We start from the raw sequence: 72,089 nt of genomic DNA on the forward strand, positions 1-72,089 counted from the left end.
CCCCCTAGTGGCAGCTGCAGGTAGCCAACGTGTTATATATATGATGTTTATGCAGTGGATTTGGAGCTCTGTATCAGGAAAGGGAGTGGATTTAGGAAATAGAGCAGTGTTTCCCAACCAAAGTGCCTCCAGCTGTTGCAAAACTACAACTCCCAGCATGACCCGAAAGCCGTTGTAGTTTTCGGGGACACACTGATCCGGATACACTGTGCAAGTCCAGCAGGAACATGTGGGAACTGAGTTCCTGCACTTTTTTCACAGCAGGAACACCGTTCCCATTACAGGGTGCCGACCCGCTGTTGCAAAACTACAACTCCCAGCATGCCCGGACAGCCGTTGGCTGTCCGGGCATGCTGGGAGTTGTAGTTTTGCAACAGTTGGGGACACGCTGGTCCGGATACACTGCACTGTACTGCTTTTGTGAAATGGTTATAATCGGGGCTCAAGTCCAGCAGGAACTTGTGGGAACTGAGTTCCTGCACTTTCTTCACAGCAGGAACACCGTTCCCATTACAGGAATCCTGCAGGACCAGCCCTTGTGTGGAAATCTTGAGTTCTTACACTTTTTTTTCCCAGGACTTCACGTATAGTACTATATGGCGGTATTATTTGGTCATCGATAGTACTGTAGTGCACAGACTGTACGGTACTATTATATAAGCACTATATGGTGGTTTTGTTTGAGGATTAATTTTATTAAAAAAGGTTAACCTATTACATGTTGCCTGTAATGCACTTTTACATTAGTACTATTTGGTGGCATTATTTTGGCACTAATAGTTCTGTGAACTATACATTACTATTACTTGGCACTGTATGGTGGTATTATTTATGCTCTGTGTGTAGTCTGTAAGCGACACATTAGTCTGCATAAGAGCTGTATAAACAAAACAGCAGACTAGTTTTCCTTCTATTCAGAATTTCCTACCGTGTGCCGCCATCTGTTGCAAAACTACAACAGCTGGAGGCACACTAGTTGGGAAACACTGCAATGGTGCTGTACTGCTTTTGTTAAATAGTTATACTGTTATGTGTTTTCTGTAACGCACTTTTACATTAAAGGGGTACTCCAGAGGAAAACTTTTTCTTTTTCTTTTTTTTTTTAATCAACTGGTGCCAGAAAGTTAAACAGATTTGTAACTTACTTCTATTAAAAAAAAATCTTAATCCTTCCAGTACTTATTAGCTGCTGAATACTACTGAGGAAATTCTTTTCTTTTTGGAACACAGAGCTCTCTGCTGACATCACGAGCACAGTGCTCTCTGCCTACATCTCTGTCCATTTTAGGAGCTGACCAGAGCAGCATATGTTTGCTATGGGGATTTTCTCCTACTCTGGACTAGTTCTTAAAATGGACAGAGATGTCAGCAGAGAGCACTGTGTTCGTGATGTCAGCAGAGAGCGCTGTGTTCCAAAAATAAAATAATATCCTCTTTAGTATTCAGCAGCTAATAAGTACTGGAAGGATTAAGATTTTTTTTAATAGAAGTAATTTACAAATCTGTTTAACTTTCTGGCACCAGTTGATTTCAGGAAAAAAAGTTTGCCACCGGAGTACCCCTTTAAAAACGTATCCTTTTTTTTTTTTTAAACGGATGCAACCAGACATCATTTTTCAAACCGTTTACGGATTACAATTTGTGCGCACGTTTTGATACAGTTTTTGAGGAATCCGTTTATCATCAAAAACCTGATACGGGAACTTTATTGCAAAAACGTGGTGTAAATGCACCTTTATTTGTTTTTGTAATTTTTTTGTATTTTTTTTTTTTTTTTATCTAAACAAATGTCTACAAAAGTAAATTCAACTATAGTTTGTACTGAGGCAAAAATAATAATAATAATTCTACGTTCACAATTCTTTATTACCGACCCCATGAGGCTGAGGTTACACATAGTAAATTGGCTTAAAATGATGGATTCTCCTATAATGATATTGATTCCTAGAGACTGTGTTGTTGGAGACACATTACCCCCCTAATCCTGGTGTCCCGGGGCGGCAGTATCTCTCTTATTTCATGATAAACGAGCGGCTCATATCTCCGCTCTGGCATTGGCCGCTTTGATCAGTAGCGTTCAGGCCGCTCATTCTATCCCATATTTGATATAACAAATCCTTCATTTACTTTGCATTGGCTATTTTCCCCGCACAGGATAAAGAAAAAAAAAAGCATCTGAGAGACTATTATACGATTACAAAATCAATGGTCATTTATCCGGTAACATTTCCATAAAATAGAGATTATTCCCACTGTAAGCTTTTATACAGCTGTAACTGGAAAATAAGCCCGGGATAATAACCATGAGTCGGCGGCTCGCGGTTAGAGAATCACACGTATGGCGACACACGTCGCTCGCTGACAGCAATGACTTTATGGTAATTTATCAGTAAAAAGAGAATGATACAGGTTACGTATGGGATGGTGGACTCTTCAGACTGCAATCTGTCATGGACGAGAATTGGATGCAGAGAATAAGGGGGGCCGGGTTCATTTCCCATTAGGCCACCACTTATTTTTGGCAGAAAAGAACAACCTTTTACTTCAGAAGCTCATAAGTACTGAAAGGATTAAGATTTTTTAATAGAAGTAATTTACAAATCTGTTTAACTTTCTGGAGCAGTTGAGATATATATATATATATATATATATATATGTATATAAAAGTTTCTTCCTGGATAACCCCTTTAATGGCTCCTGTTTGAACTTGTTATCAGTATAAAAGACACCTGTCCACAACCTCAAACAGTCACACTCCAAACTCCACTATGGCCAAGACCAAAGAGCTGTCGAAGGACACCAGAAACAAAATTGTAGACCTGTACGAGGCTGGGAAGACTGAATCTGCAATAGGCAAGCAGCTTAGTGTGAAGAAATCAACTGTGGGAGCAATTATTAGAAAATGGAAGACATACAAGACCACTGATAATCTACCTCGATCTGGGGCTCCACACAAGATCTTACCCCGTGGTGTCAAAATGATTACAAGAACGGTGAGCAAAAATCCCAGAACCACACGGGGGACCTAGTGATGGACCTGCAGAGAGCTGGGACCAAAGTACCAAAGGCTACCATCAGTAACACACTATCGGTTGTGATCATGGACCGTTCTAAGTACATTGCAGAGGTGATGAGACAATTGGACGATGTCTCCACATACCTATTATTGAACAAAGACCCCAAATTTGACATACAAAGGAGAATTAATACTGGTAGATGCCCTGACTTCAGAAATTATTGACCGTCCTCTTTTAAATTTTCTTACTTTACTGAGCCCTTCAACACCCATGATTTACTGGTACTTTCTCCCAAAGGTACACAAAGATCTGGTGAACCCTCCCGGCAGGCCGATCGTCTCCGGGAGGGATTCATTCCCCAGTCATATATCAATTTTTTTGGACCAGATACTCCGTCCATATCTACACAGGGCCAGATCATACATTCAGGACACATCTGATTTTCTCAAAAAAATCACAAGTCGGTATATATCGATCCCACACAAGTTGGGCATTCAAACCATACACAGAGTGATTTCTGAAGATTTTTCTCCCAGCCAAGCAACATTCATCATCCAACTGCTGGAATTGGTCTTACAGTGTAACTATTTCTTGTTCAACGACAGATTTTACTTACAAACTTCAGGAACTGCCATGGGGACCAACGTGGCGCCAAGCTACGCCAACTTGGTCATGGCAGAGATGGAGGAGAGGTCTGTCTATGTATTCCACCATGCCAGTCAGGTACTGGCGTGGTGGCGGTACATTGACGACATTTTCCTCCTCTGGACAGGCATAGTTGCTCAATTACATGAATTCTTGACATTCCGGGCAAAAATATTTTATCCCCTATCCAAAGGATAGGGTATAAGGTGTCTGATCGCCGGGGGCCTGCTGCTGACATCCCCCGCGATCTCCCTGTAGCACCCGCATTCTATGCAGGTGCTGAATCTCCAGTTTCGGAAACCTCCAGGTTTCTGGGACTGGGGACGTGATGTCACCCCACGCCCCCTCCATTCATGTCTATGGGAGGGGGCGTGATGGGCATCACGCCCCCTCCCATAGACATGAATGGAGGGGGCGTGGCGTGACATCACGTCCCCAGTCCCGGAAACCTGGAATACCCCTTTAACAACATCAACGGTCACATAAAATTCCCCTCACACTCTTCAGATATGCTGGTGATTGCACAGAACGGTAAACTCAATACAGATTTATACATCAAGCCCACTGACAGTAACTCCATCCTACGATACAACAGTCATCACCCACGCCCCATGGTCAAATCCCTCCCCAAAAGCCAAATGCTTAGGGCCCGATGGATAGTGAGTCTAGAAAACAGAGTGCAACCCGCACTAGAGAAGATGGCCAAGAATTTTACACACAGGGGATACCCCAGACCACTAGTTGTGAGGAGCAAACAGGAGGTACTTACCCTCAGACGACTGACATTGTTACACCAAACAAAAGAAAAAAAAGTCTGACAAAAGCATAAGCTTTGTTTCCACTTACAATGACAGATCCACATCCATCTCTAGAATTATTAACCGACACTGGCACATTCCCAAGGACAGTTTCAAAATCACCCCATTATGTCTCACCGTCGCCCCACCCCCCAACCTGAGAGATAGGTTGGTGTGTGGTGTCCCGGTACCATATTGCACACTGAACCTTACCGTACCTTGTATGGTGGTCCCCAAAGGCAGAGTTACTACGCTCAGGTGGGGTTCCCCCAGGTGGGGCAGCCCCTAGTCGCCTCCTTCTACTCTAATTCTCTAATGTTTATATGTACATATTTAATAATGTATATTTAATATAATGTATAGTACTTACCTTGTTAGCGTCGCAGGACCTTCGGTCATGTGACTATGTTGATTCCTCTATGGTATGTTGGAGAAACTTTGAAGGTCCTTGGGTCACATGTTTACCCATAACTCTATGTAAAGGTGATTGACAGAAGTATTGGACCAATTAGCACTAGTCCAGCCCCTGCCCATATAAGGGAGCTGTAGCCAATGATCGCTCTCTTGGGTTGCTGCTCTCATGGATGCCGGACTAGCAGGACGGATCTACACAACTTTCAAACACACGCTAGGCCAGAAAACCTACCAGCCTCAGCCTATGCTAAACCGTGAGTTCTAAACTAATCCTTGCTAAGGCTAGCATGACTACAGGACCACAACTAAATCCCTTAAATCCAGTGGAACCGCACATATCAGTCTACGGACTATAAAACGCTTAAGGTCCCAACCACTATCAATCTCTAAGAGACTTTGCATGTATAGAGACTGTTTCGGTTATGAAGCTTGCATAAAATCTTCAGTAAAAGTTACAACTGTTTTCAGCAAACTCTCCGGTCGTGGACATTCATGTGGACATCCCTATCGCTCTTGGGAAGGGTGGCGGTAGGATAAGCATTACAGAGGAGCCCTCACCCTGGCGTCAAGAATAGAAAGGGTTAACCAGACACCCTTTAGTCACCGCACAGCTACACCCCATATACCCTACTCCCCCAGGCTATCACAGGCGAAAACTGATGTCTCTACGGGTTTGGGAGGTCAACAGAGATACCTAACCATACAAAACAAGGGCAGCTTCCCATGCCGCAATGGCATCAACTGCAATCGTATGGATAAGGGCCAACCATAAACAGGATATACAGGATCAGGTGGTACCTAACCTGCACATCGGAATTTGTGGTCTATGTACTCACATGTCCGTGCCACCTGCTATATGTGGGTGAAACCACATTAGAGTTCCCCACTGGGTTTAAGCGGCACAGGTACTCCGATCGGAAAAAGCGAATGGACCTACCTGTAGCAAAACAGTTCCCGGAAGCAGGACATCATGAAAATGATCTTAGATTTACCTTGCTGGACCATGTCCCAATATCTAAGAGAGGAGGTGACAGAGTCAGCGTACCCAAACGTTGCGAACTACGCTGGATCCATGAGTTGGGCTAACTACGCCCCCATGGTCTCAACGTAGACTTCACAGTCACTACAGGTATTTACAAATTGTCTAGATGATATGGCCTGTTGATCGCGCTATTGTGTATAAGAACTGCGACATATTTGAAGTTTCTTTTTTATACTGTATACAAATGTTGTGAATATATTGGTAACTATGTCCCTTTCTCTTTCATGCAGATGTGCAGGGGGCACCTTGATCAAGGACCACCATCCATCGTCCATCGCGTTTTCACTGTCCAGCCTGAGTACGGCCAAACGAGACACAATTTATTTAGCATAATTCTCTTTGCATACTGTAATTTATCTTTGTTCTTATAGATGTCACTATACAGATCTTCCTGCTGATCACATGATCCACGATCATACCCTTATTTAGTCCACACTACACCTAGTTAAAGGGGTACTCCGGCACTAAGACATCCTTTGGATAGGGGATAAGATGCCTGATGGCTGGAGTCCCACCGCTGGGGACCCCCGTGATCTTGCACACACCACCCCGTTACAATCAGTCCCCAGAGCACGTTCGCTCCGGGTCTGATTACTGGCGATCACAGGGCCGGAGCATTGTGACGTCACGGCCCCTCCCCCGTGTGACGTCACGCTCCGCCCCCTCAATGCAAGCCTATGGGAGGGGGCGTGTCACATTGTATGCTTGAAAAAGACCGTGGGGACGGTCGAAACGTTGTATCCTACCTTGAGGAAATAAACCTTGATTGATGACTAATTGGAGTGCAGCGGGATGCTTTACTTTGCTGCATATTACTACTGCTAACACTGGGCCCGGGCTGCACCTGCTGCATCCATACATTGCTTGGTGTGCTGCTCCTTCCTACAGTTGGATAGATAGATAGATAGATAGATATGAGATAGATAGATAGATAGATAGATAGATATGAGATAGATAGATAGATAGATAGATAGATATGAGATAGATAGATAGATATGAGATAGATATGAGATAGATAGATATGAGATAGATAGATATGAGATAGATAGATATGAGAGATAGATATGAGATAGATAGATTTGAGATAGATAGATGGATATGAGATAGATAGATAGATAGATATGAGATAGATAGATATGAGATAGATAGATATGAGATAGATAGACATGAGATAGATATGAGAGATAGATATGAGATAGATAGATATGAGATAGATAGATATGAGATAGATAGATATGAGAGATAGATATGACATAGATATGAGAGATAGATATGACATAGATATGAGATAGATAGATATGACATAGATATGAGAGATAGATATGAGATAGATAAACTCCAAACCCGGTATTGCATATTGGCACATTGAGGTGTCATCACACGACGTCCTGAAATTACACGGCAGAAAACACCGATGCGATATATATATATATGTCAGGCCGTGTTCTCAGCCACAACAGCTGAAGTGATGGAAACATCAATGTATGCAGTTTCCACGGTAACGCTCCATGTGTGAGATACGCCAAGTCCGACTTGTTTACTAAATGTCGTACCCCTCATTCCAGCGCCCGTTTTATCCACTTTACATTGAATTAAGCAAATATTTTGGTGACAATGACTTTTGGGAGACGGCTCGATTCCATCTATGGAGATAAATTGGAGGTTGTAGGGTACAGGGCGCCGATTTATTCACGGAAACCATAGCAATATTAAGGATTACAATGAATTGAGAATATCGCATATTCGTGAATTTGTGAATATTCGCGAATATAGCACTATATATTCGCAATTACGAATATTCATATTTTTCTTTCACAGTACACATCACAGTGATCATCCCTCTCTGCTTCCATCTTGTGTGGTGTAAAGAAGGCTCTAATACTACTGTGTGAGACCGGTGTGCAAATTATGCAAATTTTTGTATATGCTAATTCTCGCATATGCTAATTTTCATGTATGCGAATTTTCGCATATGCGAAATTAAAACGCGAATATAACGAATATGCGAATTTAGCAAATATATCACAAATATTCGTCCATATATTCGCGAAATATCGCAAATTCAAATATGGCCTATGCCGCTCAACACTAGTCAGTATGCCCGTATGGGGGTAGTTTTCCCTTTAAAGGGGTACTCCGCCCCTAGACATCTTATCCCCTATCCAAAGGAGAGGGGATAAGATGTCAGATCGCCGGGGTCCCGCTGCTGGGGACCCCGGGGATCACTGCTGCAGCACCCCGCTTTCATTACAGCACAGAGCGAGTTCGCTCTGCACGTAATGACGGGCGATACAGGGGAGAGCATCGTTACGTCACGGCTCCGCCCCCGTCAATACAAGTCTATGGGAAGGGGGCGTGGCGGTCATCACGCCCCCTCCCATAGACTTGCATTAAGAAGACGAGCCGTGATGTCATGAGGGGCGGAGCCATGACGTCACGCTGCTCCGGCCCCTGTATCGCCCGTCATTACGAACTCGCTCTGTGCTGTAATGATAGCGGGGTGCTGCAGCCGTGATCCCCGGCGTCCCCAGCAGCGGGACCCCGGCGATCTGACATCTTATTTATCTCCTCTCCTTTGGATAGGGGATAAGATGCCAGGGGCGGAGTACCCCTTTAAGAGAATAGAACTTTTATCTCCCACGCAGTAGGAATACAATTTATAGCAACTAGAAGAAGGTGACATAACACTCGATTGTGAAACTGAACAGATATTTTTAGGACCATTCTACAGCAACAGCAAATTTAGACCCATTTGCCTTGATATTCTTAGAAGCAAAGAAGCTTCTCTGTACTTTCCGCAATTATTCAATCTAAACCAGTGGTCTCAAAGTGTGGCCCTCCAGATGTGGCAAAACTTCAACTCCCAGCATGCCCGGACAGACAACGGCTGTCCGGGCATGCTGGGAGTTGAAGTTTTGCCACATCTGGAGGGCCACACTTTGAGACCACTGATCAGACATTGGGGGAGATTTTCTGCTCGTTCCCATCACATGATCATTGTGGCCCAATGCGGAAACAATCATGAACAAGTTGCAGGTGGGTGCAGTAGCACCAGTGGACAGATGTATGACCTTGACCCTCATGTGTAACATATAATTGTGTAAAAGTTGCAAAATGTCATCTCAGGTTTTCCCAGGTTGCCCGAGACATTACATCACTAGTCAGGTGTTTAGAGGGAGCCTGTCTCTGCTTCCATGGGTGGTCCGAGCTCTGGGTGGGAGATCATTCTACAAGAATTGTAGTTTTTTTGCGACAGCTGGAGGCACCCTGGTCAGAAAACACTGGTCTGTTGCATTGAAGGAATCACAGGTGTGCTTCAATTGGTGGGGTGGACGATGTGTGGGAGGGAGAAAAAAAGTGACCTAATCATTACAAACAAGGTATCATGGGACTTTTAGTTTGACAGAACAAACTCCAACAGGATATAGCCAGTTCACAAAAAGAGAGCTACAGCATTATGGTAAAAGAAAACAACATAGCCATTTAGCCCCAAGACAAGCAGGGATCCTTCCTAAGCATGTGCATTACTGTCTGGCAGGTACGTACTAAAATCACCTTATGGTGGAGAACCCCTTTAAAAAAAGAATCTGCAGCTGCATCCCCCTCCTCTACCCAGTGTTGCCCGGTCTCCCTACCTAAACCTTGTGGGAGAGGAAAAGCAACAATAATATAGAAATAACACACTATTGGGGAGTACTGTGAGCCCTGCACTGTGTACTGTCTGTCTCCCAGCTTTTCTAGTTTTCTGAAGAGAATATCTGTCTGGATTTGGGAAAGCTGGGTGGCATGCATATTGTGTGCCACCCAGCTTTCCCAGTCTTCCGAAGCCCCAGCAGTGAAAGGCTGCTTGTCTTTCCTGAACTCCTCACTGCCATGCCCCCTCCCTGCCAGGCTAACATCTTCCCCTCCTTATCTTCTCAGCCCAAAATAAATATTTTCTCCTTCTCTCCAGTGATCCGCTGTTCTTACCAAAGCAAACTGTAGTGACCACTACAGGAGAAATGTGGCATTGCACGTCATGCATTTGTGAGTCCTGTTCTATATGTGTGGCACATTGTTTCCCAAACCAGGGAGCCTCCAGCTGTTGCAAAACTACAACTCCCAGCATGCCCGGACAGCCGAAGGCTGTCCGGGCATGCTGGGAGTTGTAGTTTTGCAACAGCTGGAGGCACCCTGGTTTGGAAACCCTGGTGTAGCAACATTTAGTAAAACAATGTCCACTCGGAAAGAAATGTAGTTGTGTGGAACTTCAAGCAAAAAAAGTATAAAAAAAAAAAATGGAGATCTATAATGATTTTAAATGATTTTAAATTTTAAATTATATTTGAGCTTGACGTCATAAATATATAAATATATATATATATATATATATATATTATATATATATATATATATATATATATATAATATATATATATATATATATAAATAAATCAATACATATATTATTTTATTTATTTATTTTTATTTTATTTTATTTATATGGCGCCTACAGATTGCGCAGAGCTTACAATTATGGGGTACAAACAAAGACAAGTATCAGACATAATATTACACAATAACTATTCATATTACACAATAACTATACACATTATACATTTTTTTACTGTATCGGAATAAAATTATTAATGATAATTGTGAGGAGCCGGACATGTTCAGAACACGTACAGATTGGGTCCTACAAGCTGCACTGTATTTATCGCCATTACCGAGAACATCGTGACCTTTACTGTATATCTCTATTTTAAATTGCAGACTTCAAGTTGTTAATGCTCTTGTGTTCACGTCTAATTTTTGGCAGAAATTCCTGTATGAGTGGGAACGTACAAGACTATAACTACTATAATACTGCTCCTATATACAAGAATATAACTACTAAAATTCTGCTCCTGTATACAAGAATATAACTACTATAATACTGCTCCTATATACAAGAATATAACTACTATAATACTGCACCCTATATACAAGAATATAACTACTATAATACTGCTCCTATATACAAGTATATAACTACTATAATACTGCTCCTATATACAAGAATATAACTACTATAATACTGCTCCTATATACAAGAATATAACTACTATAATTCTGCTCCTGTATACAAGAATATAACTACTATAATACTGCTCCTATATACAAGAATATAACTACTATAATACTGCTCCTATATACAAGAATATAACTACTATAATTCTGCTCCTGTATACAAGAATATAACTACTATAATACTGCTCCTATATACAAGAATATAACTACTATAATACTGCTCCTATATACAAGAATATAACTACTATAATACTGCTCCTATATACAGGAATTTAACTACTATAATACTGCTCCTATATACAAGAATATAACTACTATAATACTGCTCCTATGTACAAGAATATAACTACTATAATATTGCCTCCTATATACAAGAATATAACTACTATAATGCTGCTCCTATATACAAGAATATAACTACTATAATACTGCTCCTATATACAGGAATTTAACTACTATAATACTGCCTCCTATATACAAGAATATAACTACTATAATACTGCTCCTATATACAATATAACTACTATAATACTGCCTCCTATATACAAGAATATAACTACTATAATACTGCTCCTATATACAAGAATATAACTACTATAATACTGCCTCCTATATACAAGAATATAACTGCTATAATTCTGCTCCTGTATACAAGAATATAACTACTATAATACTGCTCCTATATACAAGAATATAACTAATATAATACTGCTCCTATATACAAGAATATAACTAATATAATACTGCTACTATATACAAGAATATAACTACTATAATACTGTCTCCTATATACAAGAATATAACTACTATAATACTGCTCCTATATACAAGAATATAACTACTATAATACTGCTCCTATATACAAGAATATAACTACTATAATACTGCTCCTATATACAAGAATATAACTACTATAATACTGCCCCTATATACAAGAATATAACTACTATAATACTGCTCCTGTATACAAGAATATAACTACTATAATACTGCTCCTATATACAAGAATATAACTACTATAATACTGCTCCTATATACAAGAATATAACTACTATAATACTGCTCCTATATACAAGAATATAACTACTATAATACTGCCTCCTATATACAAGAATATAACTACTATAATACTGCTCCTATATACAAGAATATAACTACTATAATACTGCCCCTATATACAAGAATATAACTACTATAATACTGCTCCTGTATACAAGAATATAACTACTATAATACTGCTCCTATATACAAGAATATAACTACTATAATACTGCTCCTATATACAAGAATATAACTACTATAATACTGCTCCTATATACAAGAATATAACTACTATAATACTGCCTCCTATATACAAGAATATAACTACTATAATACTGCTCCTATATACAAGAATATAACTACTATAATACTGCTCCTATATTCAAGAATATAACTACTATAATACTGCTCCTATATACAAGAATATAACTACTATAATACTGCTCCTATATACAAGAATATAACTACTATAATACTGCTCCTATATACAGGAATATAACTACTATAATACTGCTCCTATATACAAGAATATAACTACTATAATACTGCTCCTATATACAAGAATATAACTACTATAATACCGCCCCCTATATACAAGAATATAACTACTATAATACTGATCCCTATGGATACAAACATAACTAGTTTCTATTCTAAGGTAGAAATGCTCCGATCCTGATGTGACTAATTTTTGATGGTCAGTAAATATATCTGTCCCTGACTATATCTCAACTCTCTTGATCGACCACTGCCAGGCACTGGCACAGCTCTGAGATGTTGTTCATGTCTTGACACCATGTACGGTATATTCTATTTTTCGATAAAACTGCGGCGGTTGTTTTTCTTTCCTCCGCTCTTCATCTGGAGGACGACTTATTTCACCCTCTACATTCTCCTTTTCATTACGGAGTCCACTGGTCCCCTCCTCGGCCCCATCCTGTCAGGACTCTTTCATTCCTCAATCTCACACGATTTTTAATAACACAACATTTACTGGAAACCTTTGGAGAATACATGAAGCGCCTTTCTCTCCTCTCCCCTCAATACGATCGTGACAGGCCGCCGCCGCCAAGCGCCTTTCAGAAATAAAGTACTTACTTCTTAAGGGGCCTGAAAAATAAATATATAGACCTAAAAATGCCATTCCTTAGGAGTAATTTAATCTGTTTAGGCTTCATCGAACCTTAACCCCTGAAAGGTGTACTCCGCCCCTAGACATCTTATCCCCTATGCAAAGAATAAGGGATACGATGTCTGATCGCAGGGGTCCACTGGGCAGCCCCCAAACTCGGCTGCAGCACCCCAGACATCCGGTGCATGGTGTTACGTTCGCCCCCTCAATACAAGTCTATGGGAGGGGGCGTGACGGCCGTGGCACAGCCTTGTTGTGGTGATATCACCAGCTCTAGGGATTCACCGGGCACTCCCGCTCTCTCATGAATCAGCTTAAAGGTGTACTCTAGTACTTAAAAATGTGATTGGCATAGTGAGCTGTCAATGCCAAGATTAGTTCATTTTAGAAGGTGGGGGCCGGAGTTCTCCCTCCCTCTCTTTCTCTCCCTTTAGGGTTTCCATAGGGACGTTGCAGGTACAACGACACTAATTCATCTGTTTAGAGTACAGGGAAAGATCTAGGGAAAGAATCGGAACAGCTAGTTTCCTGTGTGTCGTCTTCTGCTTCACTCCTGAATCATCATAACCATTAATTTTTACCATCCTCCCTTCCCAAATCTTGTCATCTATTGGTAAGTTGCTATTTTTGTTCTTTCTGCCAGCATTCATCCATGCTTTGTGTGTATTTCATACTATTTGTGTCACATTGGGCAGGAATAGAGTGAAGCCCTAATCTTTCCCACACCCTCTGTCCCTGCCTACTTGCGTACCTGTCCTAAACAACGGGCCCACAACCATGAGGACGTTCCCTACCTACTACGTTCAGGGACAGACAGAGTCAAAATAATAAACTACAAAACAGTAGGAGTCAGGGAGCAGCCGGAGGCACACAAACTAACAGAGATACACTAAGATAAACACACAGTCAAAACAAAGTCAGTCTTAGCCAAAGTCAGTAACCGGAGATAGCGAAGTAACAATGCAAATACCAGAAGAGAAGCCAAGAACCAAGCCAAAAGATCAGAGTACCAAAATAGACAATAGAGATATAAGGAGTGCTAGCTTCACTCAACAGGTAACTTTCACATGCAAAGCACAAGAGAAAGTGACTTCCTTACATATGAGAGTGTAGGTGAAAGGAGAATCCTGATTGAAAGAAAAAAACAGAATACAGATAGGCTGGGAAGAAACTCCAACCACACCCAAGCAGCTCAGGGCCTTGTCCCAGTAACCAACATAAGCAACAGAGCTATGCAGAATTAACCCTACGGGTGCAGACAGAATCAGTCATTACAATTTGAACATGCAGTAAGTCCTGGGGGTATCTGAGTACTGGGAGCCACAGTTAGGACCCAGGAAAGGCAAGAGCTACAGGAGAAAACCCAGTTTTGCATCTAGTGACCAGATGGCGTGAGAATTTTGCTGACACATTTGGAAACCCCTATGTTAAAAAAAAAAAAAGCAAAAAACATTTTCCGCAATATGAGATAACCGAATGAGTTATTGCAGTGACTGTGAATTAGCGGTAGATTTTCTTACGCTTTATTGGCTCATCAAATAGAAGCTTCCTGTAATGAGAGCCCGAACCGGCCTAGAAAATACTCCGACATTACATTCATAAAGAAATCATGATTCTGAAAACTTAATTTAAACAAATTAACATGAATGTTTTATTACCCAAAGATTAAAAAATAGAAATGTGATTTTCTCTGCAGCCTCTTCCCAATATAGAGCTGAGATATTTCATAGGAAAACTAAATATTTTAGAACACTTAGTTAGTAATTCATTCACATGTATTTGCTACATATAGGAGAAGTTCCTCAAAACTCAGTGAGATCTCAGAGACATAGAGTGAATTTCTCCAATATTTATGACTATTCTATATAAAACATATCTGTTATTAAAGGGGTCACCTGGTTCGGAATGCTTTATTTTCCCTGTGGTGGTGCTGCAGGGGAACAGATCGCGTGGCACCAGGATGGACTCCAGATCACAGCTAATCGCTAGAGGTCCAAATGTAATTGTCAAAAGTGGAAAAGTGTAAGTCATTGTATATCTTACAATAGACATTTCTTCTTAAAGGGAGTATAATCACTATAATACTGCCCCCTATGTACAAGAATATAACTACTATAATGCTGCCTCTTATATACAAGAATATATCTACTATAATACTGTCTCCTATATACAAGAATATAACTACTATAATGCTGCCTCTTATATACAAGAATATAACTACTATAAAACTGCTCCTATATACAAGACTATAACTACTATAATACTGCTCCTATATACAAGAATATAACTACTATAATACTGCCTCCTATATACAAAAATATAACTACTATAATACTGCTATATACAAGAATATAACTACAATAAAACTGCTCCTATATACAAGAATATAACTACTATAATACTGCCTCTTATATACAAGACTATATCTACTATAATACTGCTCCTATATACAAGAATATAACCACTATAATACTGCCTCCTATATACAAGAATATAACTACTATAATACTGCTCCTATATACAAGACTATAACTACTATAATACTGCTACTATATACAAGAATATAACTACTATAATACTGCCTCCTATATACAAGAATATATATACTATAATACTGCTCCTATATACAAGAATATATCTACTATAATACTGCTCCTATATACAAGAATATAACTACTATAATACTGCTCCTATAAACAAGAATATAACTACTATATTACTGCTCCTATATACAAGAATATAACTACTATAATACTGCTCCTATATACAAGAATATAGCTACTATAATACTGCTCCTATATACAAGAATATAACTACTATAATACTGCTCCTATATACAAGAATATAACTACTATAATACTGCCACCTATATACAAGAATATGACTACTATAATACTGCTCCTATATACAAGAATACAACTGCTATAATACTGCCTCCTATATACAATAATATAACTACTATAATACTGTCTCCTATATAAAAGAATATAACTACTATAATACTGCTCCTATATACAAGAATATAACTACTATAATACTGCTCCTATATACAAGAATATAACTACTATAATACTGCTCCTATATTCAAGAATATAACTACTATAATATTGCCTCCTATATACAAGAATATAACTACTATAATATTGCTCCTATATACAATAATATAACTACTATAATACTGCTCCTATATACAAGAATATAACTACTATAATACTGCCCCCTATATACAAGAATATAACTACTATAATACTGCCCCCTATATACAAGAATATAACTACTATAATACTCCTCCTATATACAAGAATATAACTACTATAATACTGCCTCCTATATACAGGAATATAACTACTATAATACTGCTCCTATATACAAGAATATAACTACTATAATACTGCCTCCTATATTCAAGAATATAACTACTATAATACTGCTCCCTATATACTATACCTATATACAAGAATATACCTACTATAATACTGCTCCTATATACAAGAATATAACTACTATAATACTGCCTCCTATATACAAGAATATAACTACTATAATACTGCTCCTATATACAAGAATATAACTACTATAATACTGCTCCTATATACAAGAATATAACTACTATAATACTGCTCCTATATACAAGAATATAATTACTATAATACTGCTCCTATATACAAGAATATAACTACTATAATACTGCTCCTATATACAAGAATATAACTACTATAATACTGCTCCTATATACAAGAATATAACTACTATAATACTGCCTCCTATATTCAAGATTATAACTACTATAATACTGCTCCTATATACAAGAATATACCTACTATAATACTGCTCCTATATACAAGAATATAACTACTATAATACTGCTCCTATATACAAGAATATAACTACTATAATACTGCTCCTATATACAAGAATATAACTACTATAATACTGCTCCTATATACAAGAATATAATTACTATAATACTGCTCCTATATACAAGAATATAACTACTATAATACTGCTCCTATATACAAGAATATAACTCCTATAATACTGCCCCTATATACAAGAATATAACTACTATAATACTGCTCCTATATACAAGAATATAACTACTATAATACTGCTCCTATATACAAGAATATAACTACTATAATACTGCTCCTATATACAAGAATATAATTACTATAATACTGCTCCTATATACAAGAATATAACTACTATAATACTGCCCCTATATACAGGAATATAACTACTATAATACTGCTCCTATATACAAGAATATAACTACTATAATACTGCTCCTATATACAAGAATATAACTACTATAATACTGCTCCTATATACAGGAATTTAACTACTATAATACTGCTCCTATATACAAGAATATAACTACTATAATACTGCTCCTATGTACAAGAATATAACTACTATAATACTGCTCCTATATACAAGAATATAACTACTATAATACTGCTCCTATATACAAGAATATAACTACTATAATACTTCTCCTATATACAAGAATATAACTACTATAATATTGCCTCCTATATACAAGAATATAACTACTATAATACTGCTCCTATATACAATATAACTACTATAATACTGCTCCTATATACAAGAATATAACTACTATAATACTGCTCCTATATACAATATAACTACTATAATACTGCTCCTATGTACAATAATGTTAATACGTATAGCAGCATAGCTGACGTTCCAGCCCCAATCTTTCCCAGGTATCTGTCCCCATTATCCAATTTTCCTTTAATATTTTGGAGATCTTTAGACATCACTGGGTCAGACTCTGAACACATAGGAAATGAGCTGCAGTAACATCAATGACCGCAATATATCACCCAGGAGATGAAGGAATTAAAAGGACAGTTTCTTGTCTGGATGAGATGACACGGGGTGACTCCGAGTGTAGAGAAGCTTTAATCCTCCGCCCAAACACACAGCGCAGAATGTCTGTGACCATGTAGTGACCTTCATCAGAATTCACCGGCTTCCTATCCAGACAGCGGACGACTCCGATCACAACTTAAAAGGGGAAGTAACTATAAAACGGAACAAAACCGGATACAAAATATTCACCTTATGGTCAAACCTTCCACAACTCACCTGAAGCAAACAGCGGGATGAAGCTCTGTCTCCTATTGACTTCCTCCATCCCCTGTCTGGATTCCTCAGGGGTGGAGCTATACTGGAGGGTGGGGCTATACTGGAGGCTGGGGCTATACTAGAGGGGCTGGGTTTTGTATCACTGTTAAAGGACAAGTATCATGCATAAAAACGTATCCCCTAACTGTGTCCGACCACTGGGACCCCCTATGATCTCCTGCAGGGGCCCCCTGCTCTCCCCAGAAACAGAGTGGGCCATCCCCCGCACGAAGCGGCAGCCGACACACCCCCTCCATATATCTCTATGGTAGAGTCGGAGATAGCAGAACGGCCCCCCCATTGATATATTTGGAGGGGGGCCTGGCAGCTGCTGCTTCGTGCAGGGGTCGTGATGCTCCTCTCTCAAGGAGAGCAGGGGGCTTGTGAGGAAAATCTTGGGGGGCCCAGGTGGTCAGACCCCCTGCAATCTTAAAGGGGAACTCCGTCGGAAACAAGTGGAAAACAAATGTTTTCAAATCAACTGGTGGCAGAAAGTTAAATGTTAAAAAATCTTAACCCTTCCAGTACTTATCAGCTGCTGTATACTATAGAGAAAATTGTGCAGTTCTTTCCAGTCTGACCACAGTGCTCTCTGCTGACACCTCTGTCCATGTCAGGAACTGTCCAGTTTAGAAGCAAATCCCCATAGTTACTGACATGGACAGAGGTGTCAGCAGAGAGCACTGTGGTCAGACTGGAAAGAACTTTACAAATTTCTCTGGAAGCATACAGCAGCTGATAAGTACTGGAAGGATTAAGATTTTTTAATAGAAGTAATTTACAAATCTGTTTAACTTTCTGGAGCCAGTTGATTCCAGCAGAGTTCCCATTTAAACTTATAACCTGTTCTTGGGATGGGGAATAAGTTTTGGGCAGGATATATCTCCTTTTATTAAATACTGCCGCCTGACACCCCCCAAGCATCCCTTCTACAAGGCTGCATTATGATGTTCTGCAGCAGCTGAGGTGTGTATGATAATGTTCTGCAGCAGCTGAGGTGTGTATAGTGTTATGATGTTCTGCAGCAGCTGGGGTTTGTATTATGAGGTTTTGCAGCAGCTGATGCATATAATTAATTTCTACAACTGAGGTGTGTATTATGATGTTCTGCAGCAGCCGAGGTGTGTATTATGATTTTCTGCAGCATCTGAGGTGTGTATTATGAGATTTTGCAGCAACTGAAGTACGTATTATGATGTTCTGCAGCAGCTGAGTTTTGTATTATAAGGTTCTGCAGCAGCTGATTTGTATAATGAATTCTTAAAACTGAGGTGTGTATTATGATGTGCTGAAGCAGCTGCTATGTGTATAATGATGCTCTGCAGCAGCTTAAGTGTGCCTCAGATCTCTGTGAGGTTTGTACAGTATTATGATGTTCTGCAGCAGCTCAGGTTTGCATAAGTGATAAGAAGCACCTATGAAGTGCCACAATTCTTGCTACCTGCAGTCACCACTGGGGGGGGGGGGGGGGGGTTAGCGACAAATCTGAGGAATCTCCATAACATCTTATACATAGTTTTGTGCGATCGGGAAGTTCCAAGTGCGGGAACGAGATCTACGTGAAAAAGTCTCTGCGACGACCGCTCAGTATTCCTTTCACAGTAAAATCTTTTGCGCGTAGACACTTTTTTAAAATTTCTTCGCCATTGAGATCGTTACAATAGCCGGTTTGTTGAGCGGCGAGAAAATAGCGACATTTTGTTTGCCAACCGCCGGAATGTAATCTCGGAAGCGTTTTTTTTTCCCCATCAAGTAATAAAGATATTTGCGGAGCGGCAACGTGAGCAGAGACGGTATTTACGGCGCGGTCTTCACAAGCAGATAAATCGTAAGTGTTTGTCAGGTGGTGTCGGATTATATGGGCCGTAAACCGCGCATTATAAGGAGACGTGGGATGGATGAACCAGTCACTTTTACTACATCGGCGCTTTCTCTGCCCGTCCGGCGTAAATTATAACCGCCAAGTCCTGGATGGTGGCGGCCGCGACAAAATTATACCGCTGCAAGGTCCTTCTGTAATAGAATTGTGTTCATGTCCAGGGGTCAGGTCATGTTGGGGGTTGTAGTCTTCTATGTATACTGCAGTGGTATCCAAACTGTAGACCTCCAGATGATGCAAAACTACTACTCCCAGCATGCTGGGAGTTGTAGTTTTGCATTATCTGGAGGGCCGCAGTTTGGAGGCCACTGCTGTATACAGTATAAACGAATTGTGGCTGGAACATGTTGGGAAGTGTAGTGCACTTCGTATAGAGTATAATAGAAATGCATTATGGCCATGCTGGGGGTTGTAGTGTGCTATGTATAGATCAAAATAGGATTCTGTTATCATCGGCCCAATAGGTTATATTGGGGGTTGTAGTGCTCCTGGTACAGAGTATAACAGAATAGTTTTAGGGTCATGTCCAGTTGTAAGGTTATGCTGGGGGTTGTAGTGTTTTATGTATAGAGGATAATTAAATTGTATTATGGTCATGTTATAGTTATGTCCGGCTAGATCCTGTTGAGGGTTGTAGTGTGTTATATATGTAGAGTATAATAGAATTGTATTAGGGTCATGTCAAGTTGTAAGGTTATGCTGGGGGTTGTAGTGTTTTATGTATAGAGTATAACAGAATTGTTAAATAGAAGGAGAAATGAAGATGGGAGGTGTAATTTCCCAACCAGTGTGCTTTCAGATGTTGCAAAACTACAGCTCCCAGCATGCCCGGACAGCCAAAGGCTGTCCGGGCATGCTGGGAATTGTAGTTTTGCAAAAGCTGGAGGCACACTTGAGCAGAACTGCACTCAATGTTTGAGGCTCCACTGCTGAGACCCCCAAAAATCACAAGAACTGGGGTCTCAAAGCTCCCATTTGAATGGAGTACCAGTCAGGGGGTGCATGCAGCTGCTCGATTTAACTCTCTGTGTCAGTCTTGTCTTATGGTCATGTCCAGCAGGCAGTGGTGTTGAGGACTGTAGTGTTCTACGTGTAAAGTATAATAGAATTGCCTTGTGGTCAGGTCATGTGGTTGGATCATGCTGGGGGTTGTAGTGTGTGCTATGTGTAGAGTATAATAGAATTGCATTATGGTCATACCCAGCTGTTAGATTGTGTTGGGGGTTGTAGTGTTCTTTGAATACAGTATAATAGAATGCCATTATGATCAGGTCATGTGGTTGGGTCATGTTGTGGGTTGTAGTGTGCTTTGAATACGGTATAATAGAATGCTATGATCAGGTCATGTTGAGGGTTGTAGTGTTCTACATATAGATAGAATTGTATTATGGTCATGACCAGCTGTTAGATCATGTGGGGGGTTGTAGTGTGCTATGCATAGAGTATTAAAGAATTGTATTGTGGTGAGGGTGTGATGAGGGCAGATGGAATTACCCTAGGGGCAGATGGCATTAACCCCTTGTGTTTGTGACGCCAGGGCACGGTTTATCCTCTACACCACCTGAAGGTATGCCGCTGGAACCTGGGCTAGGCACGGGGCAAATAATGACTCCAACGCCAAGTTACGGAACAACGGCAGCTTTACGGAATCAGACAGGTGTAACAGTCTACACAGCTTAGCTGGGCCCAAGGAGGAGACCAGTGACTTCAGAGACCACAGGGCTTGCCGGGACTTATAGTGGACTTGGACAATTTGATGCAGGGCCATGCTGACTTGAGACTTGACTTGGACTGACTTGACTGAGACTGACTTCACCCCGTTTGTATCTTACCTGGCTTTGACTTGGACCTAGGGGTAGTGGATTTGTGGATCCGTGGCTGCGTGGTAGACTTTGGCCTCCTCTTGACTACAGACACACACCTAGGACTTGACCTTGCTGCACTCAGCTAAGCAGGAACTAAGAGCGTGAGCTAGCTCTATCCTAATGCCTTAGCTGCTGGGGCCCTTCGGCAATAGCTACTTCTCCCCAGAACATTATGCACGACATTATGCATGACAGATGCCTCATGCAGGTAGACCTCTTCCTCTTGGACAGTACCTCTGACATTAGGTGGCAGCAAGCCAAAAGGGATCTGCGTCCCAGTCGTCCAAATGAAAGTAGGCAAAAGGAATTTTTGTAGGGTTTTTCGGACGGGTCACTGCTGCCGCCCACTCTCCTCTCATACTTTGTACAGGAGTGTATTCCACAATCTCCCCGCTCTCCAGAGAATGCAGTGGTGTGGGGAGATAGTCCCTTTGAACTGCACGACAATTGACCAAGATGGTCCCACCATGATGACAGTCCATGAGGGTGCCAAACCTCCGCACTTTGTCGAATTTTACTAGTGTGGCTCTGCACCATTCCAGGGGTGGCTCTCCCTCTCCAGGGATGATCCAACATTCTGATATATAGGACCTCCAGGGTCTTGGTGTCTTGCTGCTGATTCTGGCGCACCTCATAAAGTAGCAGTTTTGGCCCATACTCTCTCCTCCTTTGTGCCCTCATCTCTTCCACTATCTCAGCCACCTGGGCTTCTCTCCTAGCCCTCTCAGACTGGGCCGTCAAAACTGGGGGATGGAGCTTCCCTGGCAGGGGAAGAAGGTGCTCTCTTATATAATGGATTAGTCCTGGCTCATCGCCAAAGGTGATGACCGGGGGCGTACTGCAGACTTCTGGACCTGGGGGATTTGCTCTGGGCTAGGGGTAGAAGGAGGGGTAGAGAAAGCAGCCTCAGCCGGGGTACTAACTTTGGACTCCTCTGTATGGATCTCTGCCCAGGATCCCCAGGTCCAGTGGTGAGGGGACAGCCTCACCGGCGATGATCCTCGGGAAGATGCTGGTGTTCCCTCCATTGTCGTCGGGCAGTAGGACTTGGTAGCAGGCCTCTTCGGCCCCGATGGAGATCCATTGTAGACGCTCTAACAGCTCCTGAAACATTTGCGCCGCTGCAACTTTCCGGGCCTCCGGTGCCATCTTGGAACTCACCGTCCTCGTGCTCGCAGACTTCCAGCAAACTGAGAGGATCCGGTGGCGCTGCTCCTCTTATGCAAGGCTCCAAGAAAATGGCCGCTGGCCGGAAGTATTTCAGCTGTGCAGTGCTGACTTCCGCTCCCCCGACAACAAGTGGCGGATCTTTACCGTTCCACTTCGACTTCGATACAGCAACATGATTTTCACGCCCAGGGGCGGGACGCTGACCAGCGCTGGACATTTTCGTGCGCTTCTCCGGCACATCTTTAACCCTTTCAGGTACAGACAATGGTTTGTTACGCAGCATAACGTCGGACCTGATTTTACACATGGTCGGCACAGTTGTAGGACAGTTCACAATGGCAGATAACAGTCTTCTCTTCACCTCCCCCTTTATTTCACAAGCGCCTCGGATCAAACACTTTTTACTGACAAAGTTCCGTACACTTTCTGTTGAAAATTTTTGTCGCACACTCGTGCATTTTACTCTGCAATACTGGACACAGTTCAGACTGGGGGGGTACGTTCTGCATAAAGCGCACACACTACTGAATGGGTTCTTTAGTTCTGTATATACTATGGAAAAAGGAGCTGACATTGGCCGGGTCAGTGCTGGTAACACATCATGTAATGTACTGAACTGGCTTAATGTAGAGATGGTACAAGGTAAGTTAAGTAAAGTAAATATAAGCAAATCTCCAGGGCCAGATGGACTACACCCAAGAGTTCTTAGAGAGGTAAGTTCAGTAATATCTGTACCCTTGTTCATGATATTTAGAGATTCTCTGGTGTCTGGTATTGTGCCAAGGGACTGGCGCAAGGCTAATGTGGTGCCAATCTTCAAGAAGGGCTCTAGGTCTTCGCCAGGCAATTATAGACCGGTAAGTCTAACGTGCATTGTGGGTAAATTGTTTGAAGGACTTATAAGGGATTACATACAGGAATACATAGGGGATAATTGTATTATAAGTGATAGACAGCATGGGTTTACTAAGGATAGAAGTTGTCAAACCAATCTAATTTGCTTTTATGAAGAGGTGAGTAGAAGCCTTGACAGAGGAATGGCTGTGGATATAGTGTTTCTGGATTTTGCTAAAGCATTTGATACTGTCCCTCATAGACGTCTGACAGGTAAGTTAAGGTCCTTGGGCTTAGAAACTTTAGTTTGTAACTGGATTGAATACTGGCTCATGGATCGTACCCAGAGAGTGGTGGTCAATGATTCGTACTCTGATTGGTCCCCGGTTATTAGTGGTGTACCCCAAGGTTCAGTACTGGGACCGCTGCTGTTTAATTTATTTATCAATGATATAGAGGATGGTATTAACAGCTCTGTTTGTATCTTTGCAGATGACACCAAGCTTTGTAGCACGGTACAGTCTATAGAGGATGTGCATAAGTTACAGGATGACTTGGATAGACTAAGTGTCTGGGCATCCACTTGGCAAATGAGGTTCAATGTGGATAAATGTAAAGTTATGCATCTGGGTACTAATAACCTGCATGCATCGTATGTCTTAGGGGGGATTAAACTGGCAGAGTCACTGGTAGAGAAGGATCTGGGTGTACTTGTAGATCACAGACTACAGAATAGCATGCAATGTCAGGCTGCTGCTTCCAAAGCCGGCAGGATATTGTCATGTATAAAAAGAGGCATGGACTCAAGGGACAGGGACATAATACTCCCCCTTTATAAAGCATTGGTACGGCCTCACCTGGAATATGCTGTTCAGTTTTGGTCGCCTGTTCATAAAAGGGACACTGCGGAGTTGGAAAGGGTGCAGAGACGCGCAACTAAACTAATATGGGGCATGGAACATCTTAGCTATGAGGAGCGATTAAAGGAGTTACAATTGTTTAGTCTTGAGAAGAGACGTTTAAGGGGGGATATGATAAACGTATATAAGTATATTAATGGCCCATACAAAAAATATGGAGAAAAACTGTTCCAGGTTAAACCCCCCCAAAGGATGAGGGGGCACTCCCTCCGTCTGGAGAAGAAAAGGTTTAGTCTAAAGGGGCGACACGCCTTCTTTACCGTGAGGACTGTGAATTTATGGAACGGTCTACCCCAGGAACTGGTCACAGCAGGAACAATTAACAGCTTTAAAACAGGGTTAGATACATTCCTGGAACAAAATAACATTAATGCTTATGCAGAATTATAAAATTACATCTAGGGATCGACCGATTATCGGTATGGCCGATATTATCGGCCGATAATCACGATTTTGGGCATTATCGGTATCGGCAATTACCTTGCCGATAAGCCGATAATACCCCGCCCCCCGCACCGCCCCCACCGCACCGCGACCGCCACCCCCCCGACCCGCCGCACCGCACCCCCGACCCACCGTACCACACCCCCGACCCACCGCACCACGTCGCACCCCCCCCCCCCCACCGTGATGCTGGGCGGTATACCGGTATGGATTTTTGCCCATACCGCTATACCGGCCAGGCCCCTCCCCCACCCTCCGAGTCAATAGAAAAATTAAACAAACTTACCCGTAATGGGGGTGGTCCGGGCCATCCATCCTTCCTTCCTGTAGTGTCCGGGGGCGTTCCGGGTGAAGAGTGAACCGGTCCAGCCTGTCCTTCTTCTCCGGCGGTCATCTTCTCCACTCCGGGGAGGCTCCGGCCTAGTACACTGCATAGACGCCGCTGCGCCGTGACGTCAGGTGTGTCGCTGCGCACGGGCGTCACTGCGCAGTGGCGTCTATGCAGCGTTAGAGTGGCGTCTATGCAGAGCCTGCCCGGAGTGGAGAAGTTGACCGCCGGAGAAGGACAGTCCGGACCGGTTCACCCTCCACCCGGAACGCCCCCGGACACTACAGGAAGGAAGGATGGATGGCCCGGACCACCCTGACAGGTAGGGGGAGAGAAGCGGGTGGTGGTGGCGGCGGCGGCCTATGGCCCCACAAAAGCCACTGCAGATCATTGATTTAAAGCGCCCGCTTATACCGGAATATCGGTATAAGTTATCGGCTATTGGCCCTAACCTGCACCGATTATCGGTATCGGTATTGGCCCTAAAAAAACGATATCGGTCGATCCCTAACTACATCCCTTCCCCTTATCCCCTTACACCCTTCCCTTCAATTCCCTGGTTGGACTTGATGGACGTATGTCTTTTTTCAACCATACTAACTATGTAACTATGTATCCTGTTCATAGGACGACAAAAGTTGTGGTATGGGGTGTGAGATGCAGAACCATTGGAATTACCCCAGGGGGCAGATGGCATCAACTCCTTGTATTCGTGATGCCAGGGCATGGTTTATCCTCAATACCATCCGAAGGTATACCGCTGAATCCTGGACTAGGCACGGGGGGCAATAAAGACTAGCAGGGAGCCCATAGGTCACTCTTGGGATCACCTGGTCACTGGTACCTCCTGGGTAACAATCACATGACATAACTCTTTAACATACAACACATTGTATAATACAATACATTGCAGAACATATGTACAGGGGTGAAACAGGTGCAAGGGGCCCTGGGGACACTGTGGGAGGCTGCCTGACAGGACAGCAAGGGTACGGGTCAACATCTCCCATACTGGGACACCACAGATGCACATCCCATTAAACCCGTATATATATTCCTCCGCCACGTACACGGTGTAAATGCTCTGACATGGCAGGTTTCTCCAGCTGTTTGGCTTTTATAGCGGATGATTCAGCAGCTCATTTCCATTGCATTATAATACCCTCCGTATACGGCCGCGCTCATAAAATCTCTCTCCTCACTTTGCCGGTGACCCCATTATATTTCCACGCTGCGGCACATCTGCCGAGTCACAAATCCAAATTAATTGTTGTTCTACGTGGCAGGAAATCATAATGCAATAAAAATAATGTGTTGTTTTCTGAATCCCCCCCCTCAGGCAGAACCGGTTAACAGGTTGGTTGCCGAATATGGTTTCTTATCATTGCAATAAAAATTTCTGAAATAATCCACGATAGAGGAGAAAGAATGATGGGAGGTGTAATTTCACAACCAGGGTGCCTCCAGATGTTGCAAAACTACAACTCCCAGCATGCCCAGACAGCCAAAGGCTGATTCTGATTCAGCGAGTAGCAGTAGGTCGGGCCGCAGTTTTATGTTCATTTATCAATAGCTAAGCAGTTGTTTACATTTAAATCGTTGTTAAAGGGGTTATCCAGGAAAAAACTTATATATATATATATATATATATATATATATATATATATATATATATATCAACTGGCTATAGAAAGTTAAATAGATTTGTAAATTACTTCTATTAAAAAATCTTAATCCTTTCAGTACTTATCAGCTTCTGAAGTTGAGTTGTTCTTTTCTGTCTAAGTGCTCTCTGATGACACGTGTCTCGGGAACCGCCCAGTTTAGAAGCAAATCCCCATAGCAAACCTCTTCTACTCTGTGCAGTTCCCGAGACAAGCAGAGATGTCAGCAGAGAGCACTGTTGCCGGACAGAAAACAACAACTCAACTTCAGCAGCTGATAATTATTGAAAGGATTAAGATTTTTTTTTATAGAAGTAATTTACAAATCTGTTTAACTTTCTGAAGCCAGTTGATATATTAGCTAGGCAGATTTCCTATGATCTTGATTATAGACAGGCCTAGGGATTTGTGGTGTGACCGACCACCCTAACTACCTCGAGTCCAGCACCACTTTTAGTGGAGATTTATCAAAACCTGTCCAGAGGAAAAGTTTCTGAGTTGCCCATAGCAACCAATCAGATCACTGCTTTCACTTTTAAAGGGGTACTCCGCTGTTTGGCGTTCGGAACAAAATGTTCTGAACGCTTAGAGCTGGTGCCGGGGGCTGATGACGTCACGCGCCGCCCCCTCAATGCAAGTCTATGGGAGGGGGCGTGACTGCCGTCACGCCCCCTCCCATAGACTTGCATTGAGGGGGCGGGGCCGTGACATCACGAGCCCCCGACACCGGCTCTAAACACTCTGAACATTTTGTTCCGAATGTGGAGCAGCGGAGTACCCCTTTAAAAAGGCCTCTGCAAAATGAAAGAAGCAATCTGATTGGTTGCCATGGGCAACTCAGCAACTTTTCCCCTAGACAGGTTTTCATATATCTCCCCCCTTTGAATGTATTCCCTTACCATCCCACCGCTACAAAAAGAACCAAAACTAAAAGTAAGTTCCTAAATTTAGACTCTTGATAGAAAAAAAAAAAGAAACACGAAAGATGCATTACATGCGTTCTCCAACCCGAAGTCATAAATCCCAAAACCAAAAAAAATATTTTCTTGAACTTGAAAGGCTTGATGGCTGCTCAGATCCACCACGTAGCCCGCGTGTACATACATAATTCATTAGATCCCTCCGAATAATTTACGGGAAGACGCTCCTGTACTGTAAATTTACTGAGTGCACCTTTATCTAAGAATTGGTCATTTTATTCTGTACTTGGCTGTCAGAGGACGAGAGACAGAATTCCCAATGGTGGCACAAGACATGGAGGGTAAATACTCATCAGTGGTGAATGGAGAAGACATCTGTTCATGGACACCTCATAACAATACTAGAGATTCCTCCGGATCCAGCAGAATAGTGAGTACAGCTCTGGAGTATAATACAGGATATAACTCAGGATCAGTACAGGATAAGTAATGTAATGTATGTGCACAGTGACCTCACCAGCAGAATAGTGAGTACAGCTCTGGAGTATAATACAGGATATAACTCAGGATCAGTACAGGATAAGTAATGTATGTACACAGTGACCACACCAGCAGAATAGTGAGTACAGCTCTGAAGTATAATACAAGATATAACTCAGGATCAGTACAGGATAAGTAATGTAATGTATGTACACAGTGACCTCACCAGCAGAATAGTGAGTGCAGCTCTGGAGTATAATACAGGATATAGCTCAGGATCAGTACAGGATAAGTAATGTAATGTATGTACACAGTGACCTCACCAGCAGAATAGTGAGTACAGCTCTGGAGTATAATACAGGATATAACTCAGGATCAGTACAGGATAAGTAATGTAATGTATGTACACAGTGACCTCACCAGCAGAATAGTGAGTACAGCTCTGGAGTATAATACAGGATATAACTCAGGATCAGTACAGGATAAGTAATGTAATGTATGTACACAGTGACCTCACCAGCAGAATAGTGAGTACAGCTCTGGAGTATAATACAGGATATAACTCAGGATCAGTACAGGATAAGTAATGTAATGTATGTACACAGTGACCTCACCAGCAGAATAGTGAGTACAGCTCTGGAGTATAATACAGGATATAACTCAGGATCAGTACAGGATAAGTAATGTAATGTATGTACACAGTGACCTCACCAGCAGAATAGTGAGAACAGCTCTGGGGTATAATACAGGATATAACTCAGGATCAGTACAGGATAAGTAATGTAATGTATGTACACAGTGACCTCACCAGCAGAATAGTGAGTACAGCTCTGGAGTATAATACAGGATATAACTCAGGATCAGTACCGTAGTAGTAATGTAATGTATGTACACAGTGATCTCACCAGCAGAATAGTGAGTACAGCTCTGGAGTATAATACAGGATATAACTCAGGATCAGTACAGGATAAGTAATGTAATGTATGTACACAGTGACCTCACCAGTAGAATAGTGAGTACACCTCTGGAGTATATTACAGGATATAACTCAGGATCAGTACAGGATAAGTAATGTAATGTATGTACACAGTGACCTCACCAGCAGAATAGTGAGTACAGCTCTGGAGTATAATACAGGATATAACTCAGGATCAGTACAGGATAAGTAATGTAATGTATGTACACAGCGACCTCACCAGCAGAATAGTGAGTACAGCTCTGGAGTATAATACAGGATATAACTCAGGATCAGTACAGGATAAGTAATGTAATGTATGTACACAGCGACCTCACCAGCAGAATAGTGAGTACATCTCTGGAGTATAATACAGGATATAACTCAGGATCAGTACAGGATAAGTAATGTAATGTATGTACACAGTGACCTCACCAGCAGAATAGTGAGTACAGCTCTGGAGAGAGGTTGTGTTCTGCTGAGCTCCTGAGACTTCCACAGAAGCAGTGATTTTCATCCGCCCCTCCCCAGGTGTGTTGCAGACACCTGGTAAGGTTTCCTGCTATGGAGCCCGGAGAATCTGGGACTTTATCTACCCGGCCGGCGGGGGGTGCCAAGGAAAATTCCACAGCCAGTAGTCAGGATGGGGTCAGGAGGATGACCAGGGCTCACAGCCATGTGGGGCCCCCTCCCCCGTCCTCAGCTGGGAGCTGCAATGCTTCCAGCAAAAGCTCCAGGAAAAGAAGTTCTTCCAGGCAGAGGAGTGGAGTCTCTGGATCCTCAGAACCCCAGCAATGGGGAGTAAAGGGGAACAGAGAATCCCTGGCGACCTTTGGATCGAGAATCCAGGCGAAGATGGCTGAATATGAACAGCTTGGAAAGCAGCTTCGTGGCCTTAGAGAAGATCTAAAGTTTGCCATCTATCAAGCGGATCAGGCACCTAAGGTAAAGAGATCAGCATTCAACACCAAGGTGAGATCTCTGAGGAAAGAGGTGGAGGAGCTTGTGAGGAGGAGATCGGACATTGTGGAGGAGATTGTGAGGAGGAGATCGGACATTGTGGAGGAGCTTGTGAGGAGGAGATCGGACATTGTGGAGGAGCTTGTGAGGAGGAGATCGGACATTGTGGAGGGTGCTGGGTTTCTTGGTGAGAAGCTAATTCATGAGGAGAGGTTCTCCAGCATGAGGGCCTCCAGAGGTTGTGAAAGTCAGCAAGATGAGGATTGTCGCAGTGAGGAGGAGGAGATGGAGGAAGGTGATGGAGGTGAGGAGGGCAATGTTAGTGAGGGGGATATGGACACTGTATCGGTATGTGCCACCATTGCTACCCCTGACCCCCCACTTACCCTGAGTGCAGACTATATAAACCCGGCTCAGGTGGCCTTACCTCTCTCCAGTGAGGATGATGACGGCAGTGACTGCGGTGAAGGCAGCGGCTTGGCAGATGGGGGTCTCCTGCGGGCGATTGTAATGCAGGAGTCCCCCACCCGTCTAGAACATTTTTCTTTTGGCGAAGATTTGGGCCCAGAAGAGAAGAGGAGGAGTAAATAAGCGAAGGGCAAGAAAAGAAAGAAAACTGAGGGACAAGTGAAGTTTGTCTTTTCTCCCTTCCAGCAGTCTGGGTCGGCTGAGAAGTCGGTTCAGGGTGCTGCGTCCCCCAATCTGCCAGACCCAGTTTCTGTAGTGTAGCGGGGCCAGCATGGGGGATACAGTAGTGCACACAAAATGGCCGCGGGTGCTATAGAAAAAAAAGGACACCTTCCTGTGAGGGGGGAGGGTGTCCAGTCACCAGAAAATGGCGGCAGATTCACCCGTTCGGTTGAAGTGGGCGGTACAGGTCCTGGCGCTGCAGGGCACTCTCCTGTGAGGGGGGGGAGTGTCCGGGCGCCGGACCTTGTTGTTTCAGGGGGCGGTCCCCTAGGTGGCGTGGTTGGTACCGGTTCTGGCGCCAGGGGGCACTCCGCTGTAAAGGGGGAGGTTCCCTGCGCGTCGGCTGTAGCGGGAGTGAGTCCGGAGGGACAGTCATTTTGCGAGGGGGCGTGGTCACCTATATCAGAGGCGGAGCCTGTGTCTGCACCCCAAGAGACAGGAAGAAAGAACTATGCAGCGCCAATTCTGAAACCGGCAGCCATTAAACATGCAAAAGACCCAGCCAGCCCAGTCTGTAACACACCAAGGGAGAGTGTAGGCAAGAGTGAAAGTGAGAGCAAAAATGTGAATAAAAATGGTAATGTGCAGAATGTGAATTATGGTAGTGTGCATGGGAGGAGTTGTGGTAGCAGTGTGGATGAGGGAGGTGCAAGTGGAGTGCAAGAGAGGGGTGCAAGTGGAGTGCAAGAGAGGGGTGCAAGTGGAGTGCAAGAGAGGGGTGCAAGTGGAGTGCAAAAAAGTGGGGTACAAGAGAGGGGTGCAAGTGGAGTGCAAGAGAGGGGTGAAAACGGAGTGCAAGAGAGAGGTGAAAACGGAGTGCAAGAGAGGTGTGAAAACGGATTGCAAGAGAGGGGTGCAAGTGGGGTTCAAGAGAGGGGTGCTGGTGAAATGCAGTTGAGGAGTGGTAGTGCAATGGTAGAGAGAGGTGTTATGGCTGATGTTTCTGTCAAGAATAAGGGTCCTGGTTTGGTTTCTGGTTCGACTGCCCCCCCAGTAGTGGCTGCTTCTCCCAGAAGCTATGCCAGCGTCACTGCCGGGGGATCAGGGGGATCCCCATCTGGCTATGGGGGTCACTTGCAACAGCGCCTCCTGGAGGCTCTACGTAGGGGAGACAGGTCAATCCATGTAGAGGGGAGGGGTGAGGTTGACCTGTCTTTTTGGATAGAAAGACATGGCTTAGGCGCCTTCCGAGAACAAAACGGGGAGGTGGTCTGGTCTCTCCCAACATCCGGGCAGGAAAGTGGCTGTAGGAATGTGGTCCGTTTAGTGTGAAGGAGCTCCTCCTCCGGATGGAATTCAGGGCAAGTGACATCTTTGCCCTGATCCACCCCTACGGTACTTCCGAGTTTGACATCAGCTTCGCTCGGCCGGAGGGTTTGGAACTTTTCTGATCGAACTATGAGGTGGTGAAAAGCGATCCCGGCTGGCGGGATTTCACCATAAACGGGATATCCCGTCAGAATTTGGTCAAGAAAGTGACCGTTTTGACACGTAACGAGTCACTATCTTGCTATGACATCATGACCTGGCTCAGCCGATATGGGGATGTGACGGACATGCCAAAAAAGAACTATGACGAACATGAGATCTGGTCTGGGGCCTGGACGTTTTCCGTCAAACTGAAGCGTTCGGGGAGCACTGTTGCCCACAACCCATCAGCTGCTTTTCTTGGGAGAGACAGAATCCAAGTTTTCTACCAGGGGCAGCCCAAGGTCTGTCACAGGTGCGGCAGCCCCACTCACTTTAGCGCAGCCTGTACTGTGCAGGTCTGTGCTCTGTGTGGTGGGGTAGGTCATCTTGCTGCATCCTGTAGGCAGATCCGGTGTCATCCGTGTGGTGTCTTAGGACACCCTTTCAGCCGTTGTCCTAGTGCCTTTGCCCGTGCGACGGTCACCTTGGCTGGGGAGAGCAGTAATGTTGCTTCAGCTGGGGAGGGCATGAGTGCGGGTGAAGGTGCAACAGGGTCAGTGAAGAGGAAAAGTCCCGCCAAGCTAAGGCGGGAGGCTAATCGGAGAAGGAGCAGGGAACTGGAGAGTTCCCATGTGGCAGGGGTAGCTTCTGACCCTGATCCAGAGGTTAGTCCTGAAACTGCTGAGGCCCTGGAGGAGAATGTGCTGGATGAGGAAATGGGGAGAATCTGTAGAGAAGAAGGCAGCAAGGCCGATCTTTCCGATTCCTCCCACTATGTGTGTGGATGAGGAGGGTGAAGAGAGGCCAAAAAAGAAGGGCAGTAAAGGGAGAAAGAAGAGGTCAGAGCCCTCTAGTCCCCGTGCTACGGACCAGGTCCCAAGTGGAAGCTTACCTGCCCCCCTCTGATTGATCTGTCTAACCGGTACTCTGTCCTTGAAGACATCTCCTCCCCCTCCTTGGAGGAGGGAGTCGAGGATGGGGTGCCTGAAGTGGGGGAGCCTCCAGGGGGAACTGGGCCCTGTCCTGATGGGGCAATTTCCTCATGGGATGGGGCCAAACCGGAGCCAGGTGGAGATGGGGATTCAAAAATGGACCTGTCAGAATCAAAAAAACGGTCCAAGGAGAAGGAAGCCTCCTTATCTGGGGATGAGGGAGTAAAGAAGAGACAGAAATGAGGGGGTTAGGGTCGTCTAACTCAATCACCCATTATGGCGGCACTCACCCCATTGACGCTGGCATCTATTAATTGTGCCAGCATAAAGTCGGATACGGCTAGATTTGCAGCCTTTGATTTTCTCGGCCGTGTTGATGCCGACATTTTCTTTTTACAAGAGACCAGGTTGTCAGATCTAGCCTCTCTGGTAAAAGCCAGGAGAGAGTGGAGGCGCGGGCCCTCCCACTGGTCTCTTGCGGCTGAGCCGTATAGTGGGGTGGCCTTTTTACTGCTCCTGTTGAATGCAGACGGGTTAATGAGTTAGAAATGGGGAGGTGACTGATTTTAGATGTCCTCATGAAGGGACAAGAGCTCCGGCTTATTAACATCTACGCCCCACAAACAAAGTGGGACCGTAAAGATACAGGATATAACTCAGGATCAGTACCGTAGTAGTAATGTAATGTATGTACACAGTGATCTCACCAGCAGAATAGTGAGTACAGCTCTGGAGTATAATACAGGATCAGTACCGTAGTAGTAATGTAATGTATGTACACAGTGATCTCACCAGCAGAATAGTGAGTACAGCTCTGGAGTATAATACAGGATATAACTCAGGATCAGTACAGGATAAGTAATGTAATGTATGTACACAGTGACCCCACCAGCAGAATAGTGAGTGCAGCTCATGAGTATAATACAGGATATAACTCAGGATCAGTACAGGATAAGTAATGTAATGTATGTACACAGTGACCTCACCAGCAGAATAGTGAGTACAGCTCTGGAGTATAATACAGGATATAACTCAGGATCAGTACAGGATAAGTAATGTAATGTATGTACACAGTGACCCCACCAGCAGAATAGTGATTACAGCTCTGGGGTATAATACAGGAGATAACTCAGGATCAGTACAGGATAAGTAATGTAATGTATGTACACAGTGACCTCACCAGCAGAATAGTGAGCACAGCTCTGGGGTATAATACAGGATATAACTCAGGATCAGTACAGGATAAGTAATGTAATATATGTACACAGTGACCTCACCAGCAGAATAGTGAGTACAGCTCTGGAGTATAATACAGGAGATAACTCAGGATCAGTACAGGATAAGTAATGTAATGTATGTACACAGTGACCTCACCAGCAGAATAGTGAGTACAGCTCTGGAGTATAATACAGGATATAACTCAGGATCAGTGCAGGATACGTTATGTATTGGCATGGGGGATGTTTTCTGTATCTTTATAGTTACAGTCAGCGCCCCTATATACTGTATTCAGGTCAGGTATTGATCATCTCCCCCCTGTATACGGCTACAGATTCAGCAGATCTTTCTCCCATAGAGAGATGATTTTTAAGCCGTGAGCATCTCACTATGGTCATATTAATCCATTATTTATCATAAATAGAGCTGGAATAAGCAAAAATCATCATTTATTAATAATGTACACACTATTTCTAGAATTCCTTTACATGTGAACATTCCCTGCAGGAAAATAATTCTCAGGATATTCTAATTACACCGGGGCCGTATATAAACACAGGTACAGTAAATTCTCTGCCCTAAGATATGGCGAAATGGTAGATTTAACCTACAAATAGGACAATAGGACTTCAGCGCCTATACGCACCACAGAGGTGGACAGTGGTGGGTGCAGCTCTGAACTATGTCCCCGGCTCCCCAGCACAGTCAGACATGTTACCTGTGTCTACCAATAGGGCAAATACCCAATAAATCAGACTTCACAGATCCCAGTGAGCTTATTACTGTATAAGGCAATTGAAGGAGAAGCACAGGTGCACCGGCACTACAACAATCACAATGCCCTTAGATACACAGAGAATGGGCCGATGATGCAGTGACTCCAAATAGGTAAGTATCTCTAGGTGGTGCAGACTATGAAACGAGGAGCGATTAGCCTTAATATATAAGAGAAGAAAAGTCGCACTCACCTAGTTAGATGCAAAATTCAGATCCTTTTATCAACCCCTTAAGGACCGGGGGGTTTTCCGTTTTTGCATTTTTGTTTTTTGCTCCTTGCCTTTAAAAAATCATAACTCTTTCAAATTTGCACCTAAAATCCATATGATGGCTTATTTTTTGTGCCACCAATTCTACTTTGTAATGACGTCAGTCATTTTGCCCAAAAATCTACGGTGAAGCGGGAAAAAAAATCATTGTGCGACAAAATTGAAAAAAAACCAGCTGTTTTGTAACTTTTGGGGGCTTCCGTTTCTACGTAGTACATTTTTCGGTAAAAATGACACCTGATATTTATTCTGTAGGTCCATACGATTAAAATGATCCCCTACTTATATAGGTTTGATTTTGTCGGACTTCTGGAAAAAATCATAACTACATGCAGGAAAATTAATACGTTTAAAATTGTCATCTTCTGACCCCTATAACTTTTTTATTTTTCCGTGTATGGGGCGGTATGAGGGCTCATTTTTTGCGCCGTGATCTGAAGTTTTTAACGGTACCATTTTTGCATTGATAGGACTTATTGATCATTTTTAAATGATATAAAAAGTGACCAAAAATGCACTATTTTGGACTTTGGAATTTTTTTGCGCGCGCGCCATTGACCGAGCGGTTTAATTAATGATATATTTTTATAATTCGGACATTTCTGCACGCGGTGATACCATATATGTTTATTTTTATTTTTATTTACACTGTGTTTTTTTTTTTATTGGAAAAGGGGGGTGATTCAAACTTTTAATAGGGGAGGAGTTAAATGATCTTTATTCACTTTTTTTTTTCACTTTTTTTTTGCAGTGTTATAGGTCCCATAGGGACCTATAACACTGCACACACTGATCATTGTTATCCCATAGGGACCTATAACACTGCACACACTGATCATTGTTATCCCATAGGGACCTATAACACTGCACACACTGATCATTGTTATCCCATAGGGACCTATAACACTGCACACACTGATCATTGTTATCCCATAGGGACCTATAACACTGCACACACTGATCTTCATCATTGATCACTGGTTTCTCATAAGAAACCAGTGATCAATGATTCTGCCGCATGACTGCTCACGCCTGGATCTCAGGCACTGAGCAGTTATTCGGCGATCGGACAGCGAGGAGGCAGGAAGGGGCCCTCCCGCTGTCCTGTCAGCTGTTCGGGATGCCGCGATTAGCCGCGGCTATCCCGAACAGCCCGACTGAGCTAGCCGGGGAACTTTCACTTTCACTTTTAGCCGCGCGGCTCAGCTCTGAGCGCGCTGCTAAAGGGTTAATAGCGCACGGCGCCGCGATCGGCGCTGCGCGCTATTAGAGGCGGGTCCCGGCTTCACTATGACGCCGGGCCCGCCGTGATATGACGCGGGGTTACTGTGTAAACCCGCGTTATATCAGAAGAGCAGGACCAAGGACGTACCGGTACGTCCTTGGTCCTTAAGGGGTTAAACACCAGCAGTGGATGACAGGATAAAAAGTCACTGACACGCGGGGAGCAAGGGCGCACGCCCTTAGACGCGGGGTATAGAACAGGAGGCGACTAGTTTCGCGTCACAACACGACGCTTCTTAGATAGATAGATATGAGATAAATAAATAAATAGATACGAAATAGATAGATATTTAGTGCAATAATATAGATAAATGATACCGTATGTGGATATGCAGCAATTTTATGCAGAGTTATCAGTCATACCCAGTTGCCCGCTACCTCTTGATAACGCTACGTTGTGGCGAAACATGTTGAGGGGGGGGCAGAGTGGATATTTTAACCATGACAGCGCTTCTGCTCCTATGCATTAACCCTGTATGACCTGCAGGCATACCGGACAGTTCATTCATAAACAAGAAGCAAAACAAGCAGAGAAGTCTGCACTGAGAATCTAATATTGAAAGAATAACTGGAGCAAACAGCGCTGTTTGATTTTAATATATGTGTGTAGCAACTAATAAAGCTTATGGGATTTTTTATTTACAATAAGTAGTATATGGGAAATCAGGGTTCTTTTGGATCTATTGGAAATAAGCATACAAATTTAACCCTCCATATACTGGTCTTACCAGGTATGGTGGTATCAGTCCTACCCAGACCCTCTGCCCCACACCCAAAAGAAGATTTATCAAAACCTGTGCGAAAGGAAAAATTGCCCAGTTGCCCATAACAACCAATCAGATGGCTTCTTACATTTTGCAGAGGCCTTGTTAAAAATGAAAGAAGCCATCTGATTGGTTGCTATGGGCAACGTTTCCCCTGGACGGGTTTTGATAAATCTCCCCCTGTGTGTTGGAGTGAAGGAGATTCCAGTTTCTCTCTGATATTCCACGACAATTCTGGCCTTGTGGTTTCCTTAGGAATTAGTGTTATCTAGTGAACCAGGAGGCACCGTGGACCTCACTCCTCACTGAGGATAATGGGTGTGGGGTCAGAGAACATGGCCGCCCCATCACCTCTATGGGCTGAGGCGGATTTCTTCTCATCATCTGCTTTTAGCAGAATGATTTCAATCCTTCGATGAGTCCACGCTCCACACCCTTCGTGGCCCGTGGATCATCCTATTTCCCGCAGTGTGTGTAGATGTTGGTGATATCAGATGGTTGTGGTGAATGAATATTTCATGGCGGCTCGGCCCTGTGTGGGCCGCCTGTTCTAGCACAAGGCTCCGGCTCCATGGAAACACTGAGATATTTTCTTTTAATTGCATGAAGGGGATGACAGATAATGGCGCAGAAGCCTCGAATTAAACCGCCGGATCTAATGAATTCTAATAAATCTGCGCCGATTCTATATCCTGCATAACCCGTCAATATGGCGCCCGGGGACTGAGAGCAGAGGTGTTGGCATACTACTAGAGGCCGTAAATGTGAATAATAAAAAAAAACTTTGTGTTATAGGAGGGAAAAGAAAGGGCGTAGCGGGGTTGTTCACAATCTGCGGCTCCCTAGCTGTTGCAAAACTACAACTCCCATAAAGCCCTGACAGCCGAAGGCTGTCAGGGCTTTATGGGAATTGTAGTTTTGCAACAGCTAGATAGCCATTTAGCTGTAAGGGCACGATGAGAGTTGTAGTTTTGCAACAGCTAGCTGAGTTGTTGCTGGCAAATCCATGTAGATTCTGTGGTGACCCAGTACAGGAGTCATACCCTTGCTGTCCTGTCAGGCAGCCTCCCTCCAGCGTCCCCTGGGTCCCCCTGCACCTGTTCTCCTTCTATATTCACTTTTATATATGTTATCCAGTGTATTATACCTGCAAAGGGTTAAGTCTTCAAGAACAGTTGTCATGTGATTGAACAGTTGTCATGTGATTGTAAGGCTGGGTTCCCACTACGTTTTCTCCCATACGGGAGCGCATACGGCAGGGGGGGAGCTAAAACCTTGCGCTCCCGTATGCCTTTCAATGCGATCCCGTATGTAATTCATTTCAATGAGCCGACCGCAGTGAAACGTTTGGTCCGGTCGGCTCATTTTTGCGCCGTATGCGCTTTTTCCCCGGACCTAAAACTGAGGTCAACCACGGTTTTAGGTCCTGTTGTAAAAGCGCATATGGCGCAAAAATGAGCCGACCGAACGTTTCACTCCGGCCGGCTCATTGAAATGAATGACATACGGGAGCGCATACGAAGGAATACAGGAGCGCAAGGTTTTAACTCTCCCCTGCCGTATGCGCTCCCGTATGGGAGAAAACGTAGTGGGAACCCAGCCTAACCCAGTGAGGTGTCAGTGACCATGTGACCTAAGGGTGACCTATGGGACCCCTCCTAGTCTCCCTTATATAAGCCCTGGGAGGAGCTAGCTCACTCTCTTGATTTCCAGTTAAGTCTTTGCTGAGGTCCAGTGCAGTCACGTCCTAAGAGTGAGTCTGGAGTCCAGAGGAGGCCTCAAGTCAACCACGCAGCCACAAGTCTACAAGTCCACAACCCCCAGGTCCCAGTCAGAGCCTGGTAAGCAACAAACAGAATATAGTCAAGCTCAGTCAAGTCAGTCAAAGTCAACCTGTCTTCAGTCAGCGTGGCCGTGCATCAAAATTGTCCAAGTCCACTATAAATCCATACAAGCACTAAGGTCTCTGAAGTCACTGGTCACCTCCATGGGCCCAGCCAAGCTGTATAGACTGCTACATCTGTCTGACTCAGTAAAGCTACCGTTGTTTCGTAACTTGGTGTCGGACTCATTATTGCCCCTGTGCCTAGCCTAGGATCCAGCGGTATACCTTCTGGTGGATTAAGGATAAACCACACCCTGGCATCATGAATACAAGGGGTTAATGCTGTCTGCCCCTAGGGTAATTCCATCTGCCCTGCATCTCACTCTTTACCACAATTTTAAATGACTAAGTCTATTGTCCCTGTTCTCTGATGCAACTGTATACACTATCCCTGACAGAGATAGATAGACAGATAGATAGATAGATAGATAGATAGATAGATAGATAGATAGATAGATAGATAGATAAAAGGAAAAATAGCCAGCACAACAACCTAATACACAGGGGCCCGCTGCTGTGGCAAATACAAAATGTACAAAGAAGAAAGTTGCAACAGCACTCTTGGTCAAAAAATGGAGGCTCTTAGCGCACTTTTTGATCAAAATGTGTCCTCCCATCCACCACGCGGAGGTGGCCTCATATCGGATGGGACCCTAACATGATAACTCACCTCTGCTGTGCATATAGCCTCTGACTGTGTGACATGTTGGAATTAGCCATTGACTAAACCACCTCCAGTCTGAGAGGGGTGGGGTGCACGGCTAAAGAGGGTGCCACACCCCCCAACTTACAAAGGAAAAATAGGCAGCACAACAACCTAATACACAGGTGCCCGCTGCTGTGGCAAATACAAAATCTACAAAGAAGAAAGTTGCAACAGCACTCTTGGTCAAAAAATGGATGCTCTTAGCGCACTTATCAAGCAAGTGCGACATTTCGGTCGCCAGTTGCGACCATTTTCAAGCATGCTTGAAAATGGTCGCAACTGGCGACCGAAATGTCGCACTTGCTTGATGGAATAAACCTTATTTTTTTCACCGCGTGATTTGGAGTGCTGCAGAATCCTTTTCTGCATTGTAGATAGATAAGTAGATAGATAGATAGTAGATAGATATAAGACAGACAGATGGATAGATATGTGGTCGCCCAGTACAGGAATTGCACCCCTGTACCATTGCTGTCTGGTCAGACAGACTCCATTCTGTGAGCCCTGGGCCTCCACTTTACACAAGGGGTTAATGCCATCTGCCCCTAGGGTAATTCTGCCCTCATGGACTGTTGTCATGGTGGGACCATCCTGGGCAATCGTCGTGCAGTAAAGAGGGACTATCTCCCCACACCATTGCATTCTATTGAGAGCGGGGAGATGGTGGAATACACTCCAGTTCAAGGCGTGAGAGGAGAGTGGGTGGCAGCGGTGACCCATCTGAAGAACCCCAAGCAGATTCCCTTTGCATATTTTCCCATATGAGTCCCTTCGGGTTACTATCTCCTAAACTTAAAGAGTCTTTTCCAGATGAAGAGGAAGGAACCTACTTGCCTGTCATGGCACCGAAGTCTCCATATAAGTCGTCTGCGGATGTGCCCAGGCCTTCTCTTGTTGCTGAGGAGGTTTGGCATAACCAGTGGGCACCAACTAATATGCCTCGTCCTACTCCTGCTGAGGAGGAGGTTTGGCTGGCCCAACAGGCACCAACATCTGTTCCCCCAGTGGCGCAAACTGCTGCAGTTCAAATGGCGGTTACCATCAGTCCTTTAGAGGGGGCACAGTCCCGTGGACCCCGTTATATGTCCCAGCCTAGGAAGTAGTCCGATAGGCGAGGTTGGGATGGAAAATTCCCGGGCTGAAGAGCTTGTAATAACTTTGCTTTCTACTGTTAAGTCAAGAGACTAACTTTGGTTTTTGTGGAAGTACCACTGTTTTTCAGGTTGATGTAATGTTAAAGAAAAGTGCCTGGTGGACTCACCAAGAACTCCTGTAACCATTTGCGTAAGTGTATGTGCCTGGCTCATAGCCGAGATCCTTTACTGAGAACTCTAAATGTACCAGAACTGTGGAGCGGTACTGAGAAAAATATTTTCACAGTAATATATATCGTTTATTTCTTTTTATAGCAGTGAATGCAATTACCGTTATTATGGTGAAATTGCATTATTTGAGGTCACCATGTAATAAAGTGTGTATAAAGTGTTTGTACAAAAATGTTTGAAGTGTTTCATGTCTTTTCTACCCATGGCAATTTGTATAGGAGGTATCCTCACCCTGTCAGGAGAAGCGTATTCACTACCTCACTGCCATGACAGATACCAGTCAGGTACAGAGAATAATAGTACCTTTGTACAAAAGTTATTTGTCCACAGTGTATTCATAGTCAGTATAGAATTAATAAGTCTAATTTCATTTCATGTACAATAAATCAGTAGTGTACATAGCATATTTTGTATACCTTAAATGTCTAGTCAGGACTGTAGCTAACCAGTCTAAATAGTCAGTCCATAAATAGTCAACAATGTCTAATGTCTAACCATTTTCCTGTCCATGTACAGGGTACTCTTGTGCCCAGAGAGTTCTCCTGGAAGCCTAGGTAAACACATACAGTGACAGAGCTACTGTACATAGGGAATATTGTCATGTTTTGTCAGATAAATGTGAATTTACTGTCATAATGTTCTGGGGAGAAGTAGCTATAGCCGAAGGGCCCCAGCAGCAAAGGCTTTTGGGTAGAAAACCTCCGGCACCCTGATCCGTATCAAATATGTGCTAAAGCATGCAGTTGCAAGTCCTAAAAATCTCATATGTTCACATCTTTGTGCCAATTATTCACACCCTTACTAAAATTGAGCATGTATGGACGTTAAGAGCCATGCCACATGGACTCTTCCCCAGTTGTTTATTCACCAGCCCTGTGATGGACATTTCTGAAATGCCCCAGGAACTGTTTATTGCTATCACCAGGCCGCATCATGTCGTCCGCCCTTCAGGACTGGGCACCGAGGACAGCTGTTGTGGGAGGGGGAGTTTGTGGTGGCCCAGTACAGGAGTTGCACCCCTGTACCATTGCTGCCCTGTCAGACTCCATTCCGTGACCCCAGGGTCTCCCCTTCACCTAACTGCTCTGAATAGTTAACAATGTACTGTAGATAGATAGATAGATATCCACAAAAAATGTAAACGTTTGCTGCAGCACACAGGAGTAGAAACTCAAGTGGTTTTATTCCATTCCATAGCAACAAAACTTGTGCCTGAAAAAGGGCGCATGGGCGGCTGAAACGTTGCTATGGAATGGAATAAAACCACTTGAATTTTTACTCCTGTGTGCTGCAGCAACTTTTCTATTTTTGTGGATGTGTGTGAGCTCCTGACCTGAGCCATTAGCTCCCCACTACACTTACAAACTCTTCTACCTTTCCTCCCCAAATTGGCCATAACTCATTGGAAAGATTTAGGTATAATCTATATTTCTGATTTGTTCACAAACAACGACCTGCTACCATTTCCAGAATTGCAATCACTATACAACCTCAAAGATTCAGATAAAAAAAATCATATGAAATATTATATAAACATCTATCAAAACATCCAGTCTCACATTGTTCCATGCCCAAAGTCCTACATGCTTGGCCCCAGGAACCCGTAAAAGAAAAAGAGAAAGGACTAAAAAAAAACTTTTATACTTTTATAACAAATTATAACAAAGACAAATGGTTGCAAAAATGGTTGGGAAACGGATCTAGGGAAAACCTTCTCTGAAACGAAATGGTTGAGCTCCTTTACAACAACTAAAAAGGCAACAGTGTGCGCCAATTTGTGGGAACACCATTGCAAAATGGTTATTAGGTGGTATTTCACACCCAAAAAAATTATCATGAATATTTCCCCATTTATCCCCAATGTGTTGGAGAGATTGTGGTGGCCAGGGATCCTTAAAACACATCTTCCTCACATGCCCTACTATTTTCCAATTTATTACAGAAGTTAAAAATATGATATCGAGATTAGCCCCCCAAGGCTTTCACATTAAAGACGAATTATTACTGCTATTGCTGGGGATAGAAGATCTTCCAAAAATAATTCAAACTCCGGTAACCCACATAGGCCTAACGTATAGGACCCTATTAGCATCCAAATGGAAGTCCAAAGATTCTCCTCACATTAGAGACCTAATAAATACTTAATTAATCCACTACACCCATGAACTGGTTTTAGCGGGTCAGAGAGGCAAAAGGGAAGAATATGCTTCATCTTGGAAACCATGGTTAACTCTCTACAAACCTCCATGACACAGTGAAATGCTGTTCAACAGAAAGCTACAATTAAACAACAAACAGTATAGATGACGAAAGCCACACATCCCTATAGGGAGAAGATGAAGTCCGACTAGTCGGATGCACCCACGAGAATGAGATCTACAGAGTGATTAAACTTAAAGTAACAGTGCTAGTTGCACACAAGTCCTTTATTTTATCTTTACTTGTTTTGATTACCGTATATACTCGAGTATAAGCCGACCCGAGTATAAGCCGAGACCCCTAATTTCAACCCAAAATCCCAGGAAAAGTTATTGACTCGAGTATAAGCCTAGGGTGGGAAATACCTCATCCCCCCCTGTCATCATCCAGACCCGTCATTAACATCCTCATCATCCCCTTGTCATCATCCCACACATCCCCCCTTCATCATCCCCTTGTCATCATCCCACACATCCCCTTATCATCCCACACATCCCCCCTTCATCATCCCCTTGTCATCATCCCACACATCCCCCCTTCATCATCCCCTTGTCATCATCCCACACATCCCCCCTTCATCATCCCCTTGTCATCATCCCACACATCCCCTTATCCCACACATCCCCCCTTCATCATCCCCTTGTCATCATCCCACACATCCCCCCTTCATCATCCCCTTGTCATCATCCCACACATCCCCTTATCCCACACATCCCCCCTTCATCATCCCCTTGTCATCATCCCACACATCCCCCCCCCCCTTCATCATCCTCTTCTCATCATTCGCCCTCAGTGGTCTTCAACCTGCGGACCTCCAGAGGTTTCAAAACTACAACTCCCAGCAAGCCCGGGCAGCCATCGGCTGTCCGGGCTTGCTGGGAGTTGTAGTTTTGAAACCTCCGGAGGTCCGCAGGTTGAAGACCACTGCGGCCTTCAACCTGCGGACCTCCAGAGGTTTCAAAACTACAACTCCCAGCAAGCCCGGGCAGCCATCGGCTGTCCGGGCTTGCTGGGAGTTGTAGTTTTGAAACCTCCGGAGGTCCGCAGGTTGAAGACCACTGCGGCCTTCAACATGCGGACCTCCAGAGGTTTCAAAACTACAACTCCCAGCAAGCCCGGGCAGCCATCGGCTGTCCGGGCTTGCTGGGAGTTGTAGTTTTGAAACCTCCGGAGGTCCGCAGGTTGAAGACCACTGCGGCCTTCAACATCATCCAGCCCCCTCTCACCCCCTTTAGTTCTGAGTACTCACCTCCGCTCGGCGCTGGTCCGGTCCTGCAGGGCTGTCCGGTAAGGAGGTGGTCCGGTGAGGAGGTGGTCCGGGCTGCTATCTTCACCGGGGGCGCCTCTTCTCCGCGCTTCCGGCCCGGAATAGAGCCGTTGCCTTGACAACGACGTATCTGCGTCGTTGTCAAGGCAACGTGACTATTCTGAGGCCGGGCCCGAAGCGCTTAGAAGAGGCCTCCCCGGTGAAGATAGCAGCCCGGACCACCTCCTCACCGGACCACCTCCTCACCGGACAGTCCTGCAGCACCGGACCAGCGCCGAGCGGAGGTGAGTACTCAGAACTAAAGGGGGTGAGAGGGGGCTGGATGATGTTGAAGGCCGCAGTGGTCTTCAACCTGCGGACCTCCGGAGGTTTCAAAACTACAACTCCCAGCAAGCCCGGACAGCCGATGGCTGCCCGGGCTTGCTGGGAGTTGTAGTTTTGAAACCTCTGGAGGTCCGCAGGTTGAAGACCACTGCGGGTGGGGGAGTTCACTCGAGTATAAGCCGAGGGGGGTGTTTTCAGCACGAAAAATCGTGCTGAAAAACTCGGCCTATACTCGAGTATATACGGTACTATGTTTCCATCGTTACTCTAGTCCTACCTTGGACTCAATAGTTCCTTGTTGTTCTACATAACTTACTATCGAAGGGTTGATTGTCGCATACGCATAATCTTGCAATAATATCCTTGTAATATGCATGTATACCCTGTTTCCCCGAAAATACCCCGAAAATAAGCCCTAGCTGAATTATCGGGGTGGGCTGCAATATAAGACCTAGGCCGGTGGTCTTCAACCTGCGGACCTCCAGATGTTGCAAAACTACAACTCCCAGCCTGCCCGGACAGCCGTTGGCTGTCCGGGCATGCTGGGAGTTGTAGTTTTGCAACATCTGGAGGTCCGCAGGTTGAAGACCACTGACCTAGGCAATGCCCGGGCTGCAAATATTAAAAAACAAACTTTAACTTACCGTACCTTCGTCCTCCGTTCCCCCGTTGGGACGTCTCAGAGCCTTCAGCCTATCACCGGCCGCAGCGATGTCCCGCCTCGGCCGATGATAGGCTGAGCGCATTGTCATGTGAGGAGCCGGCCGGCTTCTTACATGACAGTAGGCTCAGCCTATCATCGGCCGAGGCGGGACATCGCTGCGGCCGGTGATAGGCTGAAGGCTCTGTGACGTTCCCATCCCAGGGAAGCAGCAAGAACAGCGGAAGGACCATGAGGCCGGTTCCTTAGCAACGGGGGAACGGAGGACGAAGGTAGAGTTAAAATTTGTTTTTTAATATTTGCAGCCCGGGCATTGCCTAGGTCAGTGGTCTTCAACCTGCGGACCTCTAGATGTTGCAAAACTACAACTCCCAGCATGCCCGGACAGCCAACGGCTGTCCGGGCATGCTGGGAGTTGTAGTTTTGCAACATCTGGAGGTCCACAGGTTGAAGACCACCGGCCTAGGTCTTATTTTCGGGGTAGGGCTTATATTGCAGCCCACCCCGATAATGGGCTGGGCTGATATACCGGTGGCGGGGGACGTTGGGGGGGGCAGAGCTGCACCCATCACATGATGAAAATAAGCCCTAGTGTGTTTTTTGTGACTAAAATTAATATAAGACCCGGTCTTTTTTTCGGAGAAACACGGTATTATATTATGTGACGGATCCCCCCATGTAAGAGATGTCATGACTGTTTAACTCTATGTTATAAATGTCTGTTATGTTTATGTTTTGAAAACCCAATAAAAAGATTGTAAAACTGACCTGAGATCTACCTGCTGCTTTGCACCAAAGTTTCTTTTCCTAAATTGATGTGCTGCTCAGCCTGGACTTTTGTGTACATAGATAGATAGATAGATAGATAGATAGATAGATAGATAGATCGATAGAAAGACTTGGAGTATCTGTGGCATCTTTTTTGTGCTTTATACGTTTATTGCTCCTATAACACAGTTGCCCTGAGAGAACAGAAATCTGCGCCAGCTAAATAAACCCTGGAAAATATTCCCCTTTGATGTTAGAAAGTTAAATTAATCATAATTCTGGCCTGTGATGTCCCTGTTAGCGACGATTACACATCTACATTCAGAATCTTATGTCTTAATACACCGCCATTCTCTTCTTCACGTCACGCCAAAGCTGCCTGACTGCGCCATTTTGTGTTTTTCCGCTAGCTCCAGGCTCGGACCATTAGGACAGGAACTGCTGCCTGGGAAAATAGTGCAATAACCAGACAAATGAAACGTGATCTCCAGTTATTGCAAAACTACAACTCCCATCACACCCTGACAGCTAGAGGCTGTCAGAGCATGATGGGAGTTGTAGTTTTGCAACAGCTGGATAGCCATCTGGCTGTCAGGGAATGATTGGAGTTGTAGTTTTGCAGCAGCTGGAAAGCCATCTGGCTCTCAGGGCATGATGGGAGTTGTAGTTTTGAAACAGCTGGATAGCCATTTAGCTGTAAGGGCGTGATGGGAGTTGTAGTTTTGCAACAGCTAGACAGACATAAGGCTGTAAGGGCCCAGTCTGCAGCCACAAGCAGCTACAAGTAAGCCACAGTCTCAGTATTGTCAGTCATTAGCCAAGTCAAGTTAATCACAGTCACCATTTGTCAAGTCAATGTGGCCTGCATTAAAGGGTTACTCCGGTGGAAAACCTTTTTTTTAGGTCTTTATAAGTCAACTGGAACCAGAAAGTTAAACAAATCTTTACCCTTCCTGTACTTTTTAGCAGCTGTATGCTACAGAGGAAATTCTGTTCTTTTATCATTTCTTTTTTGTCTTGTCCACAGTGCTCTCTGCTGACACCTGATGCCCGTAACAGGAACTGTCCAGAGCAGCATAGGTTTGCTATGGGGATTTTCTCCGGCTCTGGATAGTTCCTGATACGGACATCAAGTCAAAGCACTGTGGACAAGACAAAAAAGAAATTCAAAAATAACAGAATTTCCTCTGTAGCATACAGCTGCTAATAAGTACTGGAAGGGTAAAGATTTTTTAATAGAAGTAATTTACAAATCTGTTTAACTTTCTGGCACCAGTTCATTATATGAAAAAAAAAAGTTTTCCAACAGAGTACCCCTTTAAACTGACCCCATCTTCTACAAGTCCCAGCAAGCCCTTAAGGTATCTGAGTCACTGGTCACCTCCGTGGGCCCTGGCTGAACTGTATAGACTTTACCATCTGTCTACCCTCAGTAAAGCTACCGTTATCTGTAACTTGGTGTCCGAGACATTATTGCCCCCGTGCCTAGCCCAGGATCTAGCGGTATACCTTTGTGTGGTATTGAGGATAAACCATTCCCTGGCGTCACGAATAACAAGGAATTGAATGCCATCTGGCCCTAGGGTAACAACATCTGCCCTTTGCATCACACCCTCTAACACATTGGTATCTCCTCAGCAGAGGAGGAAGCCTGGGAAGGCGCAGGAGCAGCGGTACCCATATTAACAGTAGTGCACGGGAGCACAGCTGATCGGGGAATCACTCTGATCTGAAGAAGGGGGTGGCTCCCCCGAAACGCGTAATCACCTTTATTGTTTCATGTATTGCAATAAACCTCCCAGTGTTTTGTACTACTGCTACATCTCTGGCTTTGGTTTAATTCCATTGGAGTCTGCAGCGCCTCTAGAGCTAAACCTAACCTTTCTCCATAACCCCTTAGGTCCCTGCAGTCAGGGTTACCTATTCCTAGGCGGTCAGGTAACCAGCAGACACACACAGGTTAGCACAGGAGCTATAGAAAAACTATAGATTCATTTATCATCTATGTCCTGGAACAATAAAAACTGTTACAAGAGTTTACAGACCCCCAAAACTTTCTCCTGGCTCCTGTCACATGGCACTTTCTTCTGTGTATTATAACAGCCACACATCTTGTCTATAACAATGACACCCGGACTATGTGTCCACATTAATAATGCATAGGCGAGCAGTCATCCCAGGACAGGGCTATTCTCATCGTGCTATAAGCAATGAAATCAAGTACAGCTATTACACTTGGGAAAAACCGCTCCCAGGTCATTCTGACAATTGCTTGCATAATACCGCACACGAATAATCCCCCATCGTACAATTATGAGATTTTTCTCCTTGTGTTAGTACTGTATGCCCTACAGCAAAAATATAGGTCAACAGGTGTCAACAAACATAGATCATGAGGATTCAACAATACTGTGACTCTATATGTAGGACTGATATATTACTGCCTCCTATATACAAGAATATAACTAGTATAATACTGCCTCCTATATACAAGAATATAACTACTATAATACTGCCCCTATATACAAGAATATAACTACTATAATACTTCTCCTATATACAAGAATATAACTACTATAATACTGCTCCTATATACAAGAATATAACTACTATAATACTGCTCCTATATACAAGAATATAACTACTATAATACTGCCCCTATATACAAGAATATAACTACTATAATACTTCTCCTATATACAAGAATATAACTGCTATAATACTGCCCCCTATATACAAGAATATAACTACTATAATACTGCTCCTATATACAAGAATATAACTGCTATAATACTGCCCCCTATATACAAGAATATAACTACTATAATACTGCTCCTATATACAAGAATATAACTACTATAATACTGCTCCTATATACAAGAATATAACTACTATAATACTGCTCCTATATACAAGAACATAACTACTATAATACTGCCTCCTATATACAAGAATATAACTACTATAATACTGCTCCTATATACAAGAATATAACTACTATAATACTGCTCCTATATACAAGAATATAACTACTATAATACTGCTCCTATATACAAGAATATAACTACTATAATACTGCTCCTATATACAAGAATATAACTACTATAATACTTCCTCCTATATACAAGAATATGACTACTATAATACTGCTCCTATATACAAGAATATAACTACTATAATACTGCTCCTATATACAAGAATATAACTACTATAATACTTATCCTATATACAAGAATATAACTACTATAATACTGCTCCTATATACAAGAATATAACTACTATAATACTGCTCCTATATACAAGAATATAACTACTATAATACTGCTCCTATATACAAGAATATAACTACTATAATACTGCCTCCTATATACAAGAATATAACTACTATAATACTTATCCTATATACAAGAATATAACTACTATAATACTGCTCCTATATACAAGAATATAACTACTATAATACTGCTCCTATATACAAGAATATAATTACTATAATACTGCTCCTATATACAAGAATATAACTACTATAATACTGCCTCCTATATACAAGAATATAACTACTATAATACTCCCCCCTATCTACAAGAATATAACTACTATAATACTGCTCCTATATACAAGAATATAACTACTATAATACTGTCTCCTATATACAAGAATATAACTACTATAATACTGCCTCCTATATACAAGAATATAACTACTATAATACTGCTCCTATATACAGGAATATAACTACTATAATACTGCTCCTATATACAAGAATATAACTACTATAATACTGCCTACTATGAGAATATAACTACTATAATACTGCTCCTATATACAAGAATATAACTACTATAATACTGCTCCTATATACAAGAATATAACTACTACAATACTGCTCCTATATACAAGAATATAACTACTATAATACTGCTCCTATATACAAGAATATAACTACTATAATACTGCCTCCTATATACAAGAATATAACTACAATATTTACCTATGTGGTTATATTATTTACATTGGATTAGTCCATCTTCTACAGACAATGATATGGCGGCTCATGTCCGTCCCCTCGGTTTGGCGGTTCTTATCGTTTATGCGCTAAATACATATGAAGTTAAGATGATGCCTCCAAGCAACAGATGAAATAGTTAATGTTATTATTCACCTAAACGCATTTTGCATAATACCAAAAAGGGTGCAGTCTAATTCCCGGTGTAATGGCGGCCGCCATCTGTGCGCTCTTTTATTTTCTTATTCAGCCAGAAGTGAATCCTCATCCACCGGAGTCATTTGGAGAAGATTCCGGAGGCCGCTGCTTGCGGCGTTTATTATAATCAGATAATGCCTTATTAAACTTTACAATCTGCAGGTTCTGTCCGTAAAATAAAAATTAATATACGGCGAATCATTAAACCTTCGCAAACAAATTGTGAGGTTTGAGTTTTATACGGCAAGAAATGTTCTTGTAAACTTTTAAAGCTGTAACGTTATGTTGTGTGATAGGAAGTCCAGCGCTTCTTAAAGGAGAACTCCGAGAACAGACGGAAATGACAGAAAATAACATTAAGACCTGATAAATCCACTGCTGCACCAACACCGTCACACCAGGGCTCTTACTCCCCTCCAGCTCTTATCTGTATACTGCTGCTATCTCTATTGGATTAGGATATATAGTAGTTATACACCTCCCCTCCAGCTCTGTCTGTATGCTGCTGCTATCTCTATAGGATCAGGATATGTAGAAGTTATACACCTCCCCTCCAGATCTATCTGTATACTGCTGCTATCTCTATGGGATCAGGATATATAGTAGTTATATACATCCCCTCCAGCTCTATCTGTATACTGCTGCTATCTCTATGACCTCAGGATATATAGTAGTTATATACCTCCCCTCCAACTCTATCTGTATACTGCTGCTATCTCTATTACCTCAGGATATATAGTAGTTATACATTTCTCCTCCAGCTCTATCTGTATACTGCAGCTGCCATTTATATGGGATCGGAATATATATATATATGTGTGTGTGTGTGTTCTCAAGGGGCTGCAAAAACTACAACGCCTAGCATGCTGGGAGTTATAGTTCGGCAACAGCTGGAGAGCCACAGACTAGAAATCACTGCTATAGAGTTATACATAGAGGAGCCCCGGACCACTGGCATCTCCTATATATGGCCAAATATATCTGTTTGTCATCTGCAAATCCCTGGAAGCTTATTGCAAATTAGCAAATTAATTCACCGAGTGGAAGCGAATGTAGGGACAAGATCCAGAAATACATCACTGGGGGCAGCGAGCGGCCCATAGGGGGCAGAGAGGAGCTGGCAGAGTGCGCACACAGGAGACGACTACCTACATAGTCAGGGGGGAAATAAGGAAGCCAAGATCCCATATTGCAGTGTTTTCCAAGCAGAGTGCCTCCAGCTGTTGCAAAACAACAACTCCCAGCATGCCCGGACAGCCAAAGGCTGTCCGGGCATGCTGGGAGTTGTAGTTTTGCAACAGCTGGAGGCACTCTGCTTTGAAAGCACAGCAATATAGTGTTCTCAGGGTAAGGGATTATTATTATTCTGTATCAGAACAACATGTTTTGATACTAAATGCAATTGTGTAACAGTATTTTTGTATATCTAGTGCAGTGGAACCAAGTTAGGGCTCTCCAGCTGTTGAATAACTACAACTCCCAGCATGTCCTGACAGCCATGGTCTGCTGTCAAGCAGGGGCCTCCAATTCGTGGCTCTTGGGCCACTGCAAAAGTACAAAGTCCTGACAGATACAGGCTGCTCTAAAGCAATGATCCCCCAATTGGTGACTCTCGTGCCACCGCAACACTACAACTCCCAGCATGCCCTGACAGAGGCAGAATGCTTTTTTTTTTTACAATGATCCTCAATTTGTGGCTCTCCAGCCACTACAAAACTACAACTCCCAGCATTTCCTGAAAGCTGCAGGCTGCTATAGAAGTGTGATCTCCAATTTGTGACTCTCCGGCTGTTCCAAAACTACAACTCCCAGCATGCCCTGAGAGTCATAGACCGCTCTTGAGCAGTAATGCCCAACTTGTCTTTCTCCCGCTGTTTATAAACTGCAACTCCCAGCATGCCCTGACAGCTGCAATCGGCTATAAAATAGTGATCCCCCAACTTGTGACTCTCCGGCTGTCCCAAAACTACAACTCCCAGCATGCCTTGACAGCTGCAATCGGCTATAAAATAGTGATCCCCAACTTGTGATTCTCCGGCTGTCCCAAAACTACAACTCCCAGCATGCCCTGAGATTCATAGGCTGCTGTAGATTTGTTATTCACAACTTGTAACTCTTCAGCTGATGCAAAACTACAACTCCCAGCATGCCCTGATAGCTGCAGGCTGCTCCAGAGCAGTGGTATTAAGCATGTTGCTTCTCCAGCTGTTGCAAAACTACAACACCCAGCATGCCCTGACAGCTGCATGCTGCCATAAAGACGTGACATGTTGCAAAACTACAATACTGCAGGCTGTCAGGGCATGCTGGGAGTTGTAGTTTTGCAATAAACCGAGAGACTCAGGATGGGGATTACTGTCCTGGAGTACACCCTGCTGATGGATATAGTACATGGTTTGCTGTGCACAGCGTTAGGACATATTCAGCTCTGCTACATCATGTTTAATCCAAGGAGACAGGGAATTCATTCAGATCTGAATATTTGATTTTATCAGGGGAGGGGGAGGGGTGTCAGAATTGAATATGGGTTCAATTTGGAAATATTACAAAAATTGGCGAAAATTTTAATTTCAATTGCTGTAATATAACCCAGATTTCAACCTGGGTTTAACGCCACTGCCAGTATGGTTTAAAGGGGTACTCCGGTGGAAAACAATTTATTTTAAATCAACAGGTGCCAGAAAGTTAAACAGATTTGTAAATTACTTCTATAAAAAAAAATATTAATCCTTCCAGTACTTATCAGCTGCTGTATACTACAGAGAAAGCTCTTTTCTTTTTGAATTTCCTTTCTGTCTGACCACAGTGCTCTCTGCTGCCACCTCTGTCCATTTTAGGAACTGTCCAGAACAGGAGCAAATCCCCATAGGAAACATCTCCTGCTCTGGACAGTTCCTGACATGGACAGAGGTGTCAGCAGAGAGCACTGTGGTCAGACTGGAAAGAACTACACAACTTCCTGTGGAGCATACAGCAGCTGATTAGTACTGGAAGGATTAAGGTTTTTTTAATAGAAGTCATTTACAAATTTGTTTAACTTTCTGGCACCAGTTGATTTAAAATAAATAGTTTTCCACCGGAGTACCCCTTTAAGGTGAGGAATGGCAGCGGCTGTGACATTGCGCCAGTATAGCACGCCGTATTTCTAGGAGTCACTATTTTTTGCTGTCGGATCAAACAAATCTTCTTTTACGCATTTCACGGTTAAATCATTTGGCGTAGTCTTGAAACAAATAACTGTTTTATGTGAAGACTGTATTGTTTTACTGTTTACAGAGTAATATAGTGGATAAAAATTACATTGTTGTTAATCGGAAAATTTCCATCTTCTGCCAGCGGCGAAAACGGCGGCGAATGATTAATCTAGAAATGGAAATTTAGTGGCAAGGGAAAAATCTGAGGGCTCCATCTAGTGGACAAAGAGCAGAATACAACTGAACTGTGATCAATGCTTTAGAGCAGTGTGTGCAAACATGAGTGCCTCCAGCTGTTGCAAAACTACAACTTCCATCATGAGGCTGTCCGGGCATGCTTGGAGTTGCAGTTTTGCAAGAACTGAAGACACTTTGGTTTGAAAAAACTCAGCTTTAGAGTGAGGAAGGATCCGTTCACTGATCCCATGTGGGGGGTTGTCTGCCTATCTACCTAATGAAAGGGAGGTGGTATTTCCTATCTACCTAATGGGGGATGGTCTGCTAATCTACCTAATGGGCGGTTTATCTATATATCTAAGGGGGGGGGGGTCTGCCTATCTACCTTATGGGGTGGCCTGCCTATGTATCAAAAGTGGGGTGGTCTACCTATCTACCTTATGGGGGTCGTCTATCTATGTATCTGAAGTGGGGTGGTCTACTTATCTTCCTCATGAGGGTCGTGTACCTATGTATCTGAAGTGGGGTGGTCTACCTATCTGCCTTATGGGGTGGCCTGCCTATGTATCGAAAGTGGGGTGGTCTACTTATCTACCTTATGGGGGTCGTGTACCTATGTATCTGAAGTGGGGGGGTCTACATATCTGCCTTATGGGGTGGTCTACCTATGTATCTAAAGTGGGGTGGTCTACCTATCTGCCTTATGGGGTGGTCTACCTATCTGCCTTATGGGGTGGTCTACCTATGTATCTAAAGTGGGGTGGTCTACCTATCTACCTAATGGAGTCAGTCTACCTATGTATCTAAAGTGGGGTGGTCTACCTATCTACCTTATGGGGGTCGTCTATCTATGTATCTAAAGAGTGGTAGTCTACCTATGTACCTTATGGGGTGGTCTACCTATGCATCTAAAGTGGGGTGGTCTATTTATTTACCTTATGGGGTTGGTATACCTATCTACCATATTGGGGTGGTCTACCCATGTATCTAAAGTAGGGTGGTCTACCTGTGGTGGCCCAGTACAGGAGATGTTACCCCGTACCCTTGCTGTCCTGTCAGGCAGCCTCCTTCAGTGTCCCCAGGGCCCCTTGCACCTGTTTCCCCCTTGTACATATGTTCTGCAGTGTATTGTTTTATAAAAATGTGTTGTATTTTTAAGAGTCATGTCATGTGATTGTTACCCAGGAGGCACCAGTGACCAGGTGACCCCAAGAGTGACCTATGGGCTCCCTGCTAGTCTCCCCCTGGGTGGAGCTTCTCTCTCTTCTCTCTCTTGGAGTTTCGCTCTTGGCTGAGGTCCAGTGCAGTCGTCTAGTGTGTATGTCCAGAGTGTTGGAGACCTCAAAGTCCAGTCCTGCAGCCGCCATCAAGTCAAGTAAGTTAAAGTCACAGATTTCAAGTCAAGTCAGTCCCTGCCATCTGTCAAGTCAGCGTGGTCTGCATTCAATTGTCCAGTCCTACTACAAGTCCCAGCAAGCCCTTAAGGTCTCTGTGTCACTGGTCACCTCCGAGGGCCTTGGCTGAACTATATAGACTTTACCATCTGTCTACCTCAGTAAAGCTACCGTTGTGCATAATTTCGCGTCGGAGTCTTTATTGCCCCCCGTGCCTAGCCCAGGATTCAGCGGTATACCTTCGGGTGGTTTTAGGCTGAACCACGCCCTGGCGGCACGAACACAGAGGTTAATGCCATCTGCCCTCATCACACCCCGCTACCACATACCCATGTATCTAAAGTGGGGTGTTCTACCAATCTACCTAATAAGGGGGTATGCTTACCTAGCCACAAGGACACTACTAAGAGAGAGGGAGCAGCTATCCAATAGCTCAAAGAGATCAATAATGGAGGCTTTACCTACCTGCTTACTACCTAAAAGTTTTCAGACCCTTTCACTTTTTTCACATTTTGTTATTTTGCTCCTCATCATTTAGCACTCAATACCCCATAGAGTAGTGATCTCCAAACTGTTGCCCTCAAGTTGTTGCAAAACTACAACTCCCAGCATGCCCGGACAGCCGTTGGCTGTCCGGGCATGCTGGGAGTTGTAGTTTTGCAACAGCTACAGGTCCACAATTTGGAGACCTAGAAGCTGGGTCATCTATATATGTCTATAAAAAAAATCCCTCCATCACACGACGTAAAATCCAATTCCGGTCTGTCCTCGGCACATAAAGCAGATCCTCCCCTCGCCGCGTGGGCAGCCGCGACTCCGACTGATGGCGAATGTTGGTGTTTAATAGCAGAGAACAGAGTTTTTATGGATATTTCCTAGTTGCCGTGGGCAACAATCAGCAGTGACATTTACAGTAATGATCGCCGATTTGTTTTGTCCCGCCATACCCCCCCCCCCCCCTCCTACAGTGTATAAATGTTTACACCGCCGGGGTGTTTGTCTAGGAAACAAAATGTCCTATTTTACTCACATATTCTGCAATAAAACACGTCTGGATACGGAAAGATGGGAAATAGCAGGGATGACGGAGGAGGTGACGCTTAGGCCTGTCCAAGTGAGGATGTGCATCTATGACGTACATACACGATTCTCGCTGGTGGGGGTGTAATGGTGGGGAGACATTTTTTGGCCACACTTTGAGCCCCTTAGTACCTGGTATAAACCCCACAGCCTACCTGGGTATTGTTACTTACCATGTCCTGTGTCCATCTCTTTATGACCACAGTGGACCCATCATCTGATGATACTTCCAGCAGGATAATGCCCCATGTCCAGGCTGGTGCAAGGATTTTTGCCACCCATTGGCTCCGCCCTTTAACACACCCCACCATACTACTGGAGTGACACACTGTAACAAACCTCCTCCTTATGTAATCTCCTTACTACTGGAGTGACACACTGTAACAAACCTCCTCCTTATGTAATCTCCTTACTACTGTAGTGACACACTGTAACAAACCTCCTCCTCATGTAATCACCTTACTACTGGGGTGACACACTGTAACAAACCCCCTCCTCATGTAATCACCTTACTACTGGGGTGACACACTGTAACAAACCCCCTCCTCATGTAATCTCCTTACTACTGGGGTGACACACTGTAACAAATCTCCTCCTCATGTAGTCTCCTTACTACTAGGGTGACACACTGTAACAAACCCCCTCCTTATGTAATCTCCTTACTACTGGGGTGACACACTGTAACAAACCCCCTCCTCATCTAATCTCCTTACTACTGGGGTGACACACTGTAACAAACCTCCTCCTCATGTAATCTCCTTACTACTGGGGTGACACACTGTAACAAACCTCCTCATGTAATCACCTAATACTGGGGTGACACACTGTAACAAACCTCCTCCTCATGTAATCTCCTTACTACTGGGGTGACACACTGTAACAAACCTCCTCCTCATGTAATCTCCTTACTACTGGGGTGACACACTGTAACAAACCTCCTCCTCATGTAACCTCCTTACTACTGGGGTGACACACTGTAACAAACCTCCTCCTCATGTAATCTCCTTACTATTGGGGTGACACACTGTAACAAACCTCCTCCTCATGTAATCTCCTTATTACTGGGGTGACACACTGTAACAAACCTCCTCCTCATTTAATCTCCTTACTACTGCAGTGACACACTGTAACAACCCTCCTCCTCATGTAATCTCCTTATTACTGGGGTGACACACTGTAACAAACCCCCTCCTCATATGACGGTGGTTCTGGCTGGGCGGGTTCTTCAGATGCTTGCTGATTGCTAACTTTCTTACAACGGGCAGAGCGGTGCCCCCATCACGAGTGTACTCTAGGCAGCTGCCCATTTTGCCTTTGCCCTGCCCATGTCACAAAGCTTACATCACTTAGATGATGCAATTAAAGCTTACTAGTTACATTTACACTAGGGGGGCGCTGTTGCTTAAATTTTTTGGAACAAAGCGCCATAGTACAAAAGATTTTTAACTGTGTCGAACCCGTGTCAAGTCCCTGTTTTTCTCAACAGGAACCTCTCTCAGAACTGTGTTACTTCACACAGGTCCATGGGGGAGCTTTAGCAAAACCTGCTGTGCAGAGGAAAAGTTGCCCATAGCAACCAATCAGATAGCTTCTTTCATTTTTCACAGGCCTCTTTAAAAATGAAAGCAGCGATCTGATTGGTTGCTATGGGCAACTGTACAACTATTCCTCTAAACAGATTTTGATAAATCTCCCCCCATATGAATATTACATTTCCTATTGTCTATCGGGTGATAGTCTTTCTTTCTCCCAGGTCTTGTTTTAGGGGCAAATTCCAATCTGAATTAACCCTGTTGAATTTCCGTAGTGTGCATAGGCTCTTCAAGGGGTACTCCGCCATTATCCAAAGGATAGAGGATAAGGGGGGGAGATTCATCAAGATCTATACAGAGGAAGAGTTACCCAGTTGCCTATAGCAACCAATCAGATCGCTTCTTTTATTTTTCAGAGACCATTTTAAAAATGAAAGAAGAAATCTGATTGGTTGCTATGGGCAACTGGCTTTTTCTCTGACTTTTTCTCTGCACAAATCTTGATGAATCTCCCCCAAGATGTCTGAGTGTGGGGGGTGACTGTTGGGACCCCCAGCGATCTCCGGTGTAGCACCGCAGGCATCCGGTGCACGGAGCGGACTCCGTTCCGCCCTGGATTACGGGAGACCACAGCCGCCACGCCCCCTTCATTCATGTTTCTGTACCAGCTGTCCCCAACCCCCCCTCACATAGACATTAAAGGGATATTCCACTGCCCCAGCGTCCAAAACATTTTGTTCCGAATGCTGGGTGCGGGCTACAGGGGTTGTGACGTCATGGCCACGCCCCCCTAGTGACACCATGCCACGTCCCCTCAATGCAAGTCTATGGGAGGGGCCCCCTCCCATAGACTTGCATTGAGCGGGCGCGACGTGACATCACTAGGGGGCGTGTTCATGACGTCACAACCCCCAGAGCCCTCACACAGCGTTCGTAACAAAATGTACCTGGCAGTGGAGTACCCCTTTAAAGAATGGGGGCGTGGTCTGACATCACGAACACAGAAGCTTCGAGCTTCCATGTTCAGAATGCAGAGGCGCCAGCCCAGAGATCACGGGGGTCCTTGGATAGGGTTAAGATATCTTGGGGCAGAGTAACCCTTTAAAGCGTTTTCTCTTTCCCAGATGATCTGTACGGGGAGGAAAATGAAAAATACAGCGAGAGGTTAGGGCAGTGTTTCCCAACCAGGGTGCCTCCAGATGTTGCAAAACTACAACTTCCAGCATGCCCGGCTGTCCGGGCATGCTGAGAGTTGTAGTTTTGCAACAGCTGGAGGCACCCTGGTTGGGAAACACTGGGTTCGGGGGTTTAAGAATTTGCTATGGGGCCCAGATTTTTTTTTAGTGAGTCATAAATAATTGGACGAGGAAGGTAAAAGCTGCGATCAGCCATGTTTTGTTTAAAACCGTGAAGGCGGGAGGAGTAGTAACTGGTCGTCTTATCGTGTCATGTGACTATGGGGAAAAGTGATGTCATTTGTTTTTGATGTCATTTATTTAGAAGAAAATAGAGTTGAAAAATAGTGTGAAAATGTATGAACCGTCCCTGGTCTATCCCGGCCCCGGTATCACATTGTGCTTTTATCACCCGTCATACCATTTGGCGGCGGAGCTCTTTTGTGAGGTAATTTATCGCTCGCTCACACATGGTGGATTCTGATGAAGGATCCTGCTGGCAAATAAGTAGCTAAAAGACAATCAGACAAGCAAAGTAGATTACATTTACCTCATGATAATGGACCCTCCCGGAGAAAATAAACGTTTACAAAAGTGACAATCGTCAGCGGCAAAACTGTGTACACCGCACCCCGGGACACCATGACTGAAGAGGAGGGGAATCTACAAAACGCTGCAAACACAGATATTAGAACAAACAGGACTGTAAGCTTAAAGGGGTACTCCGCCACTAGACAATGTATCCCCTATCCATAGGACAGGGGGTAAGATGTCAGATCGCGGGGGGCCGGTGTTCTGAAGAAAACTGTCCCTGTAGTGGAATGTTACCCTCTGCACTGGGACACACTTTTCGGCTCACTCCCTAACCTCTAATCCTAACCCCTATCCCAAATCCTAACACCTAATCCTAACCCCTATCCCAAATCCTAACACCTAATCCTAACCCCTATCCCAAATCCTAACACCTAATCCTAACCCCTAATCCTAACCCTTACCCCTAATCCTAACCTAATCCCTAACTCTACTCCTAAACACTAATCCTATCCCCTAATCCTAACCCTATCCCCTAATCCTAACCCTATCCCCTAATCCTAACCCTTAATCCTAACCCCCTACCCATAATCCTAACCTAATCCCTAACTCTAATCCTAAACCCTAATACTAACCAACCCTTAATCCTAACTCTAATCCTAACCCCTAACCCTTATCCATAATCCTAACCCTTAATCCTAATTCCCTACCCCTAATCCTAACCCTTACCCCTAGTCCTAACCCTAATCCCTATCTTTAATCCTAAACCCTAATACTAACCCCCAATCCTAACCCTTAATCCTACCCCTAATCCTTACCCCTAATCCTAACCCTTACCCCAATCCCTAACTCTAACCCTAACCCCTAATCCTAACCATTTACCCCTAATACTAACCCCTAATCCTAACCCTTACCCCTAACTCTAATCCTAAACCCTAACACTAACCCCTAATCCTAACCCTTACCCCTTACTCTAATCTTAAACCCTAATCCTAACCCTAACCCCTAATCCTAACCCTAACTCCTTATCTTAACCCCCTATCCCCAATCCTAATTCTAACATGAAAAAACATGAATGGAGGGGGCATGGCGTGCCCAAAGCCAGTGTTCTTTGGATAGCGGATAAGCTGTCTAGGAGCGGACTACCCCTTTAACAAATGTGTTTTGAATTTAGGAGCCAGCACAAAAAAAAAAAAAAGTTAGGAGCCAGGGTTTTCATTTTAAACACAACCAGCACGATTTTTCAGTTTTGGCGCTGTGAGCTGTACTTTTTATCGGTAGCAACTTTGCCTAGTATTGACTTTTTGATCACTTTTTAGTCAAGTTTTTTTTGGGATGTCATGTGACCAAAATGTCGGTGTTTAGAATTGTTTTGTGTTTGTGCCGTTGACCATGTGCGATCAAGAATGTGCACGTGGTGATACCAACAAAAATCTTTTTTTCTTTTTTTTTTACTTTTTTTTATGTGGAAAATTGGAAAAGGGTGGAATTCAAATGTTTAGGGGGATGATTTTTGTATATTTAAAAAACTTTTTTCCACATTTTTTTTACACTTTGTAGTTTCACATCGGTTTAAGCACCACAGGTACAGTGGCTAGGACATGCTGGGAGTTGTAGTGTCACATCAGTTTAGGCGCCACATGTACATTGGCTAGGACATGCTGGGAGTTGTAGTGTCACATCAGTTTAGGCACCACAGGTACAGTGGCTAGGACATGCTGGGAGTTGTAGTGCCACATCGGTTTAGGCGCCACATGTACATTGGCTAGGACATGCTGGGAGTTGTAGTGTCACATCAGATCAGGCACCACATGTACATTGGCTAGGACATGCTGGGAGTTGTAGTGTCACATCAGATCAGGCACCACAGGTACATTGGCTAGGACATGCTGGGAGTTGTAGTGTCACATCAGATCAGGCACCACATGTACATTGGCTAGGACATGCTGGGAGTTGTAGTGTCACATCAGATTAGGCACCACATGTACATTGGCTAGGACATGCTGGGAGTTGTAGTTTCACATCAGATCAGGCACCACAGGTACATTGGCTAGGACATGCTGGGAGTTGTAGTGTCACATCAGATCAGGCACCACAGGTACATTGATTGGACATGCTGGGAGTTGTAGTGTTACATCAGATCAGGCACCACAGGTACATTGGATAGGACATGCTGGGAGTTGTAGTGTCACATTAGATCAGGCACCACAGGTACAGTGGCTAGGACATGCTGGGAGTTGTAGTGTCACATCAGATCAGGCACCACAGGTACATTGGCTAGGACATGCTGGGAGTCGTAGTGTCACATCAGATCAGGCACCACAGGTACAATGGCTAGGACATGCTGGGAGTTGTAGTGTCACATCAGATCAGGCACCACAGGTACAATGGCTAGGACATGCTGGGAGTTGTAGTGTCACATCAGATCAGGCACCACATGTACATTGGCTAGGACATGCTGGGAGTTGTAGTGTTACATCAGATCAGGCACCACAGGTACAATGGCTAGGACATGCTGGGAGTTGTAGTGTCACATCAGATCAGGCACCACAGGTACAGTGGCTAGGACATGCTGGGAGTTGTAGTGTCACATCAGATCAGGCACCACAGGTACAGTGGCTAGGACATGCTGGGAGTTGTAGTGTCACATCAGATCAGGTACCACAGGTACAGTGGCTAGGACATGCTGGGAGTTGTAGCGTCACATCAGATCAGGCACCACAGGTACATTGGCTAGGACATGCTGGGAGTTGTAGTGTCACATCAGATCAGGCACCACAGGTACATTGGCTAGGACATGCTGGGAGTTGTAGTGTCACATCAGATCAGGCACCACAGGTACAGTGGCTAGGACATGCTGGGAGTTGTAGTGTCACATCAGATCAGGCACCACAGGTACAATGGCTAGGACATGCTGGGAGTTGTAGTGTCACATCAGATCAGGCACCACAGGTACATTGGCTAGGACATGCTGGGAGTTGTAGCGTCACATCAGATCAGGCACCACAGGTACATTGGCTAGGACATGCTGGGAGTTGTAGTGTCACATCAGATCAGGCACCACAGGTACATTGGCTAGGACATGCTGGGAGTTGTAGTGTCACATCAGATCAGGCACCACAGGTAGAGTGGCTAGGACATGCTGGGAGTTGTAGTGTCACATCAGATCAGGCACCACAGGTACATTGGCTAGGACATGCTGGGAGTTGTAGTGTCACATCAGATCAGGCACCACAGGTAGAGTGGCTAGGACATGCTGGGAGTTGTAGTGTCACATCAGATCAGGCACCACAGGTACAGTGGCTAGGACATGCTGGGAGTTGTAGTGTCACATAACATCCCAGCGCTCAGCAAGTAACTAGGCTTATTTGCTTACTAAGCGCTGATTGGTGGATGTTGTACCACGTGCCCTTTCCGCTGATCCAATCACGGCTCGGCTCTATTTTGTGCTCCATTTTCAAACCTCCGTGGTGAACGGTTGAAGGTCCGGAGGTCTGGTCACGTGTTTCGGGCGGATTAAAGGGCCGCGGGCGGCTCCGGTCACCTGTACCGGGCAATGGAGAGTCGTATCATCACCCCGGGGCCCTATAGGGCCACCAAACTGGTAATGGATTGTGTGCGGAGCGCTGTGATACCGGGGCCGGGATGTGTGTGTACTGGGGTGTTATAGGTGTTCTACCGGACAGATATATATAGAACTGCATATGAGATCATACATGTCACCCATAGAGCTGTGTGTATATACTGATCATACATACATGTCACCCATAGAGGTGTGTGTGTACTGGGGTGTTATATGTTCTACCGGACAGACGGAGTGTGTATGTATATATATATATATATAACTGCATATGTGATCATACATGTCACCCATAGAGCTGTGTGTGTATATAGATCATACATGTCACCCATAGAGCTGTGTGTGTGTATATATTGATCATACATACATGTCACCCATAGAGCTGTGTGTGTGTATATACTGATCATACATACATGTCACCCATAGAGGTGTGTGTATATACTGATCATACATACATACATGTCACCCATAGAGCTGTGTGTATATACTGATCATACATACATGTCACCCATAGAGGTGTGTGTATATACTGATCATACATACATGTCACCCATAGAGGTGTGTGTATATACTGATCATACATACATGTCACCCATAGAGGTGTGTGTATATACTGATCATACATACATGTCACCCATAGAGGTGTGTGTATATACTGATCATACATACATACATGTCACCCATAGAGGTGTGTGTATATACTGATCATACATACATACATGTCACCCATAGAGGTGTGTGTATATACTGATCATACATACATGTCACCCATAGAGGTGTGTGTGTACTGGGGTGTTATATGTTCTACCGGACAGACGGAGTGTGTATGTATATATATATATATATATATATATATATATATATATATATATATATAAACTGCATATGTGATCATACATGTCACCCATAGAGCTGTATATATATGAGAGATCATACATGTCACCCATAGAGTTGTGTGTGTGTGTGTATATATATATATATATATATATATATATATATATATATATATATATCTCTATCACACATAGAACTGTACGACTTATACACCATTATACGACATCACAACAAGTTAGTTTTCCAGTCTCCTGTGGGATTTCTCTCTGGTTTCCTTATATCATCCAGTATAGACCAGTTTCCCCCATAGACATGTGGCCTTACATCCGGACCCTGTGGCCTCCACAGATGACGCTCCCTTCCCCCGCAGACATTTATCCTCCATTTCCCGGCTCTGTCCTTGTCTCCTGTGGAGATTCCTTCCATATGTCATTGTGGGTGTTGTGGTGCCCCTGGCAGATGGTATATAGCCAAGGTCTCTAACCTGTAGACCTTCCACAAAACTACAACTTCCTGCATGCCCGGACAGCCGTTGGCTGTCCGAGCATGCTGGGAGTTGTAGTTGTGCAACAGCTAGAGGTCCACAGTTTAGAGGCCACTGGTATATAGTGAACAGCACCTTATATACCATATCGACATTCAGATTCCTGTACCCAGAGAAGATGGCGGATTGGGATAGCGCTCAATTGCGTCACATGACTGACAGTGGGTGGAGCTAAACTATTTCCAAGGGTAACAGTTTTGAAAGGCCCCTACATATAGGAATAAAAAAAATCAGCCGTCCCGGAACGCGTGTGTATACATTTACAACTACTTTTTTACATGTAGCCTTGAATTTAAAAATGACCTGTATCTGTATGCAGCCCATACGCAGAACTATGTGTCTCTATGGTTACAGACTACATGCAAACACCATTTGTAGTCAGATCCTACTTACTGTTCCTATCCATAGGATAAGGCAGTGTTTCCCGACCAGGTTGCCTCCATGCTGGGAGTTGTAGTTATGCTACTGCTGGAGGCACCTTGGTTAGGAAACACTGATTGGTGGGGGATCCGACTACTTAATTGTCTCCGTAACGAATGGAGCACGGCCCCCGATCTCTTCCTTCTCTATGAGGCCACTTAACGTTTCTTGGTAGCCATGCAGGTCTGATGCGCTCCGTTTATTTTGGGTACAACTATGTCCCTGTTTTTGGGGTCACCTAGCAGCTGGACCCCCATCAATCTACTTCTTACCTATCCTTTGTATAGGGGATAAGATGTCTAGGGGCGGAGTATCCCTTTAAGAGAGCTGTTGTGGAAAAACTAATTTGACTTATAGCCATGTCTCTGAACCCCCTGTACATGCACGCTCAGTTCCGCTGTGCATGCATGTGTTCTTAATGGGGATCGGAATGTAAACTGCTGCCACATAGTGTTGACCCCCTTCAAACACCTGGTGGCAACTAATCTTCAGACCAGGGGAGGGCACGGGGGAGTGCCATCGGGCAGGGGAGGGCACGGGGGAGTGCCATCGGGCAGGGGAGGGCACGGGGAAGTGCCATCGGGCAGGGGAGGGCACGGGGGAGTGCCATCGGGCAGGGGAGGGCACGGGGGAGTGCCATCGGGCAGGGGAGGGCACGGGGGAGTGCCATCGGGCAGGGGAGGGCACGGGGGAGTGCCATCGGGCAGGGGAGGGCACGGGGGAGTGCCATCGGGCAGGGGAGGGCACGGGGGAGTGCCATCGGGCAGGGGAGGGCACGGGGGAGTGCCATCGGGCAGGGGAGGGCACGGGGGAGTGCCATCGGGCAGGGGAGGGCACGGGGGAGTGCCATCGGGCAGGGGAGGGCACGGGGGAGTGCCATCGGGCAGGGGAGGGCACGGGGGAGTGCCATCGGGCAGGGGAGGGCACGGGGGAGTGCCATCGGGCGGGGGAGGGCACGGGGGAGTGCCATCGGGCGGGGGAGGGCACGGGGGAGTGCCATCGGGCGGGGGAGGGCACGGGGGAGTGCCATCGGGCGGGGGAGGGCACGGGGGAGTGCCATCGGGCGGGGGAGGGCACGGGGGAGTGCCATCGGGCGGGGGAGGGCACGGGGGAGTGCCATCGGGCGGGGGAGGGCACGGGGGAGGGCCATCGGGCGGGGGAGGGCACGGGGGAGGGCCATCGGGCGGGGGAGGGCACGGGGGAGGGCCATCGGGCGGGGGAGGGCACGGGGGAGGGCCATCGGGCGGGGGAGGGCACGGGGGAGGGCCATCGGGCGGGGGAGGGCACGGGGGAGGGCCATCGGGCGGGGGAGGGCACGGGGGAGGGCCATCGGGCGGGGGAGGGCACGGGGGAGGGCCATCGGGCGGGGGAGGGCCATCGGGCGGGGGAGGGCACGGGGGAGGGCCATCGGGCGGGGGAGGGCACGGGGGAGGGCCATCGGGCGGGGGAGGGCACGGGGGAGGGCCATCGGGCGGGGGAGGGCACGGGGGAGGGCCATCGGGCGGGGGAGGGCACGGGGGAGGGCCATCGGGCGGGGGAGGGCACGGGGGAGGGCCATCGGGCGGGGGAGGGCACGGGGGAGGGCCATCGGGCGGGGGAGGGCCATCGGGCGGGGGAGGGCCATCGGGCGGGGGAGGGCCATCGGGCGGGGGAGGGCCATCGGGCGGGGGAGGGCACGGGGGAGGGCCATCGGGCGGGGGAGGGCACGGGGGAGTACTAGCCCACCCTCACTTACTGGACTTGGTCCATGCCTGTGCTTGCCATGATTACTATAAAAAAGGAAATAAAATGTTCCTAAGTATATTTAAAAGGTTAATGTCTGACAGTGCCCATTTAACTGTTAGGAAACCCCCATACACATAGTATAGTGAGGCCGTCCTGCCAAAACCGGGGAACTTTTTCTCTAACGTGTATAGAGACCCTTCACTCCCTGGTAGGCAAGTATAGCCAAACGGAGGAATTGTGAGACCAGATCACTGATTGAAACATGCACCTTACTAATACAGGGATAGGGGGCGCTGTGTTCTGACTGATGGGCAGTGCAGTTTTGCCGGTAACTTATTGACTCCCATCTCATCCCGTCTTCAGTGGAATGAAATCACCAAGTACTTCCGCGCCGGCATGCCCCTGAAGAAACACAGGCAGAGCTTCAAGACCTACGGCAACTGCTTCACCGCCTCGGAAGCCATAGACTGGCTGCATCACCTCCTCAGGAACAACAGTAACTTCGGCTCGGACGTGACGCGGCAGCAGACCATCCAGCTCCTCAGGAAGTTCTTGAAGAACCACGTCATCGAGGACCTGAAGGGCCGATGGGGCACCGAGGACCTGGAGGATAACCACCAGCTGTTCAGGTATGGTGAAGTCTCCTATGGATGCAACCTGTGGTCCTCTAGTAGATGCAAAACTACAACTCCCAGCATGCCCTGACAGCCTTCGGCTGTCAGGGCATGCTGGGAATTGTAGTTTTGCAACCACGAGGTTGGACAACATTATCCTACAGGGTACCGGTGGGGATTGTTGGGCCACCTCAATTTGAGGAACTCTCCCCTACATGATAAACTAACTTTCACGGTTTCGAGCAGGTTCCCCTCGACGTCCCCAATAAAGACCATTCCCAGCCGACAGCCTCTGTGGAAAAGAAGCAGCTTGGAGAACGTCTTCAAGGAGAAGGAGCATCTCTTCAAGATGCCGCATTTCTCCAAGAGGACCCCAAAAAGACCGGGATCTCTGGACGGCAAGGTAGGAAATCTTCAGCTGCAATCAGTGACTCCGGCTTCGATGGACATCACACAGCTCCTGAGGGGTTAAAGGGGTACTCCACTGGCCGCTCTGTGCGGGGGTTGGCCACGCCCCCTAGTGCCGTCAGGCCATGCCCCCTCAATGCAAGTGTATGGGAGGGGGCATGATGGCTGCCATGCCCCCTTCCCATAGACTTACATTGAGGGGCGTGGCCTGATGTCACGAGGGGGCGTGGCACGCACAACACGTCCAAACGCTGGCCAGTGGAGTACCCCTTTAAAGCTTCCATTTAGCTACTCTTCCCCCAATGCTGTATACTGCAGCTCTGCTCACGCCAGACGTATATATGTGGATGCTTCATTTCACGCGTTAAAGGGGTACTCCGGTGGAATTTAAAAAAAAAAAATTTTTTTTTTTTTTTATAAGTCAACTGGTGCCACAAAGTTAAACAGATTTGTAAATTACTTCGATTAAAAAATCTTAATCCTTTTAGTACTTTTTAGCAGCTGTATGCTACAGAGGAAATTCTCTACTTTTTGAATTTCTTTTTTGTCTTGTCCACAGTGCTCTCTGCTGACACCTGATGCCCGTATCAGGAACTGTCCAGAGCAGGAGAAAATCCCCATAGCAAACCTTTGCTGCTCTGGACAGTTCCTGATACGGGCATCAGGTGTCAGCAGAGAGCACTGTGGACAAGACAAAAAAGAAATTGAAAAAATAAAGATTTTCCTCTGTAGTATACAGCTGCTAAAAAGTACTGGAAGGATTAAGATTTTTTTTTTTTTAATAGAAGTAATTTCCAAATCGGTTTAACTTTCTGGCACCAGTTCATTTAAAATAAATAAATAAAAATAAAAAGTTTTCCACCGGAGTACCCCTTTAACTTATCGTTCTTGATCTCTGTAGGACGAACAAGAAAATGAAGGCACCGAAGCAATGGACATAGATATGGAAAGTGATAACCCTGGCACCAAGGAACTGGCCAAAAAGGATATAGAAGATATCTGGGGAAACATTGCTCTAGTCCAGTAAGTATGACAGTGTGTCCAAACCAGCAGTGCCTCCAGCTGTTGCAAGACTTCGAGTAGTAGCTTTTGTTTTGCAACAGCTGGAGGCACCCTGGTTGGGACACACTTTTTTAAAGTTAAAGGGGTTCTCTGCCCCTAGACATCTTATACCCTATCCAGAGGATAGGGGATAAGATGTCTGATTGGATCTCCCTGCTGTTAGATGCTGCTGCACCCGGTGTTTAGAGCGTCGGGTGCAGCGCCTGCTCGTCCCGGCCATGCTCCCTCCCATAGACTTGCATTGAGGGGGCTTGGCCGAGCCTCAGCCCCGCATCGCCAGTCATCCGCAAAGTTCGCTCCATGCACCGGGTTTCTGGGGTGCCTCAGCAGAGATCATGGGGGCCCTCTGCGATCAGACATCTTATCATACTCCCCCCTATTAACCCCCCCCCCCCCCCCCCCCCACCGGTCGCCTGTACGGGGCCCTGGCTCTCCCGTGCAGGAGGCGTGTTGGCCGCAGCATAACGCTGCGACCTACACTCCTCCTCCATGTAGCTCTATGGGAGAGGCGGAGATGCAGCGTTCATGCAATGAGGTCGACAACACGCACAGAGAGGGAGATCGTAGGAGTCCCAGCAGTCAGAACCCCCCCCGATCAGACACTGATAAGATGGTCTAAGACTGCAGTACTGCTTTCAGCTGTGTGGACGGGCCCTTAGGAAGCAGCTATGGAGCCACAGGTTGCAAATTTTAATATTGTTACTTTAATTTTATTTCTTTGCTTCTAGTCTTCAGAAAATCCTCGCTCTCCCGTCATTGGACGAAGTCCTGAATCCCGAGCAGATGAACCCCGGACATATCATGTACAATATGACGCACACCAGCAAACATGGAGTCGTCTTCCTGCAAGACAAGACTGGTGAAGTTTCTTTTACGTTTTTGGTTTACGTATTTGGTTTTACGTTTTCTTGCTGACTTCTCTTTGTTCTTCCAGATGATCTCCCTCACTGGGTCTTGTCTGCAATGAAGTGTCTTGCGAATTGTGAGTATTCGAGAGTTGTAGGGTTTAGTTTACACTTTGGTTATTGTCTGATTCCCCAAATTCTTCTCCTCCAATAAAATAGTGTGTATTAGATTTAAAGCCTTTTTTAGTACATTTCAACTCGGGAATTTAAATTGCAGAATTGGGGAAACAAATGGCAACATGAATGCACTTTATTTATTTTTATTTGTTTTTTTTGGTGTTTTTTTGTTTATGGTAATCCACTAAATATGCATGTCCTGCTTTTTTCCAGTGTTTCTCAACCAGGGTGCCTCCAGCTGTTGCAAAACCACAACTCCCAACATGCCCGGACAGCCCTTGGCTGTTCGGGCATGTTGGGAGTTGTAGTTTGACAACAGCTGGAGGTCCCCTGGTTGGGAAACGCAACACTAATCCAAAATGATCTTCTGTCTAAACTCTGACACGTGTGTGTGTGTGTGTGTGTGTGTGTGTGTGTGTGTGTGTGTGTTTATTATTATTTATTATTGTTTTATTTATTTTTATTTATTATTAATAAATATATATAAGAGATGAGCGAACTTACAGTAAATTCGATTCGTCACAAACTTCTCAGCTCGGCAGTTGATGACTTATCCTGCGTAAATTAGTTCAGCTTTCAGGTGCTCCGGTGGGCTGGAAAAGGTGGATACAGTCCTAGGATATATATTCTATCTCTATCTCTAATCTATCTCATCTTTTTTTTTTTTTTAAGGTTGATAGGACTGTAAAGCTTGAGCAGAAATGTACAGTCGATCCTTTATTAACCATTCTATCCTCCATGGTTTATAGGATGAACACCAAGTCAAATTGTGGCCTGTAGTGACACTATCCCAAATATATATATTTTTTATTTTAGGGCCAAGACATAATGACATGAGTCAGCCCTCCTATCCCGGCTTTGAGCGCGACGTCTTCAGAACGGTCGCTGACTACTTCCTGAACCTCCCGGAGCCCCTCCTCACATACGAGTATTATGAGCTTTTTGTTAATATCCTGGGTAAGTGGTCGGTGGAGCCGTTCGTGTTCCTGTTGCTCGTTGTCTGGTGGCCGGAGATCAGCGTCTGTAGCTTTTACTTCCCCGGTTAGAACGTAACGTTTCCTGTACTATTGCGGCACAAGGTTCAGTCCACTGTATTGTCTTGCATGGCTGAGGATGCTGTAATAGTGGTACGTGGACCTCTGGCTCTTATATAATGGTCACCTTCACGCATTACGTCTTGGGATTTGGTAGTAAAGAGTGGATTCACACGTACAGTGTCCTGTGGGTATTTGATGTACAGGATTTAAAGTAGCAGCTTTTAATGTAAACTAAATGACTGAACACCGCTTCAAATCCTGCGCGTCAAATATATGCAGGATAGTATAGGTGTGAATAGACCCTAAGGGGGATAGCTGCGCTGGATGAGCCATTGTCAGCGGCTGGGATCACTTTTTGATC

At 44.7% G+C, this 72,089-nt stretch overlaps 1 protein-coding gene and 1 long non-coding RNA gene across 3 annotated transcripts in view; one reads left to right on the forward strand and one right to left on the reverse strand.

Annotated features, from left to right (window-relative positions):
• Positions 1-10,483: 10,483 nt before the first annotated feature.
• LOC130283370 (uncharacterized) lies at positions 10,484-58,802 on the reverse strand. The gene is made up of 3 exons (XR_008846675.1): positions 58,702-58,802; positions 15,036-15,125; positions 10,484-10,722 (listed from the first exon to the last, which is right to left on the reverse strand). It is a non-coding gene; the product is annotated as an uncharacterized LOC130283370 (long non-coding RNA).
• Positions 58,803-63,928: 5,126 nt separating this feature from the next.
• The window catches only part of DEPDC1 (DEP domain containing 1), a 21,422-nt gene continuing 13,261 nt past the window's right edge, over positions 63,929-72,089 (forward strand). For both annotated transcript variants that reach the window (XM_056532761.1, XM_056532762.1), the window contains exons 1-7: positions 63,929-64,086; positions 67,949-68,214; positions 68,446-68,602; positions 69,509-69,630; positions 70,398-70,528; positions 70,604-70,651; positions 71,508-71,648. In XM_056532761.1, the coding sequence (XP_056388736.1) occupies positions 64,039-64,086; positions 67,949-68,214; positions 68,446-68,602; positions 69,509-69,630; positions 70,398-70,528; positions 70,604-70,651; positions 71,508-71,648 (913 nt within the window). In that variant the 5' untranslated portion in view covers positions 63,929-64,038. The remainder of the gene's footprint in view (positions 64,087-67,948; positions 68,215-68,445; positions 68,603-69,508; positions 69,631-70,397; positions 70,529-70,603; positions 70,652-71,507; positions 71,649-72,089) is intronic.

This window comes from Hyla sarda, chromosome 7 (genome assembly GCF_029499605.1).
Source record: "Hyla sarda isolate aHylSar1 chromosome 7, aHylSar1.hap1, whole genome shotgun sequence".
Taxonomy (NCBI): domain Eukaryota; kingdom Metazoa; phylum Chordata; class Amphibia; order Anura; family Hylidae; genus Hyla; species Hyla sarda.